Genomic DNA, 72089 nt, shown 5'->3' with positions numbered 1-72089 from the left:
ATAACAGTTTCATATTATGTACAATTTCTTTTCCACATCACGATGTTTGGCTAACCTTAACATATTTCTAATACAAAGGTTCTCCTGGCCGAACTAACATCCTACAAAACATTTAACTTGAAATTGTACATCCTAACTTTTAAGGGCCAACGGCAAGGTCGTAACCGGTGTCAGATCCCTAAACCAGAAATACCTCCCCCACTTGTGAGGGGCGACCGCACAGAGGCGTACCTCAAGTGCATCTACCAATTTCCCTTGACTTGACGGGGGCCCCAATGAACTCGACGCCATTTAAAGGTCGTCCGAGGACTCGTGTGAGGTGTCTAGAAGGTCGCGTAAACCCCCTCCCCACCCCACACAACTTACCACATCTGCCGTCGCAGGTGTCCTGGCCCCGGGAAATTCCCCAGGAGGGGCCCGTAGCCCCTCCTATCCAGGAAGGGGCCTTGACCGCCTTTCCTTTCCTTCCGGCGGCCCATCCTTAGAAGGGACCGCCTCCCCGTTGAGGGGCCAATGGCCACCTCCCCCGAGCGCTCCCATCCGTAATGGGTGACGCCCCCCCATAGGGATCTTCCAATTACTGCTCACCGATCATGACCTTACCGCCACAGGCCGGATAGTTGACCGGCTATCCGGACCCCCCACAACAACTCCTGCCTAAAGGTCATGTTTTAAACTCTTTAGCCAAGTAATGAGGTCTCCTATGAGTAACTCATTCCCCACCCGGGACAAATGGACCCCATCACCCAGGTACATACTGTCCCCCTTAATACAACCGTGAGGAATAGAATGCAGTGTACTTGAACGAAACAATCTACCCAATTTGTTATTTACTTTCTTCACTGAGTGATTCAGAGCAGAAACCGAATTCGCCCCCCGCCACACTTTCCGTGGAATCATATGGGACCATGCAATTGTGCACCCTGGAACTCTTCTCGCCAACCAACTTACTGTGGAGAGCATTGCCTCGAGAAGAAGTCGTCTACCAGTGGCCACCAAATCATTGCCCCCAAGATGGACTATGATTATAGACGGCGGTGACCTTGTCCGCCCTAACAAACCCTCGAAAAAGGATTGAAACTGGTCAATACAGAGCCCGCCCCTTCCGTAGAAGGTCACCCTGTACCCGTATTCCCCAGCCATGTGAATCATGTCACCTGCTTTGAATACATCCGCGGCACGCCTCACGTATGAGTGGCCCACGACCCACACCACTTTTTCCGCAGCCGGTGATGTCTGACCGCTGGTTCCCAGGTGTCGGGTCGACTGCACAGTCCGCCCTGCCTCGTGAGCTTGCGAAACTGTAAACCAAACAAAAACAAGAAGCGTGAGTACATCATTACAGCTTCACAACATGTGCAACTGCACATACTTTTTGTAACAATTCGAGGACCAACGCCCCAGACGTTTCACTTTTCCACACTCAGACCCCTGGCTGTAGCCTCAGTAGCAGCCCCTATCCGAAAGGAATGGGTCCCGAACTCGCCGGGGTTCAAGCCCGCGGCCGAAATTGACATTGCAAGCACCCGCTGGAACTGAAACCTCGTCAGTGGGGTGGCGTCAGCGTGTCTCAACAAGGCCCCCCCCCATGATGCCACCCTCTGCACCAAATATTCCTCTACGCAAACAACAGGGCACATGGGAGACCCGGGAATCTTATGTATGACTATGCAGTCCCCAATCGCACCCTGATCGGTCTTGGACCTGACAAACGAGACAGTCATCGTCTCCCCCTTAACCTGAATGTGCTCTCGGCACAGTCCCCCCACCGTATCCTGCTTGTTCTTCGCCACCAGTTCGCTTACCCGCATAGCCCCATGAAATGCTAGCGCAAAAGCGGCTCGGAATAACACTGTTTCATACTGGGATGACCATGTCGCAGGGAGTACAGCAAATAACAGGGCCAACCTATCCAGGCCTATCGGGTGTCTCCGATCTACTCTGCGACCCTCCAGGCGTTGCCACCCACGTAGCGCTTTCTGCACCACGAAAGACGCTGTCGGGTCCCGGATCCCATGACCCCTTGCCATAAAGGAAATGGCGGCCTGATGCCTCTGGGCCGTAGCTACTGATTTGCCTGCCCGATGTAGAGACAGCAAAAATTTTACGACAAGCTCTTCCTGGCCCCAAAGCTCCCCCCTAGCAGAACCCAAAAAGGACCAATAGGAACGAAACGCCCCTTCATATGCCTTCCTTGTCCTGGGTGCTAAACTCTCTCCCACGAGGTTTTGTAGTTCGGGGCACTGAGAGACCAGAGAGCTTCGGGAAAGGGTGCCGCCACCCGGTCAGCTGTGGGCAGAAAACCCCAGAAGGCCTGCATACGGAAACGAGAAAGTGCATCAGCCGCTTGATTCAACACCCCCGGGACATGTCGCGCCCTAAAGAGCACATTCAACTGCATACACAATAACACAATTTCCTTGAGCAGTCTCAGAATCCATTTGCAACGTGCTGCCTGACTATTGATACACTCAACCACGGTCATGTTATCAGACCAGAACACCACAGAGTGATCCCGGAACACCTCAGGCCATGTTTTCAGGGCCACCAAAATAGGGAAGAGTTCGAGAAAAGCAATGTTACTCGTCAGCCCGCACTCGTGCCACCATGACGGCCATTTTTGAGCCGACCATTGCGTACCGAATATGGCGCCAAAACCTATACTCCCCGCCGAGTCTGTCCACAGCCCCAGCTCCTCGGAGGACACCGCCGGTTTGTTCCAGACAATTCGACCATTGAAATCCGCCAAGAATGCCAGCCAAATGCGCATGTCCTGGCAAATCTCTGCCGAGAGCCTCGTGCGGTGGTGTCCCTCCTTCAGGCCGACCATGGCTTGTGCAATCGAGCGGGAAAAGGGGCGGGCCATTGGCATTACTCTGAGGGCAAAATTCAACTGGCCCACCGTTTGTTGCAATTGATGCAGGTTTACCTTAGACACTCGAATACATGTTTCAAGGGATGCCCTGAATTTTAACACTTTTTCTTTGGGTAACCGGAAACAACCTTCCTCCGAGTCGAGCTCGATCCCCAGAAACTCGAGTGAAGTCGAGGGACCAACAGTCTTACCTGGTGCCAATGGCACACCAAAATGATTCATTAAGACACAAAATTCGTTTAAAGCCTGTCCACATTCTGGATCCCCGGCTGCCCCCAGGAACAGAAAGTCATCCAGATAATGCATAACATGCTGAAAACCCGTCTTTCTTGTGAATACCCATTGTAGAAAACAACTGAACTTTTCAAAGTAAGCACAAGATATAGAGCATCCCATTGGCATACATCTATCCATATAATAGCGACCCTGAAACATGAAACCAAGAAGACGCTGATCGTCTGGGTGTACCGGGAGCAACCGGAACGCTGACTCGATGTCTGATTTTACCATCAGCGCCCCGGGCCCCAGGCGATTCAACATGGCGACGGCCTCATCGAAAGATGCGTACCGCACCGAACACACTTCCGGGTCTATCGCATCATTCACGGAAAGACCTCGTGGGGCTGACAAGTTATGTATTAGCCTAAACTCACCCGGGTCCTTCTTGGGGACCACCCCTAATGGGGAACAAACAAAGTTAGCAACTGGTGGAAAATCGTATGGACCGGCAACCCGCCCTCGAGTCACCTCTTTCCCAATCTTTACCCGTACCACTGCCGTATGCTGCAGGATCGACAGTTGGTTCTTACAACTTACTTCACCCCGAAAATCCCCCACTGGAATGCGGAAACCATATGAAAAACCGTCTCGCAACACCCCAGCGGAGACATGGTCCGGGTATTCGTTGAGCCAAGGAATCATTGCCATGGTATCGATCGGGGTAGGTAAAGGCGCCCCTCGGACTATTTCAGACCTGTTTGGCGCTTCCCCTACCACCGTTATCACCCGTTTTGGCTCTGCACATGGTCTCAGGATGGGAGGACTGTCCACACCCCCCACATTCATGTCTAAACTTGCATGACCCTTGGGGCCTAGTACATTTTCCCCTGTTAAAATTCCAACAAATCCCCCTTTTACCTGCGTTGCCACTCGACTTCGAGTGGTGCTCGTTACCTGCACCCGTCCGAAAGGGTGTCCCAGAGGATTGGCGGGAAGACTCACCCCCGTTACTCCCCGACAATGGTACTTTTAACATGCCTGAATTCTCCATTTTTTGCCAAGAAATGGAGTCATAACAATCCCATGTTAGAGCTGGGTCGTGCTCCTTAGCCTTCCTAAAAAGATTGTCATAACAAAACCACTGATTGCCCTCGTATGCTAGAGAATACTCCATGATACGTGTCTGGTAAATAGGCAACTCCGTCAACAATTCGGGCCTTCGCTCACCCAAAATGGAGGTAAAAATGCCAAACGCTCTGCCCCAAGTACCTATGTTTTCGTCGACCTTAAAGGCGGCCATTTTTGCGCGCCAAACACTCGGATGCATCAGCTCTTTTTGGCCCTTCACATGCTCCATCTCGTAATGGTCAGTAAGCAAAGAAAACATGTTCACATACTTATCGGCCCAAATCTTTTCCTTAATTTCAAGTGGAACATGCTGGGCCACTTTCTCCCTTCGTGAGGGTACAGACCCCTCCCCCGCAATCGGCAGTAGCCGCTTACCTGAACTAGGTGCTGTACTTGCTGCCGAACTCGCGCCCGCTGCAATCTCAGCCACCGGAACCTGTGGGGGAACAGAAGATGGTGCCTTCGCAGCCTCTCTAGATTCCCGCAGTTGTCTCATTACTGCCCTGGCGTCGTCAGCCGTGGTGCCCTCACTATCTTTTCCCAACCACGCTGCCAGTTGTGCCGCCAACTCGGGAGGCATATCCTCTCCGTTCACGGGGGTGACTACCACGGGGATCGGATGCCCCTCCTTCGGAACCGGGGTAGGCTCCTCTATCGGTGTATCGGGAACCGGGGCCTCCCCCCCAGGTGCCCCCCTCTTGGACCTCTTGCCTCTCCCGCTAGGGACTACTCCCGGCAATGCTGGTCCGACGATTCGCTTCGGTCCTCCCTCCCCATTCTTTACCGCCATCTGCTTCTTCAACTCGGCTACCTCCTTTATGAGCATGCGGAGCATCTGATCGGTCTCGACCCGCTTTCCGACCTTCTTGCCCGGCATTCTCGAACGACGATCTCTGTAAAACAAAGACAAAAATTACAACGCTCAAAATTGGCTCTTCGTTCCGTCTCGAGCTCACGTGCAGCGGGGAGGTGCAGCTTCAGAGCACAGGAACAAGAGGATGCTTTCTTGGCTTGTTGCTCCTTTTATCCGTCTTTGGGCGGGCGTAAACCCGCCTCCGCCTGCCTCCCTGGGCGTGGCCGGCCGCGTCAGTGTCTAGGACAACCCACTCCAGGGCGGGAAAAAGGCGCGCCCCGGCTACGCCGCTTCGGGCATACCAGCCGGGACTCGCCTCCCGCCCAAGATGGCCTCCCGGGGGGATCGAGGTACTCCACCATACGTTTGGGGGGACCGAATGGTCGCCCCTTTCCAATCGACCTAGGCTATAATGTGTAGATTAAAGCACCAGATAAAAAAGTGGAATGGAAAAGAAGAAGAGGTTCATTCAGCTTCCAAGAGATACTGGTTATTTATGAGAAAGAGGGTGAATGACCCACATAAGTCAACATACCTTGTTCTCAGAACTTTTTGTCTCAGAGATCCTCGGTCACACATTCATAGACAGTGGGGTATGTAATCTCTGCTTAGTGAGGTTCAGTGGATAGCATCATCATCAGCTCATGTCACTTGAGAGTCACATTCTACAAGTGACATCAACACCTCAAACCAGGATGAAGACTGTCTGGATGTTGACAGTGGTGAGTGGATTAAAATTATCTCCAATCCTTTAGGTGAATCAATATTTGTGGGAAAAGAGTAGGGTAGGGATACGTCTAAAAACAAAGCAGTGTTTATTGGATGAGTCCCTAGTGTTTGGGTCAACGTGTTTCAGCCTGGAACAGCTTCTATAGGTCTATGGTATTTGTCAGGACCGAAGAAATATATCTGAAGGCCTTATACTTCACAGCTTCCGGGATAGTTCATTATTAATGATTGGAAGCAGTCACCCATGTTTGTCAGTGAGCACACTTTTCTCCAGATGGAATGTGGTTACAGGTATGCTCTTTAGACTTACCCTTTCTGATAGATAACTAGATTAAACCACCACCAACATCATGTGAGGACATCATGCCTGCAGCTATTCTGTCAACTCCGCTCCACCAGAAGTTAGCATTTTGTCAAAACTCAAATTCCAAGTAGAGCACGGAATCAGCGCTTCTGCACCTGGACTGTGAGTCTGTCCTGAAAGTGGTGCAACCCCAGTCCTGGACCCTTGGAAGTGGGCTTAAGGTGCTTTCTTCAGCCAAATCCATGCATCTCATTTTCAACAATCTTATCAGCACCGTTACGTAGATCAGAACTGGCACATTGTTATTGTTGCATGACCAGAAATGGCATATCACCTATGCTGCATAGATCAACTGGACACATTGGTTTTGGAACCAGCACTGCACAAATAACAACACTCTTGTCAACTCAATGTTTTTGCATCTCCGTTGATGGCAGCCTTGACGGTGACACAGAGAAATCCACACTGTAGCACCTCTGCTTCAATCCATCTTCTCTGCTGCTTGAATCAGGACATGTGCCACTAAGAGGATTGACTCAGATGCATCCTCCTTGTTGACAGGATTTTCGATGTTGATGCAACCAGGACTAAGGTACTTTTAAGGGGTGTGAGACAAACCTGCTCCCTGTAGCCTGCTCATGCTCCATCATGGTCAGTTGAACGTTTGACATCCCTTGTAAACGCGTTGTCCTTTTTGGCACTATTTTCACTTAGTAATTTAAAAATAAATATTTCCAGTTATAATCATTAGATTGTGTTGTGGTGTCAAATAATTTATTAAAATATAGTTTATAGGCATTGTGTTTGTTTTCACTTTATTACTGTTTGTGTGCTGCATAAATATTTCACAAACTGCCTCTAAGTCAGGGGTCTTCAAACATTTTCTGTAGGAGAAACTTATGTTCAACAAATATTACTAGTATTATTAGTGTTGTAATAGAAAACACACCAGACAAGATTACATTAGTGGCCAAGCTATGCTAGATTACCAGCAGTGATCACCTCAGTGCAGCATGAAGGGCTGTCAGTAGCACTGTGAAAAAACAGTTGTGTTAATCCTACAGCTGTAGGGGTATTCTTGTGGCATCAAGGTAGTCAAATTCATAGGTCTTTCCATTGCTACATGATTTAGAATTTAAATATTGGCTTTAAAATGTTTTGGAATTTCAAGCATTTTCCTCCAAATATCTTACGAGTTCTGACAATGAGCACATATCTGTCTTTCATGAACACTTTTCAATGTTGTTCTAGATGTATTCTGCCAAGTAAAAACCTGTTTTCCAAACATCACCTTATGAGTTCTGAAACATACAGGCTTTTAAATGTAGTAGGCTGAGTAGCACACAGGATAGATACTCATAGGGAGCTGGAGAGCTACCAGTAGCTACTTGTTGGAGTAGCCTGCTCTAAATTAAGCCTGAATGCTTGTGTGCCAAGCTACCAAGCGTTAAGCACGGGTTAATTTAGTGATGTTTTGTGATTCACCCTACAAGGGCTTGTAGCTGTTGCTTGACCAGGGCTCACAGCCCAGTCAAGCAACAACCCAATTCTCATGAACATATATATATGGAAATATGTGCAAGTAAACTTTACTGACCTGTTATTAAATTTACAGGCAATGCATTGTATATATAAGTTTAAAACTGTTTGTTAGTTGTGCCATCTAGAAGACTTTGACATTGACTAGACAATGAGAAGGTCTTTTGAGTTTACTTTTTGGTAGACGGAGGAACATGTGCCACGTGCCACCATGCATAGAATAGTGTACACAAAAGGTGCCAAATGATTCCTTAAGAGAGTGAAGAGTAAATAAATACAAAGTGTAAAAACCTATTGGAAATCTTGTATCTCTAGTTTGGAGATGAAGATAATCCATAGGATGTTCACATACTCCCTGAGACATCATAGATATGAAAAGGGTAAGGCAAAAATCACATAAAATCCAAAAAACAATCAAAATGTTCTAGGGACAATATCAGGGTAAAAAATAGTAGCAAGGGGTGGTGATCAGGACAAAAATTAGAGAACAAATGCATTGCAATGTATCATCCTGTAGCAATCACTTAATTTGCATGGACTTCAAACAGGAACTCTCATCATAGGAAAAGATTATACCACATCTTTGATCAGGAACCTCAGTCATTGTTCTATTGACAATTTATTATCTTGGAAAGGACTGTTTATGAGATTGGTCTATGTTCCATGGCATTCATTAGTCAAATAAGAAGCATGTGTTTGCTATCCTTCATGACACTGATTGCTGCAACCCAACCTCTGACCTTCATGTTCTGTGCTCCATGTGGATTTTGGAACACATGTTAGTAGTATACCTTATCTTTTTGAATAACAAAAGTAGTAAAGTTAGACTTTTGATCGAACTTTACCTTTGTGAATTTGGACCTACTGGAAAAATATCAACTCATGATTGTAACCAAGGACAGGGCCCATGGGCTTTTACACTAGCGCCGGTTTGGATTGTCCAGGCTTCACAACTACGCCATGAACGCTTGTGTTGCAGAATCCTCTCTAGCCCACTGATCATCTGCTGCCTGTTGTTCCAGGAATCTAAGGAGACAGGCTCCGTCACCTTCACTCGTCGGAGGCTGCCTGACAGGGGACGGGACTGCGAGACCCAGGGTACTGCGCGTGGAGACCTGAGCGCACCTGGAGTCTCTTCCCGCCCCTGCTCCGCCTCTACTGATTGCCTGCTGACATCTGATTGGACGAAAGCGCTACAACAGCTCGCGGCCCCCGCTTCGCGGGTGCCGCTCGTAGCTGCTTCTGTGCGCTTGTGTTGCAGAATCCTCTCTAGCCCACTGATCATCTGCTGCCTGTTGTTCCAGGAATCTAAGGAGACAGGCTCCGTCACCTTCACTCGTCGGAGGCTGCCTGACAGGGGACGGGACTGCGAGACCCAGGGTACTGCGCGTGGAGACCTGAGCGCACCTGGAGTCTCTTCCCGCCCCTGCTCCGCCTCTACTGATTGCCTGCTGACATCTGATTGGACGAAAGCGCTACAACAGCTCGCGGCCCCCGCTTCGCGGGTGCCGCTCGTAGCTGCTTCTGTGCGCTTGTGTTGCAGAATCCTCTCTAGGCCACTGATCATCTGCTGCCTGTTGTTCCAGGAATCTAAGGAGACAGGCTCCGTCACCTTCACTCGTCGGAGGCTGCCTGACAGGGGACGGGACTGCGAGACCCAGGGTACTGCGCGTGGAGACCTGAGCGCACCTGGAGTCTCTTCCCGCCCCTGCTCCGCCTCTACTGATTGCCTGCTGACATCTGATTGGACGAAAGCGCTACAACAGCTCGCGGCCCCCGCTTCGCGGGTGCCGCTCGTAGCTGCTTCTGTGCGCTTGTGTTGCAGAATCCTCTCTAGCCCACTGATCATCTGCTGCCTGTTGTTCCAGGAATCTAAGGAGACAGGCTCCGTCACCTTCACTCGTCGGAGGCTGCCTGACAGGGGACGGGACTGCGAGACCCAGGGTACTGCGCGTGGAGACCTGAGCGCACCTGGAGTCTCTTCCCGCCCCTGCTCCGCCTCTACTGATTGCCTGCTGACATCTGATTGGACGAAAGCGCTACAACAGCTCGCGGCCCCCGCTTCGCGGGTGCCGCTCGTAGCTGCTTCTGTGCGCTTGTGTTGCAGAATCCTCTCTAGCCCACTGATCATCTGCTGCCTGTTGTTCCAGGAATCTAAGGAGACAGGCTCCGTCACCTTCACTCGTCGGAGGCTGCCTGACAGGGGACGGGACTGCGAGACCCAGGGTACTGCGCGTGGAGACCTGAGCGCACCTGGAGTCTCTTCCCGCCCCTGCTCCGCCTCTACTGATTGCCTGCTGACATCTGATTGGACGAAAGCGCTACAACAGCTCGCGGCCCCCGCTTCGCGGGTGCCGCTCGTAGCTGCTTCTGTGCGCTTGTGTTGCAGAATCCTCTCTAGCCCACTGATCATCTGCTGCCTGTTGTTCCAGGAATCTAAGGAGACAGGCTCCGTCACCTTCACTCGTCGGAGGCTGCCTGACAGGGGACGGGACTGCGAGACCCAGGGTACTGCGCGTGGAGACCTGAGCGCACCTGGAGTCTCTTCCCGCCCCCTGCTCCTACTTAAGACACACCCTCCACGCTACGCGGGACGCGAGCGGGACGCCGGGCGAAGCCCGGGCAAAGGGCGGGCCGTCTGTGGCCGTCCGGGGACGACCGAGGACGGGACGGGCCAACCCATTAACATCCACGCCTCAGTAAACATCAAAAAGTGATCACCGTAGAGCCATACTCTTAAAGAAAGATTACGGCCTCTTTTTACGTCTCCCTACGTCCAGAGTTGCGATACTAGTGGCAACCTCTTTATAAACAAAAAATGGGTCTCAAGAAACTACGTTCCCGAACAATTTTTATGAAGCGAATGGGAACCGAGGAAGCCGTTAGAAAATCCACTGACAACGGAATTAAAGCTGGTCGCAGCAGCTTGACCCCAGCAATCAGTGAATATTTCTCGTCATTGTCGGCAAAAAAGAAACCGGAAAAAACAACGTCTGCTTTCGAAAATAAAACACCAGGAAGCTTGGACGATAGATCTTGCCTATCGGCATCCCCCCATCTGTCTCATAATGTCAGCGACACTGTGTTTAACAATAATAAGTCTACACACACAATAAGAGATCAACAACCCGAAAATTCAAATACTAGTGCGGTGAAATCATCAACGCCTATAAAAAACCATGAGGGTGTACCCAAACCAGACGACTTGAGTATCCTAAACTATACAGCAGAACAAAAAAGCCTGATCTCTGAAATTTTCATGATAAAGGGTAACGGGAGCCCTCAAACACAAAAAGACTCATGTTTACTCAACCAAAAAGATGGAGTAAACAGCCCAGAGTTAAAGTTAACAAACACAGACGCAAAAAAACTCTCTATACACAAACAAGATTCCTCTTTAGATCCTTTTTTAATAGAAAGCAATAACCTTGAAAAATCGGCTATTCCCATATCTAAGGCTCTCTTCACATTACAAGAAATTCTCGAATCAGTTCTCTCCTTCCTAGGAAACATCCTTGAAAACTCTGATCAAACTTTGGATGTACAAATCGGCATTTTGAAGTTTTTAGTTGAAGAGAAAAGGAAAAAAGAGTCCTCAAAAAACACAGAAGGAAGTCTAGATGATAACAATCAACAACCAAATGAAAATAAGCAAATCTTCTGTCATTCATCTACTCAGACAACAGATGATAATTTCAAATCAACCGATAACATGAGAAAGAATGACCATCTCAATGAATCCACTCTATTCTCTCTGAAACGTCTGTTTAGAGAAAATCCCCCAAAAAAGGAAAAACAATACCCGATATTCAACAAAAAAACGGGAAGGGGAAGACCTGACAAGGAATCTGCAAAAGAAGGCGAGGAATCAAAGGTAGAAATCAAATCAGAAAAATCCTCAGGAGAAATGACACCTAACTCTACTAAGGATGATACGCTTAAGAAAAATAAAAGGAAGAAAAAACCTATGAGAAGGATTCAAAAAAAGCAAGCACGAAAATTAAAATTTCAAAAAAATACAATACCACAAAAAGATCTACAAGCAAAAGACGACGAGAAAAGTACTCCGCGAAGGAGTAAAAAAGAAGAATCCCTCAAAAGAACAACAACAGATAGCAAGAAAGCCTTGAACCCAAGGGCGGAGGTATATCTCCCAGTAAATTTGGTTACTACGACAACAGAAGAAAACACTGTGAAACTCTTTTCTGAAAAGGAAAATTACTGCTGGAATGCCACACAAACTAAGGTACTTCAATTTGAAGAACTATTTCCCACTGACAATATCTCTCTTAACAGAAGCAGGATTCTACACCTCTTACAAAACATAAAACCTCTTCAATCCATGACTAGCAGCGACATTGACCTAGTATCACTTCCAACGCGAGGTCAAAGTAAAATCGCAATAGTCTCATTTTGGTCTCCAGTGATACCAAGTATCATTTTGAAAGAAAAAGAGATAATATACCGTTTTGGTTATGACATCATAGAGAAACCGGAGTATAAAGGAAATAAAGAACAACCAACCTTTAATAGTAATACGACTCTCTTTTCTTCACTTCAATTGAAAGAGGGGCAAAGACCCTCGGGGACCTTAAGACACCTTGAGGGTATGCAAAACAGAGATATAGAACAGGGAGAAGAGATACTAAGAATTCGAGTAAAAAAAGGGGAAAGGGAAGTGTGGCATATGGAACCAAAGGAAGAACACGCAGAAAATAAGATGGAGAACTCATGGACCTGGCTACCAGGGATTTTAAACTATAATAAAGGTTTTACCCACCAAAAGCACCCCGTTTAACCAAGGTCTAAAGATCATCTCGTGGAACATCGCTGGAAGAACAAACATAAAAATGAAGGAAGTCCTCAGAAACCAGCCCGACATACTGACCTTGCAGGAAACCTGGGCAACAGAGCCCTTCTCACAAAAAGGTTACTATGTGTATAATATAAATGCGAAAGCCTCTAACCGGGGCCATGCCAAAGGGGGACTGGCTTTTTTAATGAGAGAGGACTACTCGTGGGCACAAGAGATAGTGGAAACCAGCAGTGAGAACGTGCAATGTATGAAACTGTCTCTGAAAGCCTCTAATCTGACTATAACCAAACCAACATTGCTTTTCAACGTATATGCTCCTCCAGGAAAAAACCACGACAGCTTAAATGACGATACCCTGCAAATTATCATACAAATAATTGAAGCCCACACATCTTTACCCTATTTAATCATGGGAGATTTTAATGGGAAAATTTCTAATACAGAAATAAAAAAATGGGGAAAAATCCTGGAAGAAGAACGCCTGGAACACGTAATCCCCCAATTCCCCAACGATATTCGATCCAATAAAAGAGGGAAAACACTGTTATCTGTATTGCTTGCCATAAACGGAACAATTCTTAACGGGAATGTGGAAGGCGATATCCCGGCAGGGTATACAAGACAAGGAAATGGGAGACCATCTATAATAGACTATATCATCTGTGGTAAAGACCAGCTTGAAACAATGTCCCATCTGTGTTCCAATTTTACCCCAGAGAGCGATCATGCCGTCCTGCAACTAGTTACCAATTGGTCGGCTCTGTCTGAAGAAGAAGGCTTGATGACCCTTGATAGAAAGGAAACTTTGGTAAGCAGCGACCAGAGACGAATCTTCTGGAACCCCACCTCGTTGAGTAAAATAACAAACTTGGTCGACCAACAACAGTTTTTAAGGAATCAATACTCAGAAGACCCTATTGAAAACTTCGAGACCATGCTCATCGAGCTCAAGGAGGTAATAACCGAAAGGAATCTTCAAAGAACTGATACAATTCCAAAAAGAAAAAATAACAACAAAACAGGGAATTCATTGACAAAGAAAACCCTAAACAAATTGATACGCGCGCAATACTTACATTTCTCTCCTACTAAAAAGAAAGAAATAAATAAATTGAAAAACCAACTCAAGAGAGAAAAAATAAGCGAGAGAAAATCCTTTGAAGACCGAAACTGGGTTGAATTACAAAACGCTGCCAAAGAACCAAACCAAAGAACGTATTGGTCTATAATAGCCAAGATATCTGGGACAAAAAAGAAATTACACGCAGTACCTGTTCCTCCGAAAGAGTGGGAAATTTACCTGACAGAACTGTACAAAAAAAACGAAGACAAATTACTGACAAACAGTCCAGATAAGGTAAAGGAAAAATCTATGGAAAAAACAATCCCGAAAACTACAACTATAATGGTTGAAACACATATTCGGAGGGCAAGAAGCTCAGGAGCCTTTGGTCCAGACCAAATCCCTATAAAGGCCCTACAAATAAATTCCAGGGAATGGAGCCTTTTTCTAACTCCACTTTTCAACCATATTTTTTCCACTGGCCAGGTTCCCAAGTCATGGCAAGGGAGCACTATAATTCCTATCCACAAAAAAGGTTGTAAAAAGGTAGCAGGCAACTACCGCCAGATAGCCCTGATGGACGCCACCGGAAAAATCTTCGCGGCAGAGATATTATTGCAATTAAAAAACTGGGCCTTTTCGATGGGTCTGATCCCTATGTTCCAGGCAGGTTTCAGACCCAAACACTCTGTCACGGACAATATTGCAATAATCCAGTTCTTTCTGGACAAATACGTCACAACAAGAAAACAGACGGTCTACATGGCTTTTATAGATTATTCAACCGCATTTGACCGTGTGGATCGTCCTACTCTATGGAAAAAATTGAGGAGTCTGGGAATTAACGAGCATTTGCTACAGGCAATAATAAGTCTCCATACAACGACATGGTGCCGTGTTCAAATGGGGGGCCAAAAAGGACTAACGAAAACAATAGACACCGAAAACGGACTTAAACAGGGTTGTCTACTTGCACCCATGTTGTTTTCGCTATATCTCAGCGATTTGCCAATACAACTGCAAAAGGGCTCAAGTCTGCCCCCAAAAATTAACCAACAAAGAGTTCACCAGTTGCTCTATGCGGACGATATAGTCCTCTTCGATCTTACTCCATACGGCCTCCAAAAAACTCTGGATATTCTGTTTAAATATTCAAATGATAATTATTTAATACCGAATGTAAAAAAAACCAAAGTTGTAGCCTTTTCTGGGAGGAAGAAAAGTGCCAAATATATTTGGAAGCTAGGTGAGGAAAAAATCGACGAAGAGAAAGAATATATCTACCTGGGCAGGATTCTCACCAAGAATCTAACAAATACACAACACATCGATAAGCTAATGAATAAATCTGAAATACACGCAGGTGCTCTAACGAGATTATATAACGCCACGGGGAGCAGACATTTTTCCTCTCTAATCAAAATTTACAAAGCTAAAATACCAGCGGTCTTGTCTTACGCTACGGAATGTATTCCAATCCAACAATGGGGCTTCATGGACCGTCAGGAGGGTAAAATCCTGAAAAAAATAATGAAGGTCCCAACTGCCACTCCAGTTCAGGTCCTACGTCTGGAATTTGGAATCACTAGTGCTTTTGCCACGGCCGTGGCGAACATAATTAGATGGGCCTACCAGCTACTTCATGCTACGGAGGGAACTCTTCGGTTTTTGTTACAAAAAGAGACTTTTGGCACAGATATCGTTAAACATACTTTCTTAGTGAACATGTCTGCGGCGTTCCAAATGGCTGAAATTTCGAGTGAAATCCTACAGACTTGGTCCACTTCACAATTGAAATTATTCCTTAAATCTTTTACACCAAGGTTAAGTTATGATTTGGACTATGCTCATAGCTATAGGCTAAAAACATTCAAGCCATTTACAACAGTAATTGAGTATAAACATATACAGCCATATATCTCTTTCTGTCTCTCTCATAGTGCAAGGAGGGTAATTTTCATGTACCGAGCTGGGATTTTACCTGTTCAAGTCTATAGAACAAAATGGTTACCCGGAGATCGCTCCAACTTATGCATGTTATGTCTAGGGGGTGAGCAGACTGTGGAGCACTTAATGTTCATTTGTCCTAACTCTAAGGTGGTAGCAGCTCGCGCCCGGTATATTTCACCGATTTACAGATCTTGCAGGCTAATCAAGGAAAAAGATTTTCTTACAATGGCCATAAATCCCCCAAATGAATATGTATGTTATAATTTGTACAAATTTTTTAAATCCATGTTAGTTTTATATTGATTATTGTGTACCTATTTTATGTAAAGTTTACCTTTTATCTTATGTTATATTTGTGGTCCTCGGTTGAGTACCAACACAAATAAAATCTTTTGACTTTTTGACTTTGACGCCATGAACAACCACTGAACAGTCACCAGTACCAGAAATGGCCTGATCGATCACCCCCAGATGGCTTTCCAGGTAAAAAGGCCCAATGGGCCCTACCAGACATTAACCTAACTGAGGGTCAACTATGGACTATGGGTGGTCTAAGAAGTGTGTGGTCTGTCTCCTTTTGCATGTCTGGAGTTCCAAAAATATACAGCCTTCCCAAATCTGGTACCACATCCACAACGCTCAATTTGACCCCTAGGGACAAATATGACAGTTTCACAGGCCAACCTGGTGAACACCATTGCATATCTGCCTAACACCCCTCTGCAAGGTATATGTCTAATAGACAGATCAACTTGGTATGAGCCACACATAATACCAGTTTAAACAGCCCTGCAGGTGATTAAAAGGAGGCCTCGAGAAGACCAATACAGTTTGCAGCTTCACCTCACTCTGCCATGGCCTCTGTCAAATCTTCCCGGCAGCTGCTCTTCACAAAGGTGGTGCCATGTAGAATAATCATGACACAGACTCAAGGGCAGCAAGTAGTAACAATCAATTCAATTCTAAAAGAAATTACCACGGTGGGTAAAGACTAGATATCCAGACATGGAGATGACCATCCTCATAGCGGACACAAAATCAATCCACGGCCACATACGTGTCCTCCATAATAAATTAGACAACATGGACAAATTTGTCTCCACACTTGAATCCCTTACAGAGCATTCAGCATATTGGGACTTAGAGATAGAGCCCTTAAGACAGGAAGATACAGACCATGACAATAGAGTTGATGTGCTCTTCCTTCAGATATATGACAGCCTTAAAAGAGTTTAGGCACTATACTGGTTGTCAGAAAATCATGAGAATTTCTAGAATAGGAAAGAATAGAAGTGCAGTGGAATCCCACCAAGAAAGGAGGTGCAAATCTAAGGAGAAACTTAGTTATATTTTAACAATTGGTGAATTATCCCTTTTCAGTTGTTTTGACTGTTCCATTTCCTCTGGTCCCCTGCTCCCACATGTCTCCCTTTTTGTTGACAGAGGTTTATGGAAAGTGCTATAACAGTAACCATGAAACTTCACTGCTTTACCTGCTCCCACTGAGGTAATGGGCCATTTCTTTCTGTTTGGCTCACTGTCTCTTTTATTATTCACAAAATGATGTTTGGTAAATAAGATGAACAGTTTAAAAGCTTCAGTCAGCTGCTAAATGTCAACTAGCCAAGGGCACATAAATATTACAACTTATTTACATTTATTCTTTGATAATCTACAATTTAAAATATTTAGTATAAATCCAGGTGCACGGGTCCTGGAAGTAGTTTGTCACTTTCTATCATTCAGAATGGAATCTTTTTCTAACCTGAACGAGCTCCATGAGGCCCACTTGGATCCAAAGAAACTGCTGGAGACGTTCTTCCTACAGGAGTCTGAGTTTCATGAAGATTCTATTAAGAGGATATTTGACCTTTTGAACAGAGCCTACTCTTCGGGTAAGTGGCCATTTGATCCATTACATCCCTCTTGTTGTTTCAGTTTCTACGGGTTGTTGGAAGGGGGAGTACATAGTCTGGATAATTATAAAATGCAGTCATAAGAATTGGAGAAACATTTCTGTTGTAAAAACATGATACTCATTGAATCCTGTGCAATACTGGAGGAAATCTCTGAGATTGGTGAAGTTTAGCTCTTTCTCAGTTCTGGTTACATGAAGATAAGTATATTCAATGTATCAATTACAGCAATCTTTTGAAATAAAAAAATGGGCAATTTGGGATTGGACTCAGGAAGAGGAGCTCCTAAGAAGTATCACTACCCGATCCACAGAGCCAAGATAAAAGACTTCACCACAGCATCAGCCAGTCAGTGCATCCTTCTAAAGCAATATATACCATTGTCAAATATTTTCTAAAAATGAAGATTGCCGGGTCTGGTCTTCCTTTAAGGAATGGACTCAGCAGCTGGCCAATCATTTTTCGGGAAAGATCATGCTGATTTGTCTACCACCTCTTCAAAGCCCAGAGCAAGGTTACAGTTGGAAAACCAGCTGTGCAAGAAAGAAACTATAATGACAGGAAGAATAGTTAAGTTGGATTCACCGTTGGATTCTGCTCCCTTGGAGATCCTGTTGCAGGGGAGAGGAGGTCATTATATCTGCTCTAGCAGTCCTATACGATCTTTCCATGGAGAGTGGATGTGTTCCCGATGCATGGAAACATGCAGTCGGATGCTCACTGTCAAAGAAACCTTCTTTGAATCCTGTCATGGTGGTTTTCAGTCTGGGTACACTGCAAAGGCAGCTTTCATACTGGCTACAGAGGACCTAAAAAAAACTCTGGAACAGGGTGGGTCAGCTGTTCTTATTCTTTTGGACTTTAGCGCAGCTTTTGACATAGTTTCCCACTCAACTTTCTATGAGAGGATCAAAGAATTATGAACTAATATGGCTAACCTTTCTTGCTAACAGAAGCTTCCAAGTCAGTGAAGGACCCTTCCTATCGGAGACACATCAACTTGAGTGTGCAGTGTCCGGCCTTTTTCAGCCTCTGATTTCACTATGGTGTTATATGTAGATGACACTCAGATAGTCTCTGCTTACCAAACATTGACTCCACCTTCGAATAACCCACTGCTTGTCTTGAGCAGGTGACCACCTGGATGGGAATACGTTGTCATAAGCATAATTAGGGGAAAATAAATATTATAGTGGTTGGAAAAAATCTCTTGCTGTGGGATATAATCCTCTGGCCCCTGTGTTTGGGGAAATGCCCCCTCCCCTCCAGACATGAAGTAAAGACCCTTAGAGTTATTCTGGATGAAGACTTAAATATGAGATCTTCGGCAAAGAAATTCACAGGTTCCACTTTGGCCTCCTAAGATCACTTAGGAACATGCTCCAGTGGTTCCCTATGAAATGTCTGAGGACGGTGGTCAAAGGAATGGTCCCGTCCCACCTCGACTATGGCAACACCCTCTATGCAGGAAGCCCCTTTTATTTTATCAGAAAGTTGCAGGTCACACAGAATGCAGTGGTTTGGGCCCTGCTGGGCATGTCCAGGATATAAACCAATACAAAAGGGGCCCCCTGCAACGGATAAAGGCAGACGTCACGGGAAAATTACACTACTGCAAGGAAAAAGGTCCACCCAAACGGATCAAACAATGGCTCATAAGGAGTCCAATAATTTCAATACACAACATGGGACTCACCAAGGGGCGGCAAGAGGGTCACAGGGTGAAATAAATTTCAAGTATACAGGTGCAAAATCTTTATTTTCTTTTTTTCATATTTTGTTTGCACACATTTTATCCAACACATTAAATAACATGATATATAAATTGATAGGCTAATAAAACATACTTCAATTAATATACACAATAAGAAAAACCCCACATCAACCTCGCAACATACATACACTATCTTCTCATTTAGTCACACACAAACATCCACTAATGCACCAAACACTAAATACAAATTCCTCAACGTAATCCCCAGAGTGACACAAAAATTGGATCCTGCGGAGTCTTCATGACACACTGCCAGAGAGTCCAGATCGGTGAGGCAGGATCCACAAAACATGTAACGCCAACGCGCGTTTTGGTGCAGGGCCCAGATCTACGGCCGCACCTTCATCAGGGCTTTCACGTCGAAGGAGCGGGGGAAACACAGCACATAAGTGATACACCCGTGGCCAATCTGTTATAAACAAAAGCTAGATTTAGAATCAACAACCTAATAGACAGTTCAGGTTTTTCAAATTTATATTCAGAATACCAATAATGTAAATGGAGCCTAATACTTTTCATAAGATTCACAATTTCAGATATCAATTACGTAAATTTCATTAGATAGCATATAAGGTTCTAAGTTTGATGGACTCCATATGTAGTATTTTATTTTGAAACATCGCCTCATTCACGGTGAGCCCCAATGCTGCAAAAAAGGATAATGGATTGAGGAGCGGAAAGCACCCAACAAATGCACACATTGGAATCCCTAGATGCAAGAAATATCAGACATCACATTCATCCCAGTTACTAAAAACACCCTGCTGTTCATCCATATTAGAGTGGTCAAGTGGCAACCCCCAGCGAAGTTTATTCATACTTCACGGTAAAACAAAGAATTAAAAATTTCTCTTAGGAAAGTGAGACCTACACCTCTAAAAATTGCACCCTAAGGAACTAACCAGCCCAGCCCTGGTTCAACTTGAGTCATAATTTTACCTCTGCCACCGGTTCCTGGATCCGAAAATCGCAGCTGAGTAATCACTAGTCAGACAAAGATGAAGTCGAAAACACACTGATCCAATAGGAACCTCTTGACAATAGGGCAAGAGTAGGATCATTTCCACAGGGTTCGATGAGGAAGAGAGAACACAGCTCATTCAAGAGGCCGCCACAGACAGCATTCGGTCAGGCGCTTACCGGCTAGGGAGGTTAGTTTCAGCAAGCGACTTTTGTTGGTCTCACAGAGATCATAACTTCGTGCTTCAGACGGCCCCGTGTATATATATCTCAACAAAAGATATACATCGGCAAATAATCCTTTGTAATTAGTGGTTCGCCAGATAGGACATTCATTCAACGAGATAGCATACAAACGGGCTCAGGTTTAAATCAGCTGCAAGATAACCAGTCCAAGATATAATCAGCACAGTTGGGTCCAGCCCATCTCTATTGGCTTCCTATTACCAGAATAGAATTCAAAACCCTTTGCATTGCCCATAGGATTAGACATTTGCCTGGCTCACACCCCTTTGTCACCACATAGCTCCATAAAGTCCTCACCGAGAGCTGAGATCAAACAACCTCTTCCTTCTAGCCATCCCCAGATGTATGAGAGCCAGTGGTGGGGTCATTAATTTGCCTATTTGATTCCCAAGCTTTGGAACCTCCTGCCTATTCCTCTGAGATTAAACAACAACTTGCTTCGTCTTAGGAAGCCGTTGAAAACACATCTCTTCATTTAAAGCAGCACATTCCTACACCTGTCCTGTTAGCATGGGCAAGCCATTTCCGGCTAGCTGTGCACTTTAAGAAATGCTTGATGGTTATGATGATGTACTGAAAGGTCTGATGTGATGCAATATATTGTACGCTATAGGGTGAAACATTCACTTATTTATGTTATTTATAATGTTTTATACAGTACACAAATGACCCAAGATGGTATCAGAGCACTTTATGAGATGTCAGGAAGGAAGAAGCAGTAAAATAAACAACAAAATCACAAGCTAAACAAGGTGTGCTGGGTCCCAAAAGAAGACAGGAGGCCACTAATGGGACCAAGTATCCACATGACATGGAAGATAACAGGAGTCCAGGAGTGGAGACATGTGGCTCACTGGTTAGAGCAGGCAGACCCTGAAGCAGAGGTCAGACCCGGGACCAGGCTTCAATTTCCGACGCAGCAGGGTCTTGAGCTCAAATGTCCACGGACTCGATAATTCTCGCTTCGGTGCCTGACCTAATCATGGGTTCACACTCTTCAACTCTGCGCATTAAGCTTGCTTAATTCCACAACGCCCCCCCCCCCCGCGGCGGGATGCCTGGCTTTCACCTTGGGGATGCCCTGTAGGGGCTATCTCACAGGACGGGTTCCCAAGGCAAGCGCGGAGATACCCCTTCGGGGGTTGATTCAGGCGCTATATAAGAAACATATTAATAATAATAATAATAATATACATGGGTATAGCAGATGCAGGCCAATGTGTAAGGCTTCTAAGATGCAAGATCCTTGGAGCAAGAACATGTTCATTAGCAGCTCTTTGACTTCCTTTTTAAATGATAGAGGTGGAGGTTCAGTTTGATTTCAGGGTGCGAGGAGTTTTAGAATCTCGAGGCACTATCCAAGAAAGCGCTTGAAAATAAAACGGAAACAGGAAAGGTTTCAGAAAGACATAGCACACAATAAACTGATGACACAGTGAGAAAAGATTATGGGAATAAAATCCAGTGCAGGGTGCAGTGAAAGAACTGTAGGCAACACATTCACCTCCAGCATCAAAACATAAATAGATAGGTCTACTCAACCTGCTATATTTGTACTGGTGATAACCTGTATTTATCAGCACTGATTCTAAGGAAATCCTGCAAAGACCTGAACTGCAGGTCGTGCAGTAGTAACTGTGACCTGGGCAGTTAAACATAAATGTCTCTCAGAGACGTTCAGCACTCACAGACAAATGACGGCTTTTTCAGTCTGAAGGGCTGGCCAATCCTTGATCAGTTTCATATGTTTCCGCACATCATTCATTGCATGACATCTACATGGAGTGAGCTCTCTGTCTAATGAGGTTGTTTCTTCAACTGAAGGTTTACTGGTGACACTGAAATGAACCCAAGGGTTAACTAGTGATGATGAAATAAAACTAGATGTTCCCCAGTGACATATAAATACAACCAAAGGTGTTCTAGTGATGCTGAAACAAAACCAAGTGTTCAATAATGACATTGAACTCCCTCGTATCAAATGACAACTTTTGATATTTTTAGGTTTAAAATGAAATCTGCTGGTTGCATTAATGCATTATACATGAGTGATTACGTAATGTGCAAACTTCCAACCACAGATTGTCCATGTTCTCTGGAATCTCAGAAAGAAAATACAACAACTTGTCAGTTCTAATGTCTAAGCTTGTGTGTCAAGCACAGATGTGGCTGCCTGGAGCCAGCACAGGTACCATTGTACCATGGTACAAAGGTGCCTGATTTGTAAGGAGGATAAGTAAGGGGCACATCATTAATCCACTGAGGCTTTAATCCCCTCTATGCCTGAAGAAAAAACAAGGAGAAATTACAAAAATTGTCATCATTACACCTCCAATGGAAAGGCGCATTCTAAGGTTTAACACTTATCTCCCTAGGTCACCGGGCAGTGTGAAGTTCATTCTTTGTTGCACCAAATCTCCTGAGAGATGTGAGGTACAAGGGTGTTGCTGGCCTGTTTTGCAGAGAGATATTGACACAATCATGAATTTGGCTTCTAAATGGCCTCTTTCTTCATTTACAGTATAACCAGTCCACACCTACACAAATCTTTCAAGTTTGCAAACACATATGTGAAGTAAGTAGCTTAGCAGCTACACATTTCAAACAAAGACACACACTAAAGTATACAAATCAGTGATAGATGAAATGCATGAACACTACTCTCATGGTGCAAGAATTAATTCAGTACCATGAACTCCAGACAGGAATGTGTTTTTGAGTTTTGAGTATTCTGCTGACTGCGTAACCTGTGCAAAATTTGGAATTCCAGTGTAAGTTCAAACATAGGCCATCATTACGATGACTGCCATCATATCAAGATGAAGACCGCCCAACATGTAGTCAGCGGATTCACCCACCATAATGCTATCCAACCATCGTGAAGGCGGTTGGAAACATGCCTTTTTTCAATTGTGGCTTGTTGTGCGACCCAGATAAAGGTCACAGCACAATCCTTAATTGAAAAAGGCATGTTTTTAAACATCTATGCATGATCATGTGCCAGGCATCATGAATGTTTGGGGGGTACCACTTGTGCCCCCTTTGGGCCATAGCAGAGGCCCAAGGGGGACAGGTGTCCTGCTAGGGGCCCCATTTTTTTGAATAAACACAGGGGGACCCAATTGGTAGCTATGGACCATGGGTATCAGTTAATTAAAGAAACAAAGGTCCTAAGCTGAGCAAAATTACAAATTGATGCTATATAGACCACAATAGGCTGCTATATATGTTCCTTGCCCAGCCGGACAGGGAATTTATTATAAATCAGATCAAGTGTTTAAGAGTTTAGATACATTTGGCAACACACAATTTATTGCAGTAAGGCACAGTCCTGCACCGTACCGGAGAGGTAAGCAAAAATTGAAAGGAAAGGTAGTAGGAAAGAAAGGTTCTTCAGGCAAAAAGAGTGAGCGATCTGGGCACTGTTAGAATCAATGTTATCAGTGTTTCCCAGAGTAGCACAGTGCTCTAGTTACAAGGGGAACATTTTCAGGACTTACCAAATGAATTTCCTGGTTAAACAATATATTCGCCTGTTGGGGAAGAAAACAGGGAAAAAGAACAGAAAAACAATGAGATTTAAGTTTGGTTTCAGAAAAGTTGGGAGAGGTCAACTAAGCCATGTTTTGCACTATATTCACAAAATTTGGATTTGCAGTGATAAGGTGCTGCCAACGGGCGTGCTGTTTGAATTAAAAACAGTGGTGCTTGGTGCATTTATCGGCGCAGGAGTTTATATGTGGGAGTAAGTTTAACCCTGATGGTGACTAGCTAGGGCCTCCGTGGTTGCAAAGACTGATTAAAATTAATCATGGACCAAGCATGTTTTTTGGCCTCTAAAGCCTCATTATCCATAATGAGTCGGTTCATTTTAATCCTTTCATTAAAAAACTTTTTGAAGCCGAGCTTTGACATTTCTGGAAAACCTGACTTCAAAGCAAAACTCTTGAGCCATGTTGAAATATGAGATCTCCATGCACCTGGATCAGACAAAACAAGAAATACATACATTTAAAAAATTACCCTTGCAGCACCATGGACTGTCTCCAGTTCTTTGGTTGCCCCTGGTAGTCTTAAAAAATGTCCCCGCTAGTGGCTTTGAGAGGGGGCCACTCAGGAGCTTCAGCAAACAGCAGCACTGTTCTCAGCTTCAGGTCCCACCTTCCCTAGACATTTCACAGGCATTTTTGTGATATTTGCGTTTTTTATATAGAATGTTGTTCCCACCTCTTTATTTTAATATTAACCTGAAACTTGTGACTGTTGCATCAATGCAAGGGTCGTATGCATGATTGAAAAGATAGGTGAACATGGAGTGCTCATAGGGTGTTTATATTGACTGTTTTCCTAAGTTGATACTAATTCTAATTATGAACATTTTTTTTCGAGCAGGTAGTGTGAAAGGAAAGACTCTGATCCAGTTATCCATTGCTCCTCTATTCCAGTACCTCTTTCTAGCCAGTGAGTATTTCAAGGAGATCATTATTGGTGGCTCGACTGATAAATGCATCTCAGAGATAGAAAAATGGAGGACAAATGCTCCTGGGGCCATTGATTACAGTCATGCTGCCAAGTTGACCTGTGAGCTTCAAGGCAACAGGTATGTATTATGTACAGATTGGTTTATTATAAATAGTGGGTCAAATAATATATGTAAATATAAAAGCCTGGACTAACTTCTACACCTCCAACTGCATGCATCTCTACACTTAACTACCAGTCAAAAACATGAGTAATAGCATGCTTGGAAATCCAAGTAAGGTTCAGCTTTTCAGGCATTCCATTGTACTTGTCATTCAGTTTTTTTAGGTTTTCCACCTCCCCATGTGGGGAAAGTGCTTGCATATGTATCATACATTCAGCAATACAGCAAGCCGCCTTGCTGTGCTGCATGAAAGGGAGAGAGCATTTTGACATATTCACAGGCCTATCCCTAATGGTAATTCTGGGAATGTGCTAAAATCTGTAGGTGAATGCATGGTAACACACATCATTTACTCATTAGAGCCCCTGCCCAGGACCAAGCAATGCAAGGCAGTGACTTGCTCTGCCTTGTGTTACCACATTTACCAAGCCACGCAGATCTATGCAAGAGGGCCTTGCGTGGCTTGGTAAATGTCACTCTAGGTTTTGCATCACCCCTGCTCTCCCTGGCGTGGTGCAAGGGAGACACAGCACCATGATAAACAGGGCCCTAAGTGAACAATTCTAAAGCGTTTGAGGGACAACTGAATATGCATTAGCAGTTGTCCCTCTCCGAGCCTGGGTCGGAACTGTTCATAAGTAACACTATACGAGCATTAGAAAGCCATTTTGTGATTCAGTCCGTCAGTAAGCATGAGCGGATTTTGCGGATTGGCATTCCGCGAATTTGCGGATTTGCGGATTGCCAAAATCCGCAAAATCCGCGAATCTGCGCAGATTTTTTTTTTGTATGTTCGCACGGGTTTCTGCAAGTTTGCACGCGTTTTGTACAATTTTGCAAATTGCGAAATTGTACAAACCGCGTGCGAACGTGCAGCAACCCGTGCGAACACGTTAAAGAAGCTCCTGGTCACAGGAACAGCACGGGGATTGCGCTCATGAAAGTCAAGGATGCAAAGGCCTCTACCCAGCATCACAGCTGATATTCCACGGTAGATTTGGGAAAAGGCAAACCTGTCCAGCCTCGAAGACGCTCATGATTGTTTTTGGGCTAATGAATGAGTCACTGAATTTGAGCATTAACTAGTTCGAGCGACCATGTGTGTGTTACTATGCAATCGCCCTGAAGGGCACAGGGGTCCCTTGAGTGACCTGTAAGGCTGTGCTGCCCTGCAACTATTTTACAATGGCGCCAGCAAGCTGCCCGCGCCGTTGTAAAATAGTTACAAAGTTAGCTTGCACAGGAAGCACCTGCTTCGTTTTATCTAGTGGTTCCTGTGCAAGCTAACTTTGTAACTATTTTACAACGGCGCTGGCAGCTTGCTGGCGCCATTGTAAAATAGTTAAATGAGTGTGGGTTCAACTTTTGAACCCGTTACGTTCGCGGATTTTTTTTTGCAGATTTTGCGGGAAATCCGCAAAATTCGCGGATTGCGGATTTCCCAAAAATCCGCAAAATCCGCGAGCGTGACGGATTTCACGCTCATGCTTATCCGTCAGCTGACATCTGCCTGAGGCATCTCTGAAAACATACCTGAGCTCTGTCGATGCGAGTTACCCCTTTCACGCTGGGTCTCCCAACATCAGCAGGTAACGCACCCTCTTCCTGAATCACCAGCATACTCCCAACAACCGTCTTGGACCCGCAAGTCTCTCTCTGCGAAGCACTTGTCGGCTTGGAGCTCTTCAGGTGTGACATCTTGGGCCCGCAGTTGTATCTCTGAAGCCGAGACTGGAAATATAGTGCAGCTCTCTCTGTGAGATACCCCCTTCACGCTCCCTTTCCCCACATCACTCTTCGGCAGATATTCCGTTGGAAGCCGACGTCCCTCACCGTTCCCTATACCAGTCAGCCCCCATGTGCTCCTCTGCGAACGGGCCCTTAACTCTCCCTCTGTGAACTGATGGGCCGTGGTTCTCCCTCTATGAGCCAAGCAGTCGGCTCGGAGCCCTTCATCTATGAGCCAACCAGCTCATAAGTCTCTGAGAAGAGATGCAATGGAGGCAACGATCATGCAGGTCAGTCACCAAACACTGCTCCGACATCCCCCATCAGGAGCTCATTGTCCGCCATCCCCACTCAACCCCACCCCCACACAAAAATGTGACAGCCACGTTAGGGAATCTGGAACATAAAAAAATGGGTAATGTCATACAATTATTAATAAGAAGATGCTTGTGAGGTTGGACAAATAAGAATCTTAGTCATGTATGAATTTACATATAAGAGGGAAGAACATGAAAATGGGTGTTCCCTAAATACCAAAAAGAACAAAGTTCTAGTCAGACATTCGGATAGCCCACACAACCACAAAGAAGATTTACTTATTCAAAAAAAGCTTTTTAATTTCTGTTTTTATATATATATAAATGTACATTGATTTCATAGAAAAATAATTTCATTAAGACAGTGAGATAGTATCTGAAAAACATATAGTAGTCATATACAGAATTATAATGTAAAAACTAGGGCACGCAAAGATATTTCAAAAACAGGCACAAAGTACATGAACTCATACAATCAAACACACCTTCTGTACAATCAAAGACATACACAGACATTCACATACATATCACCACACACAACAGCGCCGACGCGCGTTTCGGACTAGAGCCAATACAGGCTTCCTTCATCAGGGCGCACTTGGAGTAGAAAACAGGCAGACTCAATAAATGACGTCTGGCACAAGGTCCTGAGGAGCAGCAAGGGCTGAGAGTAGGTATTCTAGGGGCCCTCAAGAATGGGGCCACTGAGATATTTCAGGGGAATAGCAGGTAACTGGCAACAGTAAGTATAAACGGAATCCAATAGGTGCATGCGCTCACTGGATCGTTGAGATTCGGAGCAGCACCAATTCAGAGGCCTGTAAAAGATCCAGGCGAGGTTCAGGAAGGGAGCTGAGGTACCACTGTGGGTCAGGGGGGCACAATAAGCCAGCCAAATGTCTTTAAAAAGGGTTCCAGAAGGGCCTGGTAGAGACTACCCAGATAGATGTAAAGATTATAATATGGGCCAGGCATCAATATTCACCGGTGAATCCTACCGCCAAAGGGAGAAGGAGCCTTTCTGCTGCTTCCATCGTGGTCTTTTTCTACTGCGGACTTTTAGGTTGTCTTAGGCTCTTTGCCCTTTTTTTCCTAATTCTGCCTGAAGTTTGTGCCGATCGATGTTACCTTCCTGTTTTCAAGGATTTGAACAGACCGTATCACTTAGGTCCTCTGAATATTGATGCCTGGCCCATATTATAATCTTATAGTATTCTCTAGTATTCTCGCCCTGGCGGGTTGTTCCCCCTTTCTTTATTAATCCTTAGATGCAGGGTCCCTCTCTCGTTTTTCAATTTGAATTTACATATAAACCATTTTATTAAAACAGAACAACAAATAATACTATGTACAGCCATACCGTGTCATCGCTAGACCATTTGTGAATCACAGCCTGCAAGACCAAAAGAATATAAGATGGTGCATCATGCGTCCAGCAAAGGAGAGAGAGAAAGAGTGAGGGAGAGGTAGAGAGAGAGAAAAAGAAAGAAAGAAAGAGTGAGAGAGAAATGAGACAGAGAAAGAGAGAAAGGGTCAGAGAGGGAGAGAATGAGATACAAGGAAGAGAGAAAGAGAGAAACAGTATGAAAGAGAGGAAGAGAAAGAGAAAAACAGTGTGAGAGAGAGGAAGAGAGAGAGAGAGAGAAAGAAAGAAAGAGAAATAAAGAGTGAGAGAGAGCAAGAGAGAAAGAAAGAATGAGAGAGAGGAAGAGAGAGCAAGAGCGAGAGAGAGAGAAAAAAGAGGAAGAGAGAGGAAGAGAGAGAAATAAAGAGTGGGAGAGAGGAAGACAAAGAAAGAGTGAGAGAGAGAAAGTGTGAGATACAAGGAAGAGAGGAAGAGAGAAACCGTGTGGGAGAAAGAGAGACAGAAACAGTGTAAGAGAGAGGAAGAGAGAGAGGAAGAGTGGGAGAGAGGAACATACAGAAATAAAGAATGAGAGAGAGAGAGGAAGAGACAGAGAAAGAGAGAAAGGAAGAGATGGAGAAGGAGAGGGAGTGTTGACACTTGAGAAAATCTTTGCAGCTCACCTTTCTCCCACTGGTGTGTCTCCAACCACGTACCAGAACATAGAGCACCCTCAAGATTAGTCATCTGAAAGATAGTAGAGAATCAGTAATTGCAGAGTACAACTGCACACGCCTAACTCTTTGTTTCGCACTCAGGCTGCTGCACCCCATCCACTTCCACTGCTCGGAGGTTCTGTGCACTCCTGTGTGCCCAGGCCGCTGCACAGTATCTACTTCCACCACCCACAGGTGACTGCCCACTGCTACAGAAAGAAACCTCTCTGCTCACCTTCTGCCACTGGCGTGTGTGTAAGAGGATCCACCACATGCCAAAGCAACCTTCTCAGGCGTTGCGTACTCGCAGTAAAGCAGAGTGCACAATTTAGACTAGGTGTTGATTGGCAGGATGGCCACTTCTCATCACAGGTTCCACGCGTATCCATCTCTGGTGACACTTGGTGGCAGGAGGTCCGTGTTAGGGGGGGTCAATTTTTGAATCACAGCCTGTTAGATAAAAAGCAAGATAAGATTGTGCATCATGCATCCTTCAAAGAGAGAGGAAGCGAGAGACAGAGAAAGAAAGATTGAGCAGATGACAGAGAGAAAAAGAAAGAAAGAGTGAGAGGAAGACAAAGAGAAAGAGAGAAACAGTGAGAGTGAGAGGAAGACTGAAAGAAAAATAAAGAAAGGGTGGGAGGAAGACAGCGAGAAAGAGTGATAGAGAGATGAATAGAGAGAAAAACAGTGCGAGAGAGGAAGAGCGAGAAAGAGAAAAATAGTGTGAGAAAGTGGAAGAGAGAAACAGAGGAAGAGTGAGAGAGAGAGAGAGAGAGAGAGAGAGAGAGAGAGAGAGAGAGAGAGAAAGAGAGAAAAAGGGAGAGAGAGTAGAAGAGAGAGAGAAAAAGAGAAACAATGAGTGAGAGAGGAAGAGAGAGAGAAAAAGAAAGAGTGGTAAGAAGACAGAGAAAAAGAGAGAAACAGTGAGAGTGAGCGCAAGAGAGAGAAAAAGAGAAGCAAAGAAAGTGAGAGGAAGACAGAGAGAAATAGTGAGAGAGACGAAGAGAGAGAAACAGTGAGAGAGAGGAAGAGAGAGTGAAAGAGTGTGAGAAAGAAGAAAAGAGAAAGAGAGGAAGAGTGAGAAAGAAATAGAAAGAATAAAAGAAAGAGAGAGAGAGAGAGAAAGAGAGTGAGGGAGAGGGAGAGAAATGAAGAGATGAGGAGGGACAGTCAGTGTCCACACTGTGAACAAAACCCTCACAGCTCAGCTGTGTCTCCAACCACGTGCCGGGACCTAGTAGAGCCCTCAAGCTACCTCATCTGAAACGTAGTACAGAATTAGTAATGCCAGAGTATATACAACTTTGTACACCTAAATCGCTGTGCATCCAGGCTGCTGCACCCCAAGCACTCCCACCGCCCATAGGTATTAGCCAGCCGGTGGGCACCCAGGCCTCTTGCTCACCTTTTCGCATACAGGGCACCCTCCACATCATGCAGCCCCGCTCAGCAAGCCAACAAGTCTTACATTCAATCAATCAATCAATCACTGCATTTATAAAGCGCGCTACATACCCGTGAGGGTCTCAAGGCGCATTTGGTGCTGCATCTTGATTTTGCCATGGCGGAGGACATACTAGTGCACCCATCATCATCGCAGTTTGCACACCTGCTCAGTTCTTGCGGTGCCACTGACTCAGTGACCAGTGAGGCCACGCACGTGGTAGTAGGCCCCTGCTGTTCCATGGATGAGGCCTACACTGCAGTATGGCAGGGCACACAAACCATGAAGTGTCCAGACCTCCAGGATGCACCATCACCATGGCGGTGTGACCTTGCTGGCCGCAGAGCATGCGTTGCAAGCAACTCTAAAATGGCGAACAGCACGTGCGTCCGGTCTTTTTCATTGGTAGAGGCACATAACCTGTGATGCCTGTGTTGGATGCGTGTGGTGTGGGTATGTAGCAGCCATTAGGGTGTGGCTGTGGCATACTGACAACTAGATCTGTGACCAGCAGATCACTACATTGAAAATCTGGGCTGTGTAGCATTGTTGTCTTTCCCTGTAAGCATAAGCGGAGTGGGCTGGCCTGCCGTATGCCAGTCCTGCGTGAGGCTGTAAAGAATGACTCCAGATCTATGGGCGTGGCTCTGTGGTGAGGAATCAACTGATGCAGTGCAGTGTTGCCTCATTGGGTTAGATTACGCACGATTGGACTATATTTTTTGGTTGTGCGGTAAAATTTTGGTTTGTGCAAGTTGCCAGATTATAAATATGTAGACAGTGCTCCAGCAAAGTAGTATGTTAAAGCGCCTTATTAGACACATATTTACTTGGCAGCCTGTTGCAACATCAATTCCAATGTATTTACCGCCTGCCTGACACTGCCCCTCCCCCTCCTTCCTTAAAGTAGAAATATTGGGCTACTTTTGGTTACTTTGTGGGTGGCTTTGGGCTACAGAATACTTAAAAAATCTGGCAACACTGGCCTGCAGATGTTTTTGTTGTAGTATTGTCGTCACCCAGGTCGCAATTGCCAATGTGTCACTCTGTGAGCCAAGTCCCACAACATGGCCAGCATGGAAGGTACAGGGAATCACTGACCCTACATTCATCCATAATTCAACACATGAAAGATTGTCCACATGACACATCTGTGTGGATATGAATGTTTATTGCACATTCAGTGGAGTGTTGCAGCTGTAAATCAAATCAAATCAAATTGACTTTATTTCGGATATATTGCAATCCATAAAAGTACACAGCATTAAACAATTCATAGTAAAAACATTACAATAATTACAAAGTCAATCTAGATTACATACAACACATATGTTACTTAAAAGAGTGCATAGACAAAATCAGTACAAGAAAAAGTGCAAGTAGTGCCCACATACAAAAAAAGTGCATTAGTGCAATGGGCTGAGGCTAGTTCACAGTTACTCATCTAAACATTTTCTTAGTCTCATAGTTAGTTTTAAAAATTCTAGCACCTGGAGGACACTATCAGAGTGCAGCAGCTGTAAGTACATAAGGGCGGGCCTGATTTGCTTAAAATTTTATTTCTTTAAAAGAGTAACAAGATACCGCCTACGAGGATATTCATAAAATGCACATAAAAATATAAAATGCAGCATATCCTGTGGAGACTTCCCTTCGCAGCCACAGGGAGCTGCAGGTTTCTTAAAAATGTCCGACTTAGGTCTAATTAATAGATGATGAAAGATGTTGAACCTGAACCGGGTCAGCAAAAATTTCTCATGGGTGTTAAAGGAGCATGTTAGGTACATTTCCATAGAATCACAAGTTCTCAGCATAATATACTTTCTAACATTGGGTTTCGAGAGCTCAACTTCATCTCTTAAGGCATTAATATCCATGAAAAAACCTCTCTTAATTGCTGCAACATCACCCTTAACTATATCCCTCCGATTGTCAAACAGGTTCAGGCGGCCAAGCTTCAAAAATTGGGACTTCAAATATTTAAGCCAAGGTACACACATTGCATGATCGAGCGATACAAGATCTTCCACTATTTGGTGGGTTAAAGGAATTTCATCACTTAACCATAATTTTACCCAGCATAACAGTGGTTTCAATCCAACAATGTCGGATAAATACAGACAACCAAGCTCTTCATGTACAGCTAAATTCGGTGTGCTACCTGGGATACATAACAGACGCTTTAAGAAATTATTTTCAACTATTTGTAGTTGTTTGCCATTTGTGTAGCCCCATATCTCGCTTCCATATACTGCGGTGGCTATGGATTTAGCGTTGTGTAATTTCATCATAGCCACATTTGGCTTTTTCCCCAGTTTGGAAGCAAAGTTGAAGATGGAGGAATTTACTCTAGTCATTTCCCCCTTCTTCTTGGCCAACTGTGGGGCCCAACTAAGCTTCGTATCAAATAAAACACCCAAATATGAGAACGTCTAGGTGATGGGGATCAAAACTTCATTCAGTTTAAAATTGAACTTCTTTTTAGGTTGACGGCCAACATGCATTATATAAGATTTAGAATTGTTGACCATAAGGTCCCTATCAGACATAAAATTATTAAAAGCATTCAAAAGTGCCTGGAGACCTATTTCTGTTCGTGAAATTAAGACCGCATCGTCGGCATATAAAAGTAAAGGAATACCCCTCGCACCAGCTCTAGGACAATCTGATTTAACATCTTGTAGTTCAGCCTGTAAATCATTTATATAAAAATTAAAAAGAAAAGGGGCCAAGATACACCCCTGACGTACTCCTTTATTTATGCTAAAACTTCCTGTGGTTTCCCCAGTCGATGAAAACCTCACGTTGGCTCTTGTGTCATTATGCAGATCCGCTAGGAACTCCACGGTCCCCTTATCAATACCTTTATCCTTCATGGTCTGCCACAGCCTCCCCCTGTTAACACAGTCGAAGGCTGAGGACAGATCCATGAAGGCAAGGTGAATTACTCCTTTCTGTACGACGGTATATTTATTCAGAATAAGAAACAGGTTGAGACACTGAGTTATAGTAGAGCGCCCTTCACAGAAGCCATGTTGAGAAATCGACATGGTGTTATTTTCATCCGACCAGCTTGTTAGGCGTTGAAGTATAACTCTCCCCATAATCTTAACCATTGAATCAATTTGGGATATTGGTCGGTAACAAAGAGCACTTCCCCTATCTCCCTTCTTTAAGACAGGGACTATAGTTGACAGTCCCCACGTTCCCGGACAACCCACTATGGCCGCAGCATTAAATACAGCAACCAGAATGGGAGCCCAGAAAGCTGGATCAGATTTGTAAATATCCGGTGGTATTCCGTCAGGTCCTGGAGCTTTATTTGCAGTGAGACCCATTATGGCAGCCAAAACCTCACTTTTGTCAAAAATAATAGTGCTATCCCTATCATAGGGGGCAACAACCACGGTTCCAGAACCCTCAGAATAGTACAGACTTGTAAAATGACTTTCCCATTCCTCTTTAGTTATGCAACAGACAAGTATATCTCCAGGGTCCTCGGTCAAAAAAGGTTTTTTAACCAGTGCCCAGAATTTGATGCTGCTATTCAGGGTAGAGGGGTAAAGCAGTTCCTCCCAGGCCTCTTTCCTCAAAAACTCCTTACGGGCGGCAGTAATAGCCTTGTAGTCCTTTCTACAGAGTTTTACGACCTCCCGATTCCTCTGGGAAGCTGACAGTGCAAGCCTCAGTTTGCGAGCAGCTATAGTACAGTCGTGGCTAAACCATCTCGGGCCTATATTGACCTGGGTTTTATTAGGGACAGATAGAAGTGCTGACACCTTCTCCGAAATATTTTGATAAGCCTCTAGAACCAACCTAGGTTCACCCCCCCACATCAGTACAGACTTTAATATCCTCTGCACACCCTTCAGAGATGTTCTTATAAAAGATATCAGCAGAGACCATAGACCATTTTAACCGCCTCCTCCCATCTGTTGTGCCCAATCTACCTTGATTAATGATCTTATTACCTTTTTTTACCCATGGACATTTTAGACAGATTGTCAGAGGGTTATGGTCGCTAGATTCTCTAGGAACAATGCAAAAGGAATCTAAAAAAGTTTGCATTGTCCGCGAGACAAGTATATGGTCTATAAAGGTACCCCTTCCATGCCCTTTAAAGGTAGGGGTATCAAAGCAATATAGCGTGTCCTTTAGTGACATAGCCAGAGAGAGGTCAAAGTCATTTAGTAGGTCATTGCACATTTCCTCCTCCTTAGTGTGCTCCATATGGAGACAGTCCGCACGTTCACTAGTCATTTCTGGTAAACACTTGTGCAATGGATCAATACAAGGATGCAGATTAAAATCCCCATAATCATGAGGTTATGGCCCACATTTTTTATAAAGTTAGAGACAAAAGAATTTAATATAGGAATGTGATTCCTACCTGCACTATCATAAGCAGCATTGTAAAAATTCACCAGGCCCACAAGGACATTACCTCCAGTTAGAGTTAAGCCCATTACACCTGTATGATGTGCTTCAATTCTTCGTACTTCACAGGGTATTAATATGGAAACGAAAATTACAAGGCCCCCCTTGGGCCTACCCCGCAATGATGGCAAGGCTGGCACAAAGACGGCCTTATACCCTTCTAAGAAGAGGTTACAGCCTACCTCCCAGGTCTCTTGTAAACAGATAATTGAAAATTGCTTAATGTAAGTTACCCAATTTGCATCAGACATTTTGGCCGCAAGACCATCAATATTCCAAGAGACAGCAAAACATCCTGGCATTTTGCCCACCGGGTTATCTGAGTATGTAGATTCACCTGTAGCCCTAGTATCCTGAGCTGCAGGTGCCCCCCGTCACTCACACATCTCAAGGCCGGATAACACTTCATACCTATTCTGTGTGTTTAAGTTCGACCCATATTGATAGTGTCCAGTGCTGGGGCTCCTGTTATAAGTTCCATTTGGTCCACCTGACCCACATGGATTAATGATGTTATAAAGGAATGGAGTCTCTTGCACAGGAGTATAAGGTTCAAGCCCTTGCCTGGTTATATTATGTTGTGGTGGAGGTTTGCACAAATGTGCATACAAGTAACCCACTGTTCATATTATATGCCAGTGCAGAAGCTCTCAAAAGGACAGTTGCCACATGCTGGGGGTGTTTGAAATTTACAACTATACAATCCCCGGACCCAGTCTTTTTAGAAGGCCCCACCCAGTTTACACGCCTAACTGTTTATATCTGATCACAATATGAGATGGGAAAACCACAGTTTTTGTTAAGCCATAACACTGTCTTATTTTTCAACGAGGTTTGAGATTCATCAAAGGGAGATGCGGGATGAGTGCCACAAGGGGGCACATAGTCAGTACTACCACAAACGGAGCACAATCTGGTGGTAAATTAAGATAGCGGTTGTACCTCGGGGGTCTGGGAGCTCTACTGCTTTGGGGGTTTGTAGATAATTGTTGCTGCGAGGCAGTTGCCACAGGGATATCCGGTCGTATATGTGTTTCAGACCCTGAGGCCACTGTGACAGCAATATTCCCCCTCCCTTATTTTGTGTATCAATAACTTCAACAATTTCTCGCCCATTCCCCCCAGAGTGTACATTTCCACTAGATGTTACAATCTTCTGTGACGATAACAGACCACCCAGCCTAGTCACTTCCTTGACTAGGTTATCTATCTTATTGGTTAATGGTTTAATAAGCTCCTCCATTTTTGCTGTTAAAGAAACGTCTAGGTTTTTTATAAGTGAAGCAAATAAATCAGGATTTAAGTTTGCACCATTACCGTTACCATTACCATTAGTGCCCGTGAATACAAAAGGGGTAGTTATAGCAGGACTGGTAATTGCCTTTCTATCTTTTTTTTTAGACTTAGAGGTGTTATGTTTCCCATTCTCCCTTTGAGACAGTGTTCTACAAGTTCTCAGGGGCCTGGTTTCAGGTTGGGTCTCATTCAGCACACCAATATCTGAACTTGACAGCGCCAATGAGTCAGAGTGAACCTCCACATTCACTAAAATGGGCGCTGGAGAATCAGTAGAGATGACATCACTCGTGTTAATTACACAATCTTGGGTCAGACTAATAGGGGAATTTTCAGATAGTGTTTTCCCTGTCACAGTGCCTTTCCCCAGAGATACACGTCTCTCATTATTGATCTGATTTACTTTCCTAACCAGGAAATTGTTTAAGGTAGCAGGTCCCGCCATCACTTTGTCAGATTTGGATTTAGACATTATAAACAGTGATGATGTTAAGCTTCCACGCAAGTACCCTTAAGTCTAAGCACTCATAACAAACGAAGATAACATAATATGAATGAGAAAAAAATGTCTTACATGCTCATAGCACGTTAGAGGTCCAGAAGTCAATATAAAGTCCCTGGCCCAGTCCAGTCTCCTCAGGCCTCTGAGGGCCACAGAGGGCCCGCCCTTTGCCCGGGCTTCGCCCCGGGTGCTACTTGCATTGCGAGAGGTGTTCCCTGCTTTTCAGGCGCCTCCAGGCATGAAGGTAGTATCAGGGATGCAACTCGGCCGCCGGGGCACCTGGGGGTTGTAGTTCTGTGACCCTGTTATCCTCTCCGTCCTCAGGATCAGCTTGTGGTACAAGTAGGCCACCTCCAGATCTATCCAAGCCCAGAATGCTGTAATAGCCGTGGGCTAGAGAAGGATCAGGTGAGGGCAAAATAATAAACAGGAAGGAAAGGATGGGGACTGCAGGGAGGGAGAGCTGCGAAGACAGAAACAAACAAGGGATTGGTGTCAATTCTATAAAAGTACACTATATTCACACTACCAATCAGGCTATACCCTGCTATACCTGTATGTAGAAAGCTGACCGCCTGACCTCAGAAGATGCCTCTCTATACTGAGATTGCGTAAATCAGCCTGTAACTGCCTTCCCCTGTAAATACAAAATATGACAGTAAAACACCCCCTATGACCCTGCAATAGCAAATACCTATATGGGGGGAAAGAACAACACTACGTACCCTAATCTTTTATCTCCAGAGCCCTGAAGAAACGTAGACCAGGTTCTAAGGATTGCGTAGAAGGTATACAGTTACTCCCATAAAGTAATATAAGGGTTACGTCACCCACAAACAATGGAGACAAAGGTTACCTGAAGGCCAGTGATGTCAGGTGAGGTAAACTCTTTGTCCCTGCAAAGAATGAAGTAATGCAGACCCTCTGCAATAGCCGGTGCAAGAAGGCTGTCCAACAGAGGGTCTTATAACTCAAAATAAACCACAGTTTCCTCCGCAATAGCCGTAGCAAGAAGGCTCGCCAGCGGAGGAAACGGGAAGAAGCCGAAAAGCGTGTACTCCGCAAGAGCCTGAGCAATGGGGTGAGCTCGCCAACGGAAACACGCGTATCAAATACCAGGAAAACACACTGTCTGTCCTCCGCAATAGCCGATGACAAGGCTCGCCAACGGAGGACAGTACGGAAGAAACAATGCCCAAAAACACGAAACCGTCCTCCGCAATAGCCGAAGATAAGGCTCTCCAACGGAGGACAGGACTGACGAAGCAGCGCCGGAATAGCACACAACTGGGTGCTGAAGTTAACCAGCCGCTCACAACACACCTCACCGTAAGGTCGACAGGAACGCCAAAGGAACGCGAACCGGAATATCCGACACCGGCTCCAGGAAGTAGCATCTATTTATGCTCCGCCTTTCGGCCGCTAAGCCTTCTGGGAAATGTAGTTTTTTCCCCGCGGTACTCGCTGGTTCCTTGAGGCGCGATGACATCTGACAGACCCCTGCTTTTCAGGCGTCTCCAGGCGTGAAGGTAGTGTCAGGGACGCGACTCCGCCACCGGGGCACCTGAGGGTTGTAGTTCTGTGACCCCGGTGGAAGAGTTCAGCTCTGCCGGTCAGCCGTTCCCCTCACAGCGCTGGATGGTACTGGGTAATCCGTTGCCCTCACGGCAGGTAAGTTCTGCACACAACGCCCCCCTGAGCGCTCGGCACTCCCTGCTTTTCAGGCGTCTCCAGGCGTGAAGGTAGTGTCAGGGACGCGACTCCGCCACCGGGGCACCTGAGGGTTGTAGTTCTGTGACCCCGGTGGAAGAGTTCAGCTCTGCCGGTCAGCCGTTCCCCTCACGGCGCTGGACGGTACTGGATAAGCCGTTGCCCTCACGGCAGGTAAGTTCTGCACACAACGCCCCCCTGAGCGCTCGGCGCTCCCTGCTTTTCAGGCACCTCCAGGCGCGAAGGTAGCATCAGGGATGCGACTCGGCCGCCGGGGCACCTGGGGGTTGTAGTTCTGTGACCCCGGTGGAAGAGTTCAGCTCTGCCGGTCAGCCATTCCCCTCACGGCGCTGGACTGTACTGGATAAGCCGTTGCCCTAACGGCAGGTAAGTTCTGAACACAACGCCCCTGCCGTATGCCAGTCCTGCGTGAGGCTGTGAAGAATGACTCTAGATCTATGGGCGTGGCTCTGTCGTGAGGAATCAACTGATGCAGTGCAGTGTTGCCACATTGGGTTAGATTACGCACGATTGGACTATATTTTTTGGTTGTGCGGTAAAATTTTGGTTTGTGCAAGTTGCCAGATTATAAATATGTAGACAGTGCTCCAGCAAAGTAGTATGTTAAAGCGCCATATTAGACACATATTTACTTGGCAGCCTGTTGCAACATCAATTCCAATGTATTCACCGCCTGCCTGACACTGCCCCGGCCCCTCCTTCCTTAAAGTAGAAATATTGGGCTACTTTTGGTTACTTTTTGGGTGGCTTTGGGCTACAGAATACTTAAAAAATCTGGCAACACTGGCCTGCAGATGTTTTTGTTGTAGTATTGTCGTCACCCAGGTCGCAATTGCCAATGTGTCACTCTGTGAGCCAAGTCCCACAACATGGCCAGCATGGAAGGTACAGGGAATCACTGACCCTACATTCATCCATACTTCAACACATGAAAGATTGTCCACATGACACATCTGTGTGGATATGATGAATGTTTATTGCACATTCAGTGGAGTGTTGCAGCTGTAGCAAAACAGGGCCATGCAAAGCCCAAATTTCAGTTTTTGGCACATGGAGGGCAGCCAATTAGAGACAAGCTTGTTGTCGGAGTTAGGCTGCGCAAACACATGTACTTATACAATCATTCCTCAATCCCCATGGACTTATAAATGTACTATAAACTCTCCTTGCAGTACTCCAATGATCCAGTCTCTACGTACGTACTTGTACAATGACTGAGACAAACTTACATAGCCAAAGTTTTCTCCCACTGTCAAAGGTAAGTTGGTTGCATACGCTGTCCAGAGCACAATGTAATGTGGTAGGGCCCAGGGGCAGCATGTTGCATACATAAAGAACAGACGGACACAGATAGATAGTGGAACTGGGTACGGGCACGTGTGCTCAACTTCTTTTTATTACGAGGGTCACATGTTGAGTGACGTCTGTGCTGGATGCGTGTGGGGTGAGTGTGCCAGTCCTCTGGGAATGGTTGGTGCTGGCAACAAGTACAAAAGTAATCATTGGATCAGACACAGAGATTCAATCATAAAGGGTCAATGATTTGTCCTGCACTAAGGTAGGGGCATCAGAAGCATTCTGTGTGTGCGAAGCCAGCGATGATGCATGGTCCTGGTGCGCCGCACTGGGAGCAATGTCTCTTGCCTACTGGACTGCGTCATCTGAGTTGCGACTCAATGTGAATTGTAAGACCTCCTATCCGCAGTGTAGATTGAAGGCAGTAGTTCGCATAGACATCAAGGAATGCTTTTTGTACAGTTCACTCTGCAATAAATAAATCAAAACTGAATTAAAATTGTGAACTCCACTGTTCGCAGTGTAGACTGCCATTCAGTGTTCATTTGGACTTGCAAGATGAATTTGGTCATTGTAGTAAAGCTATAACTGATATAAAACAAGTTCTTGAAGCAAGGATACTAAAAAGATTGTTTAGGTTTGAGGACGTTATACTTAGTTGCCTACTGCACTCTGCAATTTTTGAATGAAGACTCAATTTTAATTGTGAGCCATTATGACCACAGTGTAGGCAGGAGTCAGCGATCAGCAAAGGCCCACAACCACGTGGCGTTGAGTGGAGCTGCACATTTATAGGCAATTCAGCATGTGTGCAGCCATCGATGATAAGTGGTGCACTGAGTTATTGGCACCTGAAGCAACCTGCTTGTACACACCCTACAATGATGCATGGTCCCGGTGGGCCGCACTAGGAGCAATGTATTTTGCCTAATGAATTCTGCCTTAACAAGTCCACATGGCAATGACTTATGGTGCAGTGAGTTCGTGGCACCTGAAGCACTCAGCGTGTGTGTACCTTGCAATGATACATGGTCTGGGCGGGTCGCACTGGGAGCAATGTCTTTTGTCTAATTATTTCTGCCCTAATAAGGCAACGTAGTAATGACATGGTGTAGTAAGTTAGTGATACCTGTGGAGCTCAGTGTATGAGCAAACTGGGATGATGAGTGGTCTGGGAGGGCAGCACTGGGAGCAAAGTGTCTTGCGTGCAGGACTGCATCGTCTGCAATCGCCACTCCAATCGAAATGTGAGCCCTGCTGTCTACAGTGTAGACCGAAGGCAGCAGTCTGTATAGACAAAAGTCTGTGGTGCCATGCTGCTGTGTTCGCAGGGGGCCTGTGTCGAGCAGGGTTGAGTTCTTGTCAGCAGCCACGTGGCACGGTGATGGCCACCGCTCTGGCAGACAATTTGGCCTTCCCACAAGTGAACCACACCTAGAGTTTTGACTTATTTATTCATACTCCTACACAGGGGTGGCGTACGATGGAGCAGCCCACTCCGCTTCCGCTTCCAGGGGGGACAACACAGCTACATAACTAAGGTATTCCCCCATGCCTGAGGTAACATGATTGAGTCTATTGTCTACAAAACTACAAGCACCAGCAGGATATGTACATAAGGAGAGGTTTGTGATGGGCATATTGAGGTCTGTCCAGCATATCACTGCTACACTTGGTATTGTGTGCATTATTATTGATGGGTGACATGCATCCTTCACACATACTTGATTGCCATATCTGCCAACATTCAAGTATTCTGTGGCAGAGGGACCACGCCATTTTTGAAAGGTCTGCTGTCCTGTTCTGCGCTGCCTCTGTGGTAGTAGGGAGGGGGTGGTTCAGGGGGGATGTTGTGAGGCTGGTGGCAGTTGGTGTTGTGGCCTTCTTGCGTGTCGGAGCTTCATGATCACTAACTTTTTGACGTGTTGTTCTTCAGATATGATTCTGGGCTGGGCTCCCTTTCACACTGTAGGCGAAGCTGTTCCTACTGCTAACAAGGCTTATTGCACAGAACTGAGCCCGCCCTCAACGCCGCCACTGACCACATCAGGATCCTGATGGATGAAGGAGAAAGAGCCTCCCTCATCCTCCGGGACATATCAGAAGCCTGTGACACAGTCTGCCATCGCACCCTATCAGCTCGCCTCCATGACACCGGAATCCAAGCGAAGGCCCTGGCCTGGACCTCCTCCTTCCTCTCCGGCAGAAAGGAGAGCATCCATCTCCTTCCGCTCGAAAACCGCCGAGATCATCTGCGGCGTCCCACAGAGATCCTCCCTCAGCCCGACGCTGTTCAATATCTACATGGCACCGCTCGCCCACGTCCCACGACAACAGGAAGTGTTTTTTTGTGTTATTTTTGCACCGGAACATCATCTCTGCGTATTATTACGGTTAGTTGTTGCGGTCATTTATAGCGATTTTTTTTGCAGGGCATTGTTTTTTTTTACTAGGTTGAGAATGGAATAATAATTTAAAATCACTGGAAAAACTGTAGGTTTAATAAACGTTATAATTAGAAATTAGCATTTAAAAAACCTTTGAAATTTACTAAAAAAAACTCAGGTTTCAGGGAAGTTATAGTTATAAATGAGCATTTTAAAAACCTTTAAAATTCAATGAAGAAACATTGGTTTCAGGGATCTTATAGTTAGTTGTACATTTCACTTGTGCAAAACCATAGAAATTCACCCGTTATAGTTAGTTGAGCTAACTATAACTCGCGCCCCGCAATGCAGTGCTGATGACGTCACATATTACAACATTCATGACATGGTCAGTGACATCACTGATGACCTCACTGTTGACATATCAAATGACATCATTGATGACATCATCAATGACATCATCCATGTGAAAATCTGAGGCACCTCCTCATACTTTAATTAAACCTTTGATACAGGCACTCTAAAATAAAGACTACTTTTTTAGAAACAATAGAGACACCAATAACAGGTACTATGTATGTACTCACTGATTCCTAGGTCTACATACACATCCACTCATTCACCCATACAGTCACTCATACATTCAGTGACTCACCAATACAAAACTATTATAGGCCCTCATACACCTATACAAACACTCAAACACCTCCACTCATCCAGAGTTACTCACACATCTAGTCAGTCATGCTCAGAATCAATCACACTTCTATTTACCCAACTATACAGTTATACACACACAACCTCACTTAATCAGACAGATACTAACAAATACTTACTCTCTTATACAAACACTGTAACAAATACACATTGATTCGTACAGCCACTCTTACAATCACTGACTCTCACGTATAGTAATTTATATACTCCAACTCTCTCATGCACCGCATTTTACATATGTAGTTACTTGGACATGTAGCACTGAGAAATCCATTCACTCACCAACATACCCACACACATACTCACCCACCTAGCTGTTTCCACATGCCCTCTTGAATCCATACACTCAGTGAATGAAGCACTCACACATCTATGCACAAAGTCACACATCTCCCACTAACCCACACACACACACTCAGGCACCCATACAAATACTCAGGCAAGCAATCAATAACCCATTTAGACACTAATGTAGCTACTCACCAACCAATGCCACAGCTTACACAGCAATAGACAGCCTGATACAGACATTCACACAGTTTAGTCACAAACCCATGAATTCAGTAAGACACATTTAATCACTTACTTATACAGTCAGTCACGCACCTACTAAATCCTCCATCTACATAGTTATACACCAATTCATTCTTCAATACACCTTGGCCAATATATATATATATATATGAAAACATATTTAAACGTTACAGAAACACACAGTCACCGGATGATGTCATCAGTGATGTCATCAGTGATGTCATTTGAGATGTCGTCAGTGATGTCATCAGTGATGTCACTGATCATGTTATGAATGATGTAATATGTGACATAATCAGCAGTGCATCACGAGGGTGCGAGTTATAGTTAGCTCAACTAACTCTAACGGCCGAATTTCTATGGTTTTGTATGAGTGAAATGTGCAACTAAATATAACGTCCCTGAAAGCTATATATTCTATTTAATTATAAAAAAATGCTATTTAGTAAGGTTTTTAAAAGTGTTTTTAACGTGAACTAATGTGTATTTAATGTTGTAAAGAGTAACTGCAGAGAGGATAGTACATTTTACCCCCTGCAATCCAAAACCTTACCTATTGTTGTACTAGCTGTCAGTGATGCAGTGTTTAGTGGTCGCCTTAGTGGGGAGAGGAAAGAGAAGGGCATGAAATGGGAGTGAATAGGAAGGGAATGCAGTTGATGGAACCAAGAGGGTGGGAAGGCCATGAGAGGGTGGAAAGAAAACGATGGGCCTCCTTCTCTTGGTTTGGGAGGTGGGTCGAAAACTTTGATCAGTGGAGCAAAACCTAAAGAATGCAAGTGTCCACAGGATTGGGGGAATTGTACCCTGTATCCTTAATGACATGGGATGGAATGTTGATGGTGGCTGGTAGGAAGTGAGACTTCTGGGAGCAGTCATGGCTGAATTGTGCCCGGGTGGAGACATAGGGTTACCACAGCCATGCACCCTTGGGATGGAGTAAGTAGCTTGCAGGCCTGGTGGAGGTGGTTACACAGCCCGACTGACAGCTAAGTACAGGCTAGACACAAAACCTGAGAAATACCATAAGCAGTATGGAACATTAAAAACATCATACAAAACAGTAAACAGGTGCATGCACAAAAGCAGAGACAAACACAAGTGTGGAGACAAAAGGTACTAATTGATCAGCCATGACAAGAGATTGCTATGTGCCTCAAGGACCATCACCTACCTGGTATGGAGACACTTTGGTCTGTAGCGGTGAGCAAAACTTGACCCACACTGTCTAATGTGTGAGCTCCACCACCACTCTGATTATTCTGTCCTTTCAGCTTTCTTATTGAAATTCTCATTCCTGTAGCCTGCCCATTATTTGATGGCAGGGGCATTAATGTCAGAGTCCTGCAGGCCATCAATAGAAAGGAGCAAGTCCTCTGGCACAAGAACATCCTTGGATTACCCATTTAATGTGATCCATATGCTCAATCCAGGTTTAATGTCTAATTTGTGCATCTTTTTTGTAATGACATTGGAGAAATCTTCTGATATGCCTTTAGACTCATGTGCATGATTTCAGACTGCAGCCAGGATTTGATGAGCCAATTTACATCTATAAAAGCATGCAATGAGTGGGTGAGCTTTGTGTCCAGTTAAGGGCTTGTGGGTGCAAATATTGAGGATTCATTGGAGGTCCAAGGGTGGAGTAAAGGTCAGACTTACTTCTTCTTTGGTCATGTTGTTCCAACTTTTCCAGAAACCAAAAAAGTGTTTCTAACCTAAAGTCACAGACACCAACGTTCTGAGCGCCAAGAGTCTGATTGGGCCATTCAAGATTTCAATGTAGTGTGACAGTTGACAATGTGGTCCAATTGGTCTTGATGTTTCTCAATTGCCATTCTGATGGATTTCATATCAGCAGTGAGGCCTCAAATCTTGGCTCAATTCATTGTAGCCTTTGTCACACCACTGTGATTTCCTGAAGATGCAGTGCATCATATTGTCCACGTTCCCTATCAGCTATAGTGCAGTTGACTTGTGTTGTTGCAACCTCAGTAAAGAGTGGTTGAAGAGTCACCCTACTGGACACCATGGATGGCGGTCATGGCTGATGATCAAGGGGGAAGGTCATGCTCAGATGAGGCCCATCTCAGATGGCAATATGTACAAAGGCATGATCAGAACCCCTGTCCTATTTTCCGGAGGGTCAAGTTGTAGAGGACTATAGCCGCACTGAGTGCGGGTAGGAAGCTATGGCCAGTGCTCATCATTTGGCAGTCACTGTAAGTAGCTGTTTGAGGCAGTATTCCTGCAGTAAAGGGTATCAAGGTAGGTTGAGAGCGCTGCCCAACCATGACTGGGGATGGTGGTCAGGTGTATGTAGCACCCACTGTTATGTAGAATGAGGGAGGGCAGGAACTGTGACTTTGTCACTGACATAATTGGCCTAACACAACAATGTTAAAGGGGGTTCCATGCTGAGGGATGGCAGAGGGATGGGACTCATTTGAGTCCCCCACTATGCCTAGGATGCTTGGCTCTAGACCAGGCCGTCTTGACTCTCTCCATGGAATTGGTCAGGGGTTCCTGTGATCCTCCAACGCTTCCCTCATCTACACAGAATTGGGTAGGCCCCACAATTGTGCTGAGAGCTGGTGGGCAGAGAGAGTCATGCTGGTCCTTTGTGATCCTCACTTCTGCCATGGAGTGGGCAGGAAAAGACTTCTAGAAATAACAAAGGCGTCTGCGCCTTGCCACTGACAAGAAGCTGCTGGGACGTGACACAGTGTCCAGTGGCCTGTGATATTCCAGGGATATGGCATCTTCTTGATTCCTGGTGAACTTTGAATACTCATGCATCTGGATGGGTCCTTAGTTGTGGGTCCTTGTCTAGTGCTTGCTAAGGCTGACATAATCTTATCAAAGATAATAACAATGATCCATTGTTTCAAGCACAAGTACATATCTGTAAGTGAGAGATATCCAGATATTGCCTCCATTTCATTGATGACAATTTCACAAACTGGTGATAATGTCCCTTATCCAGTCCAGGATAGATTATGGAAATACCACATTCTTACCCTAGTGCAGTACATTGCAGCTCACTTCATCATGAACATGTATAGAGGCATATCTCCCATGGATTGGGATTTCTTTACAAGTATCCTATTAAGTCATGCACAATCCAGCTACCTCTCCGATTATTCTTTATTTCTTTATTTATTTTAAACGTTTTATAAAGCACACAGAGGCAGAAACATGCATGAACTCAGAACAGTTGAGGTCAACATTGTAAACCAAGAAGTAAACAATCAAAGTCAGATACCGGGTGCAAAGGCCCTACTAGTTCAGTTTCTCATATAGTGCAAAATATTTCCCGTAACATTCAGTAAAACAATCATATAGTAGCTCGTCACAGCATAGTAGTGTAAATGACAAATTTGTAATCGGTCCACGAAGTGTTCTTCTATTATAGTTCCGTATGGTCCCTAGAGTAGAATAACAGTTTAACATCCAATCAAAAATACATAGCAAAAGATACTTAGGGATAAGTGTCAAATCTGTCAACAAGGGGACTAGAGAAAGAGTAGATGATAATGCAGTTAATATCCACTCAGGAAAATCCATTTGGCTTGTTTCTTGAAATAGGCAGTGGAGGGACTGGTTCTCATCTCCTTAGGAATAACGATCCAAATTCTATTTGCAAGGCTGGAGAAAGCCTGTTTGTATGTATTTTTCTTTTTGAATTTAGGAGGTTTTAAGAGTAGTGTGGATGTACTTCTTAAGTTCAGACCGGAGCCAGAAAGTACAAGCTTGTTCACCGGATAGGCCGGAGTGTTGAAATGCAGGTATTTATGTGTGAGGCAAGCTATTTTGAAATGGATCCTGGCTTCAATAGACAACCAGTTGATCTGCCAAAGGTCAGGTATGATGCAACCATGTTTTTTGGAGACTGTGATGAGCCTGGACGATGCATTGAGCGTGGCTCTGAGAGGGGACAAGCATGCTTTGAGAAGCCCTGCAAGGGTCACCAGGCCATATTCCAGTCATGATATCACAAGGGATTGTACTGCAGGCTGTAAGTCTTCTGGCAGAAGGAAAGGCTTGATTTTCTTAATTGTGTTAAGATAAAAGTTGGCACCCCTAATGGTGGTGCTGATGTGAGTTTGCATATTAAGGTATTTGTCCATGGTAATGCACAGTGATTTAGCGGAATCAACAACATGAGGGATACAGTTACGGGATGAGCATTGTTTTAGCCATTTGCGGATCGGTGCAGAGTGGTTTTGTGGGGCAATCAGCAGGAATTCAGTTTTGAAGGTTTTCAACAAAAGATGGTTCTGAGCAAACCATTGTTGAGTTTGTAAGAGAGCCTCATTCAAGGTTTTAATGTCCTCCAGAGAGGAGATCTTCAGGTACAGTTGAGTGTCATCTGCGTACATGTGCATGTGCATCCTTGACCCTGTACATTTCAGTATCAACCAATTTCTACCATGCTGATGTTGTATGCTGGTTGATCATGTTTGAACTTGGTGGCACAAATAAGGTTCATATGTAGGCACCAGGAGCATTGAAATTGTATAACATGTCTAATTTGAAATATATGGTCTATTTATCCTGTCAATGAATCCATACATAGTGTTGTGCGAAATTAGAGTAATTTAATTTTGAATAAATATGCACAACATCAGGAAAACTACTAAAAACTGTGAGTACTTACATGAAATGCAAATCTTCATTTTTTAGCAGAAAAATCTTTTACCATGCAAGGCACGATGCAATAGCTTTTGATTGCTAAAATGCCATCCATGCCAACCTGGAATGAATAAAAACAACCTCTTGTATGTATTTTGAGGTTATTAAGCATTGTCAGAGAGGTATAGCTTTGTCCAGACAGAAGGGAGTAACCAGTTCATAGCAATACAATGCACTCTCTGGCACTCTCTGTCTTGGAGTACCACTTAAATTATATAAAGTAGAGCAGAGAACTCTGGAAAGTTCCCAGGTTTCAGGTGGAGAGCAGTTTATTTACATGGAGCACACACCAACAAGTCCAAATCTGCTCACCTCAAATTCAAACCCTCCAACCACACTGCTTACAGGCATAAGAGATGTGGTCATAAATGTATCATTACGCAGTATTACTTTACGTTAAACAACCCACAGAAATTAATTGAAAAAAAAACTTTAAAGAGGAGCTATCATTGTTATGTTATGTTATTATGAGCTTGTAAAGCGCTGTATCACCCAGGGGTATTTAAGCGCTAATTGAGGAAGTTAGGAATATGATATCGTACTTTAAAAAAAAGATGTGGATATTGACTAAAACACAGTACCATTTAACACCAAAAAATAGGAGAGTTAGCGGTTTATACTGACATAAGTATAAATTGTATAGCTGTGATGCTATGCTTATTACCTCTCAGAGGTCGTCAGTGGGTAGTTATAGTTAAGTCTGCCTCATTTGATGAATCTTGACAACACTTGCCAAAAAGTGCTATTTCGCTGACTTTCTTCCAGGCCCGGGCAGAGTTTCCGTAGTCATGGAGCTCCTTGAAGTGGAAAAAAACTCTGCCATGCTACGCAGAGTTCGATGATCTAGAGGAGTATTGCTTGCTTGGTCATCAGAATTGCTGCATATCGCAATTAAAAAATCCTGCTTCTACCCCCATACCTCTTATACAATCCTGGACTAGCCTACTTGATTGGCAGGTTTGTGGGAGCCTAGGAGGCACATTGTGATTCAAAGCTAAGGGGGTACTCATACTTTTCCCAGCAGTAATTTTTTTCCTACAGAATCAGGTGCCGGTCCGTACACTGCATTTATTCCAGAGGCAGTGGGATGCTGCATGTGTGCAATGTTAAAAGAAAGCTGGATCTTTGTGGCTGAGTTAGCTGACCATGCTTAACTGCACCCCCTCGCCATTTTCCTCCTCCCCCGCCCAACCCCCAATACCAACGCATAGCCACCGACCAAAGACAGATGAGAGAAATGACAGCAGCTGTGTCAGGGCCCGTGTCTTTCTCAATCCATCTCCAAGACGGTACCAAACACCCTCCTCCCTCTCGCCTAAGTTGATTACAGCAAACCAGACATTATCGAGGCAGTCAAACAGCCAATGCCTTTTGTGCAGGGGCACAGCTGCAGCAGCATGGTATCTGCACATCCTCACTCGTGTGCCACTAATGATTGGGAGTGGAGGCTATCACTTCAGCTTCTGTAATGTGCTGCATCCTGCCAGGTGTCTCCTGTTATTAGATTGACCATCTTCTGTAGCTGTAGCCATGGAAAGCAGGGGAGAGTGCTATATCATACTTCTACCAGGAAGTGTTAGCTGCCATCTCGGAAATCGGCTTGAAGCTGATTCGCACAATAAATGTAAAAAATAAAGAAAGGGAGTAGGGTAGGAATACCCTGCTTCCCTTGATATAGTTGAGGGGGTCCCTCAGAAACCCCACTTGGAGTTAAACACATTTTTGTATTCAATGTTGGCATGAATTTGTGGGTGGGCCCACAGCAAAATGTAAAACAACAAGCATGTACTCTTGTACACATTTTGTAGGAATCCCAGGGCAAACAATATTAAAATAATTCAGGGGGCTGTATTTGGCCCTGGGGACCACCACCCCATGGGCTAGTTTTGGCTATGTCCCAGGGTGCCCACCTCCTGGACATAGTGTTGTGCTCAGCTTTGAGCATTTTCTCTTGCTTGCTCAAAGTGGAGCACAATTGCTCTGACAGAGAGTGGGCTGCATCTTCAGCAGCTCCCTCTCTGTCAAAGCAATGCTGGCTTCTGCAGGGGGGAGGAAGCTGGCATGCACCATCAGCCTTGTAGCTCCTCCCAAGGTCCCAAACAGAGTGGGTGCCCTCATGGAACCAAGGCACCTTCAAATGATACCGGCCCCAGAGGATGGGACCCAGGGCCAAAATTGGCCCCAGAGGATGGCCCCTTGGCCCCCCTCTCTTTAAATATTTATTGGGTCCATGGGGATAAAAACAGATTGAGGAGGGGGGCTGCACATCCTTCTCCCTGTAAGTTATTAAAAAAATGTAACAAAAGCTGGGCCATGGGGTATGGGGAACCCTGGGCTAACATCTGCCAGGGTGGGGAGCCACGTAGCCACCCTCCTTGAATATATATATACATAGATATATATTTTGTTAAAGACTCCTTTCTTTACCTCTCTGCAAATGCACCTCTTGGTGCACTGATGTTTGGGTGATGAAGTTCCCTTGGATGCTGAGGGTCCTTGGTGGCCAACAACCCCTCCTGTTCCCTCCAGTAAGTCCCACACAATGAGATTTCTGGGAGGTTATCCAAAGCCCCACCCCCTTTTTCTACCACTCTGCAAACGCAGCTCCTTGTGTACTGTTGGTTTATGAATGGAGGCCACGCTCCCTTTCTCTACCACTTTGCAAACACGCCTCCAGGTGCACTATTTAATGGGGTATTAGGCCCCCTCGTCTCCTGAAGGTCCTTGGGGGTGAGAACCCCCTCCTGCTACCTCAAGTTACCATTCTGTAAACATGCCTTCTAGTGCACAGCTAGTTGGGGGATGAAATCCCTTTGAATGCTGCGGGTCCATGGGGCCCAACAACTCCTACTGTTACCTCCTGTATGTCCCAAACAGCGATATTGCTGAGAGGTCATCAGAGGCGACACATCCTTTCAACACCCGTCTGCAAATGCACCTCCTGGTGCACTACTGGCTGGGAGATGAAGTCTCTGTGGCTGCTGATGATCCGTGCGGGCCACCTAGCCACGCTGTTACCTTCAATAATTCCCTCACAGCTAGATTACTGAAAGGTCTTTGGAGGTTATGCCCCCTTTCTCCACCTCTTTGCATATGCATCTCCTGGTGCACTACTGTTTGGGGGATGATGTCCCTTAGAAGGTGAGGATCTTAGGGGCCATGAGGCCCTCCTGTTACCTCTAGTAAGCCAGACAGAGGGGGATCATGAGAGCTGGTTGTAGGCCCTGCCCTCTTATTCCACCACTCTACAAATGTGACTACTAGTTGCAACACCTTGGACATTCACTATAACAACCAAAGGTTATAGGAACATTATTGTTAAGAAATAGAATTAACAAAACTTTAGAAACTTACAAAAAAAACAAAATTTATAGCGATGTTATAGTTAGGCTGACATTTGTCTCATACAAAACCAGAGAAATTCAGCAGTTATAGTTAGCAGAGCTGCAATGCACTGCTTATATCCTCACATATTACATCACTCATGACATAGTCAGTGACGTCACTCATGCCATCACTGATGACATCTCAAATGACATGATTGATGCCAAATTTATATGGTTATCATGAAGCATCCAAAGATACTTTGTAAAGCTTTAACTTTGTCTAGGTTACTGGGATCATGAGGCGTGGATGGCCTAAGTCTAAGTTTTTTTCAGTTGTGTAGCAAAAAATGCAAATTACGTGTCACAATCTCTGTCAACATTATTTTTTTTCATAGTAACTAGTTTTGTGAAATCTACAAAGGATGTCATTTCTGTGGCAAATGTAGTAAATTGATACTTATTTGTCGAAAGCGACTGTCACTTAAATGAATGCATACTCTCATTCTCACCACTGTCCATTGTTTTATCAACAATTTATTCTTGAATGGTAGCTTAACCTTAACTTTCTAATTGCAACTGAATTCTTAAAATCTGCATATGACATAAGAAATACATAGTGGATAATGTGCAATATGGGACACACTTTCTTTGTATATGTAAATGTATATATGTATTTGTATTTATATTCATTAATGTTAGATTTATATATTGTCATTTATTATGTAGGGTACATCACTTTAAGGAAAATATTCTATTAGGGTTACATAATAAAACTGTGGGGTCAACCAGTGCATAATACCTGGTATTAAATGTACATATATCTTCATTTTTAGGGATACATGGACCGAGAAGCAAAACATGCTGCAAGAAAAAATCCTACAAGTTCATAAATATGATGTTTGCAAAAGCAATCCATTTTCTCCCACAGTCCTGCCCTTGGCCGACTGTCTCTTTCTGAAACATTGCTTGGAGTATCATGTGACTAAAAAAGACGGGTTCTGCAGCGCAGTAAAAAATGTCACATCACTGTTAAAAAAAGGAGGGTGTCTCATACTGTTAGCATGCCTGGAACAAACGTATTGCATGGCTGGGAGTTTCAAGTTGCCAAATCTATCCATCGATGTAGATTTTGTGATAAACACCCTTGTGGAGTGTGGCTATGACATTCAGGACCAAGAGGTTATGCGTAGGAGTGTTGACCGGTTATATGATGTGACAGATTATAAAGGTGTTATTTATGTGAAGGCCCAAAAGAAATAGCTCCTTAGTCTACTGACTAATACTAATTGATAAAGAAGCATGACAATTAACAGAGGAATCGTTTTCCATTTCCATTCTTGTGCAACCATTAAAGCTGATGACAATTGTACTTTACATTCTCCCTCTATTCTCACTGCATAAGTATTTACACTTTATCTCTAATTAAATTGCCATCTCATTAAAAGTTTCTGTTTCATTTAATCGCACCTTCTTCATCACCCCAAATTCATACAGGACTGTTTCTTTTCTTACCTTTGTTTCAATTAATTTTCGCAATCTTGTCATCTTCTATGTTCTATTGTGGAATGAATATTTTGCGTTTATTTCTAAAATGCCATTTTTTATGTTTTCATTTTCTAGATCTAGACCTATATACTATGATATCATGTATTACTCACCTAGCACTTAAGCCCTCTGTCAAGAATTAACAATGTGCTCATCTGCATCTTGAACTGCTTGCACTGGTATGTAGAGAAACAGCTGTTAACATTTTGGAAAACAGATAGCAGTAATACTTATGGTTCATTCTTTAAGGAAAACATTGGATTAGATTTGTGCTCTGTCATGTAATTCAGTGTGGAAAAATCCAGTGAAATTACCTGAGAATTCTGCAACACTACACATAATATACAAGAAGGATCATTCTGTTGTTTCTTTGAACAAAAATGTCTCCTTGCATCCAAAATGGGATAGAGTAAATGTTGTGCTCAGAAAAAGTTTGAAATGCAGCAGAACACAAATATTGATCACACATCCACTCATACTCTCTAAATGTACTCTTCACTGTAGGGTTGTCCTCCAATTTACTCCCAATAATAAGAGCAGGAGTAATCACATAAGTATCACTAATTCCCTGTCAAACGGCAACAGATAATTATGTACATAATGCTGACCCTCTAGTATGATTGAAATTCTGCAGGGGCCTGCGGAGTACCCAAGTTAGAAAAAGAGTGGTATCCCCAAGTCATATATCACCTAATATAATGATAAGTGGCCATGTGCTCCCAGTAATTTCATCCTAACACCTAACTACACCTGAATCATAATTGGGTCCAAAATGACAAAAAGAAGGAAATGACATTTAATGGAGTCTACCTCCAGTCTACCTCCAAAATTTTGATCTGTTTACTTAAAAGAGCAGCTTCAGACTAATTGAACATGTGCAGATAAGAATCTGTTATAAGAACACAAGGAAGAAAACATCCTGTAGTGAACCAGTGCACCCAAAGAAACATGGAATGTTCACAAGTTGCACCCTATACCTCTTTGCTTGCCTGGGAATGGTACACCACACACTGATAACAGCGCTTTTCTTTGATGATGATTAAATGCCTACATTGCTGAATGTTCTGTGAATCCAGACAGAAGGAAACTGTATGAGAAGACAAAAAACAAAACTTAATTTTGAAAGCAAACACATTCAAAATGTGATGGGACATCCAGGATTGTAAGCCATTGAGAGTATGACTAAGGTGATTTGGGGAATTGGGCTAATGGTTGAATGGGCTGTTCATCTTTCTCAAGCAACAGCCACAAATCCTGTCAGGGTGAAAAGCAAAAGGTATGAAACTAAATTGAAATGGAGAGCACAGGACCCACTGTAGGAGAGTTGGATCTGCTTACTATATTTACCCCCCCTTTTTGCTGGTGTTTCATTGTTTTTCGGCTTTAGTCTGGCTGGGGACCTTCTATCCAGAACCCCAGTCTAGCTGCTTCCTTTCTAAATTGATTGCATTTACTCGCGGTGCACCCCAGTTTGGTTACTGAGGTACCCTTGTGAGTCCCTAGTATACAATACACTAGGTACTAAGGGAATAGGTACCCCAGAGGCCTACCAGGGTATGAAGCATGTATTGTGGCACCCCTGGGAAGCCTTCCAAAATGACACCGCAGATCTGCTACTGCAGTCTGGGTAAGGTGGTGCATGCACTCCTTACTAAGATATAGGTTACATATATCTACCTTTAATCACTGACACATATAAACCTATCAGTCACTCTTATATCAGGCCTGATCAATCCTGGAGGCAGAGTGTTTGGTTTTGTGTGAGAGGGTGCTCATGCATGAGCAGGACCCCTCTGCAGCATTCGAAGTCTATTCTCTGAAGCTGATCTGTGATGCAGCCAGACCATATACTCTAAAGTGCATTATAACGTCACAGTAAATGCTAACTTTGGAATGGCTGCATGGAAACATGTTGTGTTTGGTGTCAAACATTTCAGAATCCTAACCATCCACCAGTTCTGGCGGCGGGGGTAGAATTCCACCCTTTTAGAGGGAGAGACATGTACACAGTGGTCTAACCGGTGATAGTTTAAAAAAGGCCTGGCAACACAAAATGGATGCTGCAGCCACAGACAGAAGTCTGGCCTCCTGCTGATGACCGAAACTCCGGGAGGGAATGCCTGGACAATAGGTTTTCTGTCACAGGGAGGTTTAATCACCTCCCCGACATGCTTTTGTGTATTGGGGCTGGGTGGGTCCACTCTGAGAGTGCTTTGAAGTCAGCACTGGGGGCACATTTGGTGTCCCTGTGCATAGCCCAGTTCAAAGCGGTTGCAGGGGTTACCAGCCCCTGCTACTAGCCCCTGCTCTGGTGTAAAACTGGACAAAAGAAATAGGTGTAACCACCCCTTTTTCCAGACCCTACCATAGGTGGGTCCCCAGAGTATGTCAAACCCCTTTTCTTAGTATAAGTAAGGGAACCCTGGCAACAGGCCTTTTAGGTTACACCTGTATGAAACTCTGAAACTAAATCCTGGAACATTGATGCTCTACTAAAGACTAGAGGACAGAAGAATCTCCTTTGGGATCAAGGAGTGACTCCCCTGCTCAAGCAGACACCAATGAAGCATTTGCCAGTCAGCATCTCTGAATCTCTCACTGGACATTGACGTTTTTCAGCCCTGGAAGAGGATTTCCAGACTTCTCAAAGGCCAACCCGAGTCCCCAGCAAAGCTGAGACCTGCAGCCCTCTCGAGTGACGTTGATCAAAACCCCTGGAAACCGTGCACATTTGCTAGTACATTAACTTCCCAAGCTTTTCTGAAGTTCTACTTTGGGTTACTTGTAGCTCAAGCCTTGAGCACTAACTGCATTGAAGGTTATGGGCGTACACTCCATGAGTGTTCCGTTAGCCCGCTTCAAGCATTTCTGCTTGAGACTCCTTTGCGATCCCTGGTTTGTTGACTGGTGGGTCCCCTCAAAGGTAACTCTACTTTTCCTTTGGCTTACCTGGTTGCTCCAGACATGCCCTGACTCCCTACCAAGTGTTGAGTCCCTCAGACCTTGCTGGTCTGCCCCAGAGCCTATCTCTGCTTTCGGTGTGCGTTGCTGATGCCAAGGCTTGTTGGGTCCAACCCGGAAACCGACACTGCAACACTCGACATCATTTGTAGTACAGCTCAAATCCCGAACCTGGTCATTGTTGATGCCTCCTGGTCCTAATGGCTGAAGAGTCAAGTTCCACCTTCTTCACCTGAAATCACCAAACATTGGTGGGCATTAGCCCATCATGCCCCTGGTCACTGGTAAGTGACCCAGACTCTGTCCCCTTTGCTTTCAGGTTCTTCTCATCTTTGACCTGGGCTTGGATCATACCTGACACTTTCCACTTGGACGCCGGAAGCACTTTGCAGCGGGTCGTCAATGGAAAATGACGACAAAACCTGACACCAAACTACACATATGCACCTGGCTTTCCTGGGTGAGGTAACTTGAGTATTCCGGTGGGTGGTTCCTGGTGGCCCCAGCAGTTCTACAGGCTTTAGGCCTTGTCTCTATGCAAGTCATTGTTCTTATACAACTTTCTTAAAAAATGATTTAGTACACCCCGGGGGCTCAACGTATATTGTGATAATTTACTGTGTGTTATTAAGTTTACTGAATGTACTTTTGCCTCATACAATTATCTATACACCTTTCATGCACTCATTCAAACATTGATGCACCTCTCATGTGCTCATTCTATCAACCATGCACCACTCAAGCTCGTATTCAATCATCATGCACCTCTCATTCAGTGATTCAATCATCTATGACACTATCATGCACCCATTCAATCAGCCATGTACCACTCATGCAGCCATTCAATCATGTTTGTAAATTGTAATTACATAGTTAAACAATCATCTATATACCGCTCATCCACGTATTCACTCTTCAATGCACCTCTTATGCACATGTTCAATAATCTATGCATCACTCATGCACTCTTTTAATCATCCATGTACCTCTCATGCACTCATTCAATCATCCATTTTCCTCTCATGCACTCATTTAAACAGCTATGTATCACTCATGCAACCATTCGATCACTCATGTACCACTCACGCACTCAGTGTTATAAATCTATACACAAAGATACAATTCATCTTTCTTTAACCATGAAAGGCAGTTCTGAACAGAACCTTATTATTTTAACTCTGCTTCTATTATTTTTCTATTTTGCATTAAAAAAAATGGCAAACAGTGGGGAAATTGCATATGCGCTTCTCAGCAATATAATGCTAGTGAGGGTGATGTCTTCAGTTGTATGTTTTAAGTGGTATAGCACTGATGCAGTACCACAAGAGTATTTTTTGCAATTCCACATAAGATTTGTTGCAGAATAAACATTTTACCAATTTTGCAGCATGCTTGCCATGACCAGAAGAGATTGTAAAAAAATCCAAAGCCACACTTTGCTTCTTTGTGGTGGCACTTCATCATCACAATCTTCCACTCTTGTTGGCACTTCCTGCTGCTCAGCTTCATTGGGCAGATTTTCTTGCTCCTTAGTTGGCCCGATGCCCGATGCCATTGTATTTTTCAAATACATTACCAAAAAGACTGCAAAATGATCCCCCTACCTAATATCTCCACTAGACCGCTAAAGTTGTTTCTATTTCAAAGACTGAAGAACGAAAAAACTGGTCGGAACTTCTTTTAAATATTAATAAAAATGTCTGTTTTTATGTCTATCATATTTATCATATCACCAGATACCATATGTCACAGAATACGGTGTCATTGGGGTGACCGGCATAGTTGCAGTATTATAAATAGGTTCTTAGAAAGTGCGCGGCAACTCCACAGAGTGTCCTGGCGCTAAAAGGACCACAAGACGGCAGTGTACGCAGGAGCAGGTGAACTAGTTCTAATGTTGGAAAAGCCAGGTTTTTAGTTTCCTCCTAAAAGACAAGGAGATCCTGTACCTGTCAGAGAGGAAGTGGCAGGCTGTTCCATAACCCGGATTCCACCACTTGAAAAGAACGACCACCCATACGGGAGCAGGAAAACTTTGGGTGGTCGACAGGCACTGAACAGAGGACCTCAGAGTCCGTTGAGGCAGATAGTGCATATAGTGCAGATTCCTTTTCCTTATTTAGGATGCCCCTGAGTCATGGAGGGCCTTAAAGGTAAGACTAGAGCTTAAAAATGGATCCTCTTCCGGACTTGAAGCCAGTGCAGGGATATTAAGTAGGGGGTCATATGTACCCTGGGGTCTACCATAAAGTTAGCTTTGACTGCCGCATTCTGGATCACCTGCAGGTGACCTAGTAGATAGTCAGGTAGGCCCAAGTACGGATATTAACATAGTCCAGCCTTGATACAATCGAGGGACTGGGAGCAGGGGGAGGAAATTCTATAGCATTTTCAGTTCCCCAACACAAGTACCAGCCAATGTTTGAATTTCAGCCTTCATGGACATGTCTGCATCCAGCTTAACCTCACGGTTTCTTACAGTCGATACTGAGGTTACCAGGGGGATGTCCTGTGGCCACCATTGGTGTCACGCCTCGCACGGATTGGAGCCAAAGAAAATGATCTCCGGCTTCTCCGATTTACACTTCAGTTGGTTTCGTCTAAGCCAAGAGAACACCTCAGTTTGGCAGGTGTTTATCTCACTACCTCTGAACACGGTACCCTTCTCACAGGTGAACCGTAGCTTTTGTCATTGGCGTAAGATACAATTTTTGCACCGTATTCCTCCGCTAGAAACGCTAGGGGGGCCATATGCACATTAAAAAGAGATAGGCTCAAAAACGAGCCCTGGGGAACTCCTACTTTCATGGGGGATGGGGCTGTGAAGGGGGACCATACGGTTTGCTGATGGACACTTAAAAAGGAGGTGAACCATCTGAGTACCGTACAGCCAATACCACAGCCCTGAAGTCTTTGGAGGGGTTGGACATGGGGCAGGGTATCAAAGGCCGCATAAAGGTCCAATACCACCAGTGCCACGTTTCCCTCAGTGTTCAAGGTTATTTTAATAGTTTCAGAGACTTCTAGTAAGGCCGTCTCAGAACCGAAATTTGCTCTTAGCCCTGACTGACTCAGAGGCAGTAAATGGTTTGCCTCCACATATTCTGAAATGACTGTGTTTACATATTTCTCCAAGACCTTAGAAAAGAAAGGCAGCAGTCATTTTGCCCTGTAATTACCAGCTACCAATGGATCTGCTGTAGGTTTCTTTTAGAACGGGAACATTTGTTCATGTTTCTAGCTCTCAGGCACTAGTCCCCCAGACAGGGAAGTATTCAACACTAAGTTAACAGCTGGGTTAATCACCTCAGCAATGGATGCAAGTGTCAGTGGGAGAACTGCATTCAAGAGCTTTCATTTTATTGAGGGATTTAGCCAACGAGATACAAGGGAACTACAAGAGGGATAAGCCTAAATTCAGGTTAACTCTAGAGGGTGTTCCTGTCTTTCCTACCTCTGCCAGGGGCAGTACCTCAAAAGAACCTTGGATGATATTAATTTTGTCAAAAAAATAGCGAGTTAAGCAGTTGGTCCAGTCACTAGCTGGCGTATATAGGCTATCTATTGCATTAGGGGATGCAACGTATTTTACAATTTTAAAAAGTTCCTTACTCTTGTTCCCAGCCTGTTCAATTTTGGCAATCACCGTAATGTAACCAAAAAAGTACTTTATCATAAAAGTACTAACACAAATACACATTTCTACATTATAACAATAAAGTACTGCCCGCAATCTGTAATTACAATCACTGTTTATATGTCTATCAGATGTTTATAAAAACTGCTACATCAGCTGTAACCGCCTCACCGGATACTACGTTTCGCAGCATATAGCGGCATCGCTGGAACCAATGATATTTTTGTGACCGCCATCCTCCCGAAGAATTTAAAAAAAGTATGGGGAATAAAACAGAATTTCAATAAAACATGATTTTACATTTAATAACATATCTGTAGTTTGACATCTGACATATCACAGATAGAAGATATAGTCAAATATAACAATGGAATTCACTTGAAATAACCAAAAGCTACAACAGTTTTATTGCTTCAATCAATGTAACAAAAATGACATATTCACTAGGAAAACCAAAGATTATTGGGCTTATAGTTACAAATCAACATTAAAAACCTTACATATTCATTAAAAAAAGAAAAGGTATCAGGTGCATTATAGTCATATATTTTTTTAAACAGGACATTATAGTTAGAAAATGGAATTATACAAACCTTAGAAATTCAATTAAAAAAAACAAAAGTTACAGGGGCTTATACTTAAGCTCTGATTTCACTCATGCAAAACCTTAGAAATTCAGCAGGTCATGAGCTAACTTACACACTACAATGCACTGTTATTAACCAATATATTACATTACTCATTGTGGCACAATAGTTAGAGCGACAGACCCTGATACAGAGGTCTAGCCCGGGACCAGGGTTCAATTCCCAGCCTCGGTGGGTCTTGGGCTCAAAATTCCACGGACCTGATAATTCTCGCCTCGGTGCCTATTCCAATCATGGAGTCCCACTCTGCAACTCTGGGCAATAGCTTGCTTAATCTCCACAACCGCCCCCACAATGCTAAGGATGCCTGGCCTCCACTTTGGGGATGCCCAGGAGTGGACACCTCACAGGGAAAGCCAGGATGGGTTCCACAGCGGTATTCGTAAAAGCGCCTTGAGACCCTTGCGGGTGAGTAGTGCGCTATACAAGTATCAATTTATAATTACAATTACTCATGACATGGTGAGTGACATCACTGAATACATCAGTGATTACATCTCAACGGACATTATTGTTTCAGTGAATATACATATATAAAAGTGTGTGTCTGTATATAAACAAAGACATGAACTATGCGATGGCCAAGCATCTTATTACACACCTTGAAAAGACTGCCGAAGTATGCACTACTTTGGTATAGCTAGCATACCCAACAACGAGAGAGGGAGACAACGTCCTTAAACTGAGATGATTGGACTCACACTTCATCATAAGACCAAGAATGAAGATCCACATGGACTGAATACTATCAATGAACTTCATGTCCCCTCATGTCACATATGAAGTTAGCAGATCTAGGTGATGTCATCGGATTGATAAATTGTATTGCACCACATGGTCATATAACCCAATCCATATACAATGAGATGTCTTTGGCTATGTCAATAAACTTGGTCAACAGTGCAAGAACTTGATTGATGTCAGCAACAACTGAATTGCAATATCTGATTCATTGAATTGTGAGGAAATTCCCCTGATCAGGTTACTTTATGGGCACATCATTACTAGACACCATTCAGATGCGTTTAAAATATTATGCTGACTAATTGCAGTATTACTTTTGCTCCTTAGTAGACAGATAATCAATAAGAATATGTATTTTTAAATAGAGATAGGGCTGTGTGCAGTTATCAGAGATGATATATAACATCCAGGGATGTGGTTACTAAATGTGACTCACCTAACAGTATCTAATAATTGTACAAACAACACTTACATCTACACACACAACAGAGCTCCTGTGGCAATTGACCATGGTAGGAGGCAAGATATTCATCCTGTATAATTGATTAGACAGTGAGATGCTTAGGAGAATAACAGAGGCAGGATATATGCACTAATCAATGGATGTGCGATATATAACTATGACTCCTCAATACATATACTCAGTCAAAGCCCTCCTGATCTAGAAGAACAGCTACCTCGGGATCACACACATCCCCGATTATACGGGTACTTTACCTGACTCAGCGCTGCTACCATAGATTAGATAGCTTAGTACATTTATATGTATATATATATATATATATATATATATATATATATATATATATATATATATATATATATATATATATATGTATGACAGAAAAAAACACATGTTCCAGGGACGTTATAGTTAAAAATTTGCTTGTCATCAGTGATATCATTTGAGATGTCATCAGTGATGTCATCAGTGATGTCACTGATCATGTCATGAATGATGTAACATGTGATGTCATCAGCAGTGTATTGCAGGGGCGTGAGTTTTAGTTAGCTGAACTAAAGATAACAGCAGAATTTCTCTGGTTTTGTATGAGTCAAATGTCCAACTAACTAAAACGTCTCTGAAACCTGTGTTTCTTTCAGTAAATTTATAAGGATTTTAAATGCTAATTTCTAACTATAACATCCCTGAAACCTGTGTTTTTTTCTGTGAATTTCAAATGTTTTTTAAATGCTAAATTCAAACTATGCCTACAGAGGTAGGACATACGCAGAAAGAGGAAGAAAGGCGCCAAAAGAAGCAAGAAAAATGCAGAAAGAGGCAACAGAAGTGCAGAAAGATGAAAAAAGGTGCTGAAAGAAGCAGGAGATGTGCAGAAAGTACCAACAGAGGAGCAGAAAGAGGTCTTGTTGCAAAGTCGTCCTGTGCCTCCAACTTTTTTCTGATGGGTACTGATGGTAACTTACTCTAACTAACCAGGCCTTGAGCCAGTGCTTTGCTAAAAGACACTTATAATACAGTGAAAACAATTACATACACTAGGTCACTCTATGCATTGGGTACCCCTGTGATTGGCATGACCTCCACTGTAAGGCCCTAGTACATAAAACGGCTGGGGGATTAATACTGCTTCTAAGTAAGAGGTGCAGAAAGATGCTCCTTTTAAATAGGAGTCACATTTGCTAAGTGGTGGAGAAAGGGTACTGGGACTCCAACCAGCGCACATGAATTCTTCTGCATAGGACTTAGAAGAGGTACCCAGAGGGCTTATTGGCCCCCAAAGTCCCCCAGGAGTAAATTGGACTTCATCCCTCAACCCAAAGTCTGCAAGGAGGTGCATTTGCCGAGTGGTGGAGAAAGAGGGGCATGTCCTCTTTAGATGTGTTAGCAATCCCACTGTCTAGGACTTACTGCAGGTAACAAGAGGTGTAGTTGGCCACCAAGGACAACCTTGGGGCCAACTACCCCTCCTATTACCTGCAGTAAGTCCCACAAAGCAGGATTGCTAAGTTCTCATGGCAGGCCATGCCCCCTTTGCCCACCCATCTGAAAACAAGCTCCCTGGCACGCTTTTGGATGAGTATTTAAGTCCCTTTTGCTGCTGGGTTCCTTTAGGGGCCAACTAGCCTATGTCTTACCTCCAGTAAACCCTACTCAGTGGGATTGCTGAGAGATGGACAAAGGCCATACCCCCGTTTCCCACCACTCGGCAAACGCACCCCCTAGCACGTTCTAAGTTGGGGTATTGAGTCCCCTTCATTCCTGAGGGTCCCTGGAGGCCAATTAGCCCACAAGGGAGCTCCAGTAAGTGCCACACATCTGGATTGCTGAGAGTGGTCCGAGGCCATGCTCCCTTTTTATACCACTCTGCAAACGCAGCTCCTGGTGCACTGCTGCTTTGGGGGTGAAATCCACTTGTGTTCTGAGCATGCTTTTGGGATAAAAATATTTATTTCTGCTAAATTTGTTGTGATTCCATTCAGCAGTTAAGGCTGTAGTCGTGTAAAAAAATAAAAAAAAACCCACAGACATAACACAGGAAAATCAGGGTTGGCTCCAGGGAGTACTTGGAGACCAACTACCCCTACTGTTACCTCCATTAAGTCCCACACAGCTAGATTGCTGAGAGGTCTTTGAAGGCCACTACTCCTTATTCCACCACTATGCAAAAACACCACCTGGCACTGTAATGGTCGGGGGATGAAGTCCCCTTTGCTCTTGAGAGTCTCCTGCCAAGCGGCGCCAAAGTGTTGGGCAAAAAAAAGCTTTTCCTATGGAAAGTTTTATTTTGTCCTCATTTATCAAATTATGCTCTAGATTAGAAGAAGTATGGCCTTGACCAAGTCAGGGATAAGAATCATCAAGATGCCCGGCCACTCCACTCCACAGAGGAGGAGGAAAAGCTATTATACTCCTGGTCAACCAGACATTTTATACCTCCCAGCTAGACAGTGGTACCATCTCTTCTATATGCGAGTACTGACCCAAGAGTGGCCCTGACGTTAAAGGTCCCTGCAAAGCATATTTTTAATCATTGGACCATGGTGCAACATACATTGTACAATAACATAGGATATAAAGAAAAGACAAAAGAGGGAATAAGGTATACCAGTGACTGAGGGAAAAAATATAATGATGTGATCAGTGCGATATATTGGGTGCATATTCCTTAAACCAAATATCCCAAAGTTTCAGTAACCTCGTTTTCTTAGCAAGCTTTGTAGCACAATCGAGGTGAGCAACCCTCTGTGTGGATTGAATCCATTCACATTCAGTGGGGGGACAAGAAAGGATCCACTTAACACATAATTCCCTCCGTGCTAAGAGAGTTAAGACAAAGAAGAGAGCTTTCTGGGTTTTCAGAAGGCTTGAATTTACCACCCCACTTGGGATCACTCCAAAAGACACAGAGGATACATTCAATTTAATCTCTTGACCCATAATATCCGAGATGATCTTCCTCACATTCTGCCAAAAAGATTGAATTGAAGGACACTGCCAAAACATATGGACCTAAGAGGCAAGATGGCCGACGCTGGATTGCTGTGAGCAGTCGCACTTTTTCCCCTCTCCAGCCTTAAGGACTTAGAAGCATGATTTAAGATGCTGAAATCCACAGACATCCTGAATTTCCTGAATGGCACCTGAATGGACATTATACGGTGATCCCAAGCTACCCGGAGTGTTGTATCCAGGGTCTGCCGTGAAACATATTCAAAACTACTATCGAGTTATTGCCTGGCTTAAGAGAGGTGCTAGGAGCCTGATGAGTGTGCTTGGGTTTTGGCTTAAAAGGAAACTACTGGCGCAGCAGGCACAAGAGACTAAAATACCAGCAAGAACGTCAAAACAAGAAAAGCAAGGAAAAGAGAAGGAAAAAAAGATGCCGGGAGGAGTAGCTGCGAATACGGAGGATATGAGTAAACCCACACGCAATCCCGGTGCCATCCCTAAATCAGGAATCACTATCGGAGGGAAAAAGAAAACAGAGCAAAAAGCTAAACCAGCCCCTGAGGTACAAGCGAGTACAGCAGCACAACGACCGGCAATCCCCAGCAAAACGGGCAGAAACGAAGAGAAGCAGAAGAGCAAGGAGACAATGATGCGGCAACCTACCGCCACGGAGGCCTTTTCACCGAGACTACCCTCTCAGCATGTGGAGGATACAGTAAGCGTCAGAGGCAGACGGGACAGTGGCAACAACGGCACAGCGGCTCCAATGGACCCAGTAAGGGCGGCGTAAAACGGGGTGTTCGGGAGAGCGTCCTCGAGGACGCCGACGGCGCCGAAGGGGAGGTTGCTAGGCAACGCCACAAGCTCGATATAGGCAGCAAATTGGTGCGTGATTCAACCGCGGACACTCACACGCTGGATCTGTCAGCGCAACCAGAGCAAGCAGAGCGAGGAGATCAGACGCTGCGCCCCGAAGGTAATGTCACTGACCCTGGAGTTGGAAAAAGAACTAAAACTGGTGACAGCCTAGGGTAGGCCGTATTTGAGTTTGGCAACACGGACATGCTGGGGGCTCTAATATTAGTGGAAAAGGAGATGAATTTAGCAATGGGGGAGTCTTCCAAAACATGGGAAAGCACCCTTAGCCTTGCAAGCAAAGACGGAGTGTGCGAGGGAATAGAAAACGCTGAAGGCGGCTCTGCTGAGGGTGATTGTTTTTATTCCTTAAATGAGGAGTCAGAACTAGAACAGACAAGTGCTGGGAGTACAGAGGAGTGTTCAGGCTCTGGCTCCGACTCCAGTACAGATAAAGATACCACCCTGAAAAAGAAGTCCTTGAAGCTATCCAGGCAGCTGACAGGGGGGTTTGAGGGGACCCAGAAGAAACTACTATGGGACTACTCAGCGACTTCACAGTCATACCGGGAAATGGATGATTGACTTCAGGGAACGCAAATGGAGAAGCAGCCCCGGATAGTGTCAGATCATAGTCCACTGATACTAACCTTGAAAATGGGGCAGGTACAAAATATTAGAACACAATGGACTTTTGAAAGAGCTTTACTAATAGATTCCGCATATAGAGAACATATGGAGAAATGGATAAAATTGTATTGGCAAATTAATAGAGAAACTGCATCACCAGGTGTTGTGTGGGATGCTTTTAAGGCTTGGATAAGGGGAGAGACTATACGTTTTGTTCTAGCAAAACAGAAGAAAGAAAGGGCAAGACTAGAGGAAGTAAGACTGAGGCTGATAAAGGAGGAAGAAGACTTAGCCCTGGCTATAACACAGAATCTTCCAGTAGAAACACACTTAGTTAGAATCATAGCTCTAAAATCAGAAGCAATAGAAGGTATTGCTGAGAAAGAAGCAAAGAATTACCTGACCAAATAGGAGAATGCATATGAACTAAGTGAGAGGGTAGGGCATATTTTAGCTGTGCACACTAGACAAAGATTGGCTACTTCAGATATTAAAGAGATTAAGGATCATCAGGGCAATATGGTATGTAAGACTGAACAGGTCAGAGAGGTATTTAGGAATTACTACACTACTCTCTACACTCCTGAGAAGGAAGAAAGCATCGCTGATATAGCAAGATATCTTAGGGAAATTGATTCTCCTAAATTGTCTGAAGAGGGAAGAGAAGAATTAGAAATGGCACTACATATAGATGAGTTTAATGCTGCACTGAATAGTCTACCATCAGGTAAAGCGGCAGGGGCGGACCAGATACCGGTGGAGTTTTATAAAGTATTTAAAGGTTCAATGACAAATGACATGTTTAACATCATGGCTATGGCGCAAAAGGGAGAGTCGGTCCCTCAATCATGGGGGGGAGCGGACATCATTGTAATTTTAAAAAAGGGGAAGGATCCAAAAATCACAGGGTCCTACAGCCTGATAACACTGATGAACGCTGATGTTAAAGTATACTCTAAAATCTTAGCCACAAGGTTGTCAGGGATCATTGAGAGCTTGGTAAGTCCTACCCAACATGGATTTATCCCTGGTAAAGGGACAACGCAGCATATTAGGATGGTAGTAACTATGTTCGATGCGGCAGGTACCCTGGGAGACCCTATGGCAGCGCTTTTTTTAGATGCCGAAAAGGCATTTGATAGGGTCTACTGGGAGTACTTATGGCAAACTATGAGGTGGTCTGGGATAGGAGAAGGATTCATCAGGGCTATTCAGGCGCTGTATAAGGAGCCTATGGCTAAAATAAGAGTTAACAGAGGGTACTCGGCAGATGTTAAAATTGGCAGGGGGACGAGACAAGGGTGCCCCTCATCCCCACAGTTGTTTGCACTTTATTTAGAACCACTGCTCCGTAGGCTCGAAGTTAACCCACTGATCCCTCCAGTGAGGGTGAATGGATGTGTGGTCAAATCACTGGCCTACGCCGATGATGTGGCAATACTTACTCCAGATCCTCATTTGTCAATTAGCGAAGTCGAAGCTGAGTTGTTTGGACAAATTTCTGGATATAGTCTTAACAAATCAAAGACGCAGATTGTAGAAAATGCACACTCTAGCTGCAATGACCCACGGGTGGTTACCTCAGCAGTTTATTTAGGGGTGGCTATCTCAAAGGTTAAAACTGATTTGGAAAGGCTAAACAATCTGCACTTATCCTTGGTAGGTACTACTAATGGTATTAAAATGCTAATTCTCCCCAAGTTCCTCTACCTATTTAGAGCTATCCCCCTTTTTTTAAACTAAATGGTTCAATTCATTAGAGATTATTTTGAATAGATTCATCTGGGCACAGGGTAAGACCAGAAGGGCTTACAGATTTATGGCTTTACCGAGAGCGAGTGTTGGTTGGGGAGTGCCTGAATTTAGAATGTATTATTTTGCGGCTGCCCTACAATATATGCAGGGGTTAATAGGGGGGGGGGTGGTAATGAGCAAAAAGTGACAACCATGTCTACAGAAATTTATGCAGCTGTTCTTGGAGAGGAAGCAGAAAATTGCTTCTTAAAATGCACGGATTATGGGTATTACAAAAGGACCAGATTTAAAACACTTAATGCAGCAATCAGAATTTGGAATGCTTTTCTAAAAAAGACAGGGCTTGGAAGATTCAATAGATATACTAGGCTATATAAGAATAGGTCATTCCCTGCGGCAGTCTTCACGGACAGTACAATGGCTAGCTGGGCTGAACGAGGAATTGTACAGATCGGGGATTTGAGGGACACGGAAGAGATAGTACAGTTTACAGACCTTACGGCGAAATACGATATTGATAGGAGGTCGTTTTTTAAATACCTCCAGATTAGGAGCTTTTTGAGTAATAAACAAGGAGGACCTGCAGGGTACCAAAGAAACGAAATTATGGAGAAAATACAAGTCTCTGCAGACTGTACAATTAGGAGTTTGTATGCATGTTTGGTGAAAGGGAAAGTAGATGATATGGAAAAGTATTGTAACAAATGGGTAGATAAATTGAGCATTCCAAATGAAATATTTCAGGAGTCACTTGAACTTGCTCGTATGGTATTGTGTTCGGCTCCCCTTCAATCCCAGCACTACAAAACTCTGTACTTTTTATATTTTACCCCAGCGAGAATAGCTAAATGGGGAGGCACTACTGGTATCACCTGCCCGAGGTGTAACTTCCTCGAGGCAGATATAGTTCATGTCTTTGCTACCTGTCCACAATTGTATACCCTGATTGGAAATATATAACGCTTCTTAAATGGATCACTGGATATACAAATAACCCTCACCCCCTCATTGTTATTGTTGGGGATAGACCCTGATTGGGGAACTGCACAGAGAGAATTTATCTTTGTGGCTGCCGCAGTCTACAGATTGACTATAGCTAGAGCATGGCTCGATAAAAATCCACCTGTCATGCAAAATTGGTTGGCTAATTTATTAGCGGCTTATAATTTGGAAAAATCTATATATGCTCGGAAAGGGGTAAGGGGTAAAATGAGATGATTGAGAATCTGGGAACCTATATCTAGATCAGAGGTCTTCAATCTGTGGGGCGCGACCCCCAGGGGGGTCGTGGAGTCCTGGGAAGGGGGTCGCAGATTCTGCCAGAGTGCAGTTCCTGGCGTCCGGCTGATCGAGGGTGCTCAAGGCGGAGGCCGCCTAATTCACACCGAGGTGTGGAAAACATCAAAGCCTCGTTAACAAGTAAAGGTCTTTTAAAGACCTGTGATAGTACTCTGGTGTGCCTTTGTGTGTGTCCAAGTTGTTTCAGCCAGGCTGACATACAGGAGCTGGGGGGGGAAGAGGAGGGGGGGAGGAGGCTGTAGCCCTTTGAGTTCAATGGACTTAGCTGTGGGTTTATTTTTACTTTTAACGTTTTATATAGCTCTAGTGTAACCCGTAGGTATCAGAGCGCTTTACAAATACACAGTAAACAGCAGAAGGACAGCAGAAGGACATTACAATCATATCATTGGTTCAAGTCCCACGAGCCCTCATACCTGGCACCTGTGCAGGAGAAATGTGGCTGAGAGTCTGTTCTTCATGGTGAGATGTTTTCACAGCCGGCTGCCCCCCCCCCCCCCCCCAAGCAGGGAGGCACAGAGATGCCCTCCCATGAGAGAGGCACAGACAAGGTGGGTGAATGAATGATGGGTGGATGGATGGATGGATGAAAGGGTGGACGGATGAAGGATGTATGGATGGATGGATGAAAGGGTGGATGGCTGTATGGATGGACGGATGGAAGGATGAAAGGGTGGACGGATGTGTGAAAAGGTGGGTGGATGAATGATAATGTGGATGGATGTAAAGATGAAAGGGTGGATGGATGGATGAAGGATGGATGGATGTGTGAAAAGGTGGGTGGATGGAGGATGGATGGATGAAAGGGTGGATGGAAGGATGAAAGGGTAGATGGATGAGGGATGGATGTATGGGTGGATAAAGGTTGCATGGATGAATGATGGATGAATTTGTGAAAAGGTGGGTGGATGAGTGATGGGTGAATGGATGGATGTAAGGGTGGATGGATGAAGGATGGATGGAAGGATGGAAGTATGAAAGTGTGGATGGATGGATGAAGGAGGATGTATGGATGGATAAAAGGTTGCATGGATGAATGATGGATGCATGGATGGATGTGTGAAAAGGTGGGGGATGAATGATGGATGGGTGGGTGGATGGATGGATGAAAGGGTGGGTGGATGAAGGATGGATGTATAGATGAAAGGGTGGATGGATATATGGATGGAATAATGAAAGGGTGGATGGATTAAGGATGGATGTATGGATGGATGGATGGATAAAACGTTGCATGGATAAATGAAGGATGGATGTGTGTAAAGGTGGGTGGAAGAATGATCGGTGGATGGATGGACGGGTGGATAGTTAACGGATGGATGTATGGATGGAAGGATGACAAGGTGGATGGATGAAGGATGTATGGATGGATAAAAGGTTGCATGGATGAATGATGGATGGATGTGTGAAAAGGTGGGGGATGAAGGATGGATGGGTGGATGGATGAATGAAAGGGTGGGTGGATGAAGGATGGATGTATGGATGAAAGGGTGGATGGATATTTGGATGGAATAATGAAAGGGTGGATGGATGAAGGATGGATATATGGATGAAAGGGTGGATGGATGAAGGATGGATATATGGATGGATGGATGGATAAAAGGTTGCATGGATGAATGATGGATGGATGTGTGAAAAGGTGGGTGGAAGAATGATGGGTGGATGGATGGACGGGTGGATAGGTAAAGGATGGATGTATGGATGGAAGGATGAAAGGGTGGATGGATGATGGATGTATGGATGGATAAAAGGTTGCATGGATGAATGATGGATGGATGGATGTGTGAAAAGGTGGGGGATGAATGATGGATGGGTGGGTGGATGGATGGATGAAAGGGTGGGTGGATGAAGGATGGATGTATGGATGAAAGGGTGGATGGATATATGGATGGAATAATGAAAGGGAGGATGGATAAAGGATGGATGTATGGATGGAAGGATAAAAGGGTGGATGGATGAAGGATGGATGTATGGGTGGATGGATAAAAGGTTGCATGGATGAATGATGGATGGGTGTGTGAAAAGGTGGGTGGAAGAATGATGGATGGATGGACGGGTGGATAGGTAAAGGATGGATGTATGGATGGAAGGATGAAAGGGTGGATGGATGATGGATGTATGGATGGATAAAAGGTTGCATGGATGAATGATGGATGGATGGATGGATGGATGGATGTGTGAAAAGATGGGTGTGTGGATGGATGGGTGGATAGGTAAAGGATGGATGTATGGATGGAAGGATGAAAGGGTGGATGGATGGATGTGTGGAAGTGTGGGTGGATGAATGATGGATGGTTGGATGTGATGAGGTCTAACAGGCGCATTTATCGTTGTCGATAGTTGTTTATGATGAGGAGTACCAGTTTCTAGAATCTTTTGTCGGAAGGGGGTCCTTACGCCTAAAAAGGTTTTACAAGGGGGTCTCGGCATCAAAAAGTTTGAAGACCTCTGATCTAGATGGAAAGAGAATATGGGTTTGCAGTAAGACTAAGATTTTCATGGTAATGAAGAGTTAAAAGATGTACTGTATATATATAATAGAATGATTTATTTTCTTTGTTTTTTTACATATGATTCATATGAAATGTATAATTGTACAATGTGCAATGTGCAAAGTGTGGAAATAATAAAATATATTTAAAAAAAAACAAAAAAAACGTATGGACCTCATTTGCGTTGTTTTCTCCACATTTAGGGCTTTTCTTGATTTTGCGACTTCCCAACTTTGGTAATGTCTGTGTAAAGAGATGTTTTTTTCTAATGGGGCAGCTTTCACATATAACCATAAAAAAAGACATAGATACTTGCCCTAACTCTTCAAGGTCTTCCCCTGGCGTGTGCCTCATCCAAATCTCTGTAAACAAATTTTGCATGTCTTGCTCTGTTTTTCATTAACAACCAGTACCACTCTGAGATTTCTTTCCGTATTGTAGAGTGTGAACAGAAGATAGACACCAAGTCCCGGTTCCCTTCGATATCCTTCCCCGATGATTTAATCCAACTGGGAAGTTGATAGTATTTAAATTTGGCTACTGATGTTGCCATGAAATGAATTCAGTGTCCACTATGAGCTGCCCCAATCTAACTATACCGCGAGTTTGAAGTGGGATGGC

General features: G+C 44.3%; 1 protein-coding gene across 1 annotated transcript; it reads left to right on the top strand.

Moving 5' to 3' along the window:
- The first annotated feature begins 17213 nt into the window (after positions 1-17213).
- On the top strand, positions 17214-53040 carry LOC147718232 (nicotinamide N-methyltransferase-like). Its single transcript, XM_086918240.1, has 3 exons — positions 17214-17371; positions 24765-24972; positions 52325-53040. The coding sequence occupies exons 1-3, from the start codon at positions 17224-17226 to the stop codon at positions 52749-52751; spliced, it is 783 nt and encodes a 260-aa protein (XP_086774366.1). The 5' UTR covers positions 17214-17223; the 3' UTR covers positions 52752-53040.
- The last annotated feature ends 19049 nt before the right edge of the window (positions 53041-72089 follow it).

This window comes from Lissotriton vulgaris, chromosome 4_1 (genome assembly GCF_964263255.1).
Source record: "Lissotriton vulgaris chromosome 4_1, aLisVul1.2, whole genome shotgun sequence".
NCBI lineage: Eukaryota > Metazoa > Chordata > Amphibia > Caudata > Salamandridae > Lissotriton > Lissotriton vulgaris.
The sequence above is the reverse complement of the archived record's forward strand: the minus strand, read 5'-3'. Positions and strand labels throughout refer to the sequence as shown.

What these genes read in the sequence shown, in the direction of transcription:
- LOC147718232 (XM_086918240.1), top strand. Translation starts at nt 17,224, where the DNA reads ATGGAATCTTTTTCTAACCTGAACGAGCTCCATGAGGCCCACTTGGAT. An exon ending in GAACAGAGCCTACTCTTCGG is followed by an intron (nt 17,372 to 24,764) that starts GTAAGTGGCCAT and finishes TTTTTCGAGCAG; the next exon opens with GTAGTGTGAAAGGAAAGACT. An exon ending in TGTGAGCTTCAAGGCAACAG is followed by an intron (nt 24,973 to 52,324) that starts GTATGTATTATG and finishes CTTCATTTTTAG; the next exon opens with GGATACATGGACCGAGAAGC.